Raw genomic sequence first — 72,089 nt, 5'->3', positions numbered from 1 at the left:
AATAGTCCGGCCAACCATAATTATCCTCAGGTCTGAGCTGAGGAGAAAATGACTCCATTATTGGTGCTTTGGAGGGGATTAAATTTTTCTAAAGCCTGTTTCAAACTCAGATAAATATGTTTTCGTTATTGAATTTTAAAGTTAAACTTATCGTATTTTTAATATTCAACAAAACGTTTGATATATTTTAATTTGACTCTGCAGGTTGTTGTAAACTGATCAAAAGATTAGATAATTTTCTTTATGTGAGGTGAGGGTGGTAACACGCATGCGCCCCTAATCACTCTGATCAGTAGTAGTGCCGAGCCCGAGCCAGCATAGTGGCAGTGCAGTGGCAATACGAAGCGTACCGCTCGGGCGCTCGACAACATCCCTATACAGCCTACGCCATAACCAATGTTCGTTACAAATGTTGTAACGAAATAGATGCGTAATGTTGAAAAATAGTTTAAATATTCTAACAATTATTTCTCCCAATGAGTTTCAAAATTATAATGCTTTATTAACAAGAGTTTTTTTATCAACTTGCAAAATATTTTAAGCTATTTACTTTATTTTTAGATATTAAAAAAATATTTTTCCTCTCGGCCGTGCGCCCTCTGGGAGCTTGCGCCCATAGGCCCGGGCCTACCGGGCCTACCGGGCCTATTGGGAAATCCGGCCCTGTGTGGATTGAGAGTAATACCCGCAGTAATATCCTGATAATAAGAACAATTCGTAATTACAAAGTAATGATTTGGTTCAAATTCCACTATAAACTAACTGCAGGTCCCAGTTGCCATTGGCTTCTTTGGAAAAGGTCGTCCCGCTATTTTGGAACAAGACTTCAAGATCGCGCCACTCATAATACACTCATCTTAAATCATAATGGGCTTAAAATATCTACCTTTGTATGGTCGCCATTTAAGATAAAAGTATAAAAGTATTTAAGCTTTATACGGTTTGAAATACTGTATTCTCCTATATTAACTTTATTGACGACCGCAGCAACTACGCTTTGAACGCTTCGAATTTCCCTTACGAAAGAAGATAAGTCGACAAGGAATATTCTAGTTAATATTTTTACCATATCAACGCTTCACACATATGATTACTTTCCATTTTAGCAACAACTGCAGCAACATTTTATACAAAACAGTTTAAACAAAACGTTTCCTACTAGAAGTTTCGCCTGCACTTCGCACTCTTGTTGGATGAGGACATTGTGGAAAGTTACATGCCATCTCGGCCTCTTCACTTTCGTTTTCTCATCCTTTTCCTCTTGGACGGACTTTCACAAGCCACCAAGTCCTGTGCGTTTCGTTATCGCTGATTGGTATTATCAGGTCAGTGGGGCAGACGTGATCGGTACAGAAATAAGCCCCCCCCCCTCCACGAGGTAGTCCCCCGGGGTCAAAACTGTCTAGCCGTGTTTAGTTTGTGATTTAACAAAAATCATATAAATAGCATGTTTACCTAAAAATTTCAATACTTTAGTAAGATTAGATTTGTGAGTTTCGCATTTAACAATTAAACAGCTGATTCACTGTAAACCTAGATTTTTTAATCCGTAGATAATTTTAATTGTACTCTTGCACTTAAACTTTTTGAGGCAGTGCAACTTTTGACTACATAATTTGAAAACGTGCTCTGGGTTTACATGGGTTAAAAGTTTTTAATTCGTGATTACCTTTTAAACAAACTATCCCAAGTCTAATACCCCCATAATGCATCATTGTAATAAATAATAAAGTTAGTTCATGCAAAGTTGTATAATTTTTTAAACTTCTTTTTACTGCACGATTGATTTCTTTGTTGTTGAATAGTCCGTAGAAAGTACAGACCAACACAGTGATATAAATCGAACTAAAACAAATCAATATTCTTGCTAATTCGAATTTTTTCATTAGAACTTTTTATCATATCTATCACATATTATTTAACCTTTATAATTTGAAGGTTTTATAGATGAACCTTGATAGCCGAAAGGAAATCCAGTAAAAGTAAAGGACAATTATTAATATTTTTTACGTATTGTATTGTGCTCAAACAATCGGCAACAAAGTCAATGGGAATGACAGAGTAAAGACATTCATGCATTATGATAAGTAGTTTACCTGACCAACAATATGGTCTATTGTTTAAGCTTGGACCAGCTGTTATTCAGTTCTTTGTTCAGTGTTGCCAATAGCCGTGGCAGGTTGGCCAACAATCGGGAAACGGAACGCTTCACGGTTTGACATTTTGTCGGCCTTGAAGTAGCGAATAGCGAACAGCTGAGCAAGCGGTACCCTACCAGGACTACCAACTTGAAGTCCGGCAATGCTACCAACGTGATAAGTTAAATGTATTCTGTAAAAAATTTAAATTGTTAGTGATCAATTTTTTAAGAACACTTTAGTAAAGATTACTCTACCTGGACTCCGAACTTGTTGGCCAACAAGACTACTAGGCTTACGAATTAATTAATCATCGATTATATTATATAACACATTGATATAAATTTCATGTTATTAAGTGAACACCTCCGAATGCGATACCCTACCAGGACTACTAACCTGTAAACCAACAACGCTACCAAATTAACAAATAAAGTTTATTGCAAATCACTAAATAATACGGAGTTCACAATGAAAATTGTTATTTTCAACATGGGATTTAGTTAAATGTACTTATTAAATCATAATGTACAATATCTTATGGCTCTTTTGTACCTTATTCTTCATTCTTAAGCAAAGCAGAGTGTAAAGCCTTCTCTGTTATCAACCACAGCTCCAAAAAATTAAGAGTAATTGTATTTTTTAAACATATTTACTCGAAATTAAAAAAAAACTTCATTAAACCAACTTACCAGAAGAGATTGCTTATGTATTTCAGTAAAAAAGTTTCAAAAGTTGTATTGAATATGAGGACACAATTTATGATTTTATATTCTAATTTGTTGTTTGAAAAGAACAACGATGGCTTTACCATCTTCATCTATGGCTTTACTAATGAAGATTCTATTGACCTACTGTAGATCTGCAAATAAACCAATTTGCATTGTAAACCAACTCTGAATTATTTAGTGATTTGCAATAAGATAATTGATTTTGTCCTCTGTTACTTGTAGAATGCGAGACAATGTCCTCTAGAACTGCAACTGCAGTCGTCGTCCTTGGCGAGCGTTGACCTGCAAGGGAGAGCAGAAGGATGGCTGCTGTCAGACGTGTCCCTCTCTTTGGCGTAAAATATCCCGTTTATCCCACGAATGTATCCCATAGCAGAAGGATGCCTTCTGCCAGACGTGTCCCTCTCTTTGGCGTAAAATATCCCGTTTATCCCACGAATGTATCCCATAGCAGAAGGATGCCTTCTGTCAGACGTGTCCCTCACTTTGGTGTAAAATATCCCGTTTATCCCACGAATTTATACCGTGCTACGTATAGAGAGACATTTGTAAAATACGTCTTCACTTAGAGATGGATAAATAACTCTAGAAACTATGTACATGACGCTAGACAAATAAACTAAACTAAAGCTTACATTTGTAAAATAAACTAAAGTAAAATAGCTTCGGTTATACTAATAAGGGCTGTCAAAAAGAGCTCATTTTATTTGTCTGAAAGTCTGAAACTCCACTCGAAACTTAAATTTAATTTCATATTTTTACATTTTCACAGTGTCAACATGACATCACTATAATAAAGTGGTAAAGTATTTGAATTCGCTAAGTGATTCTAACCTGATATATAAAACATCATCAAATTACTAGTTTGTAAGAGTTTTTGGTTTAAAGTCCTACTTTTATCGTCATAACAATCGATTTAGAAGTTCCGGTTTTTATTATGTTTCTTCATACATATTTCTTCCATCCTCACCTTTTAAGGTTAAAATGTTAAGCTCAATATGCCAGAGAAAAATTCAGATTATGAATAAAAAACAAGACGTTTTTTATTCGGAACTCAGAATTAAGTCACCTTTGGCGTAATGTAGTTTCTTTTGTGGTTTTCTAACTCCTATTTTCTACGGACGTTTCTCTCGCACCATATTTTCACTCCTCTTTCTCCCTAAGATTGTCAACTAAGTTTTACCAGTCTGATATTTTCTAAAATTATCTCTATTTACTTGTCTACAATATATCTTTGATCCTGTTCCTCAGTAGTAGCCTATATACTTTATATTGAGAAATTTCCAGCGATTATATTATTATTATTTTATGTTGAACGCTCATATCCTGAGGATACAAAAAAAACGTACCCCTCACAATTCTAAGACACCCCCTTTCTCACTCGTCACAACCTTATGATTATCTAATGTAATTTTCTATCCCGGTTGCAGTCAGAATATCCCGTTTTGGTATATATTCCCTCTTGCCCAGTGCGCACGACCGGTGTAGTGTGTTGCTGCACATGCGCACCGCAGCTGTCTCTACAGCGCGCGACTACATATATCTCTTCGGTCGTAAAGAGGGACTACGCCCTTGAGTAGTGCATGACCCGCGCAGGCGCGCACCTCTTCACTCTTCCACCCAGGTGTGGGTTCTGACCAACAAACCGAACTTGCGAAAGCTTTGGATGATAAATAATACAACAGAAGTTGAATTGTACAATTTGCATGGTTCAATTGTTAATCTTTGGTGGTTACCCAGAACCCAAACTGAAAGGTTTACTTATTCACTCATGGCACTTATGCCGGAAAATAAGGACGTGATTTTTCTGTCTTAGCAGATATGAAATCTGAGTACAATTAACACAAAGCACCCTGACACTATAGTTTACGTTTTTTAGCATATATCCCTACATGGATTTTTTTAAATATCAAAATTCATGCATTTTTTGCAGACTGTTGCTTTGGAAAATGCATTAGTTGGTTTTGTCTGAAATCCTTGGAACTGTACTTACAAAGAACAATAACAACTGGAAGACTGAAGACATTTTGCATCATTCACAATGCACTGCTTCTATAGTTTTAGTCTAATGTACTATATTTTACCCACAGAACTTTTTAAATTATCAAAGAAGTAGAACAAAAGGTAAACAGTTCAGAAAGCGACATGGCCATACAGTATTTAATTGCCGTAAGTGGGAACAGTTACATGATAGCACTGCTCCCCTCCTACATGATTCCGTTCGACTCTCTCCTCTCTCTCTCTCACACCCCCTCCTTCGCTCCTTTTGAGGTATTTACAGATCAGACTTCTGTTTATGGCCACTTTAACCGCTTCAACCTAACGCACTGTTTACACCCTGTTGTAATTTCAGTTTACAGTCATTATATCTTTGAAGACGTCCCTTGCCACGCGCTGGCTTGTGGAATGTTCTGGACAAACACTTACAATACTCATTGGATAACAATGAAGGAGAGAGTTAAGAGATTTACTGATGAAGATTTATTTTTTTACAAATATGATAAGATAAAGATTGGTGTGTTTTTTAGCAGATTTGCTGCCGAAGATCTTGTTTCTTTGCGATAACCATGAGATAACGATGTCGATAGAGTATCTTTTTTGTGAGTAATGTATTTCGCAAATTTAAGATAACCTAGGCACGGCTATCACAAAGCATAGGTTTTAGTTAAATTGCTTCAGAGGTTTATATTATTTTACGATAACGTATTTAAACAGATATGTATCGGAATATTTTTATGTATGTCTTTTTTCAGTTTTGATGCTAAAGATATCTGAAGATTATCGACTCTTGATTACCGTTAAAATTAAGCATAATTACTTACACAGAATTAGTACTAGACTGTCTTAACCTTTATTATGTGGTTCTAGGGGTAAACTACACTTTCTATGAATGTGAAGTTAATGTTTTTACACCTAACGTACTTTATACCAAGTAATACCTACCTATTATTAATAATTGGTGCCAATATAAAAAATAAATGCACGAAAGAAAAAAAAAAACCCACAGTAAGTCAAGAACACTACGAAGGAAGCGGGATTCTTTTTCAAACGATTTTAAAATTAAAGTTTGATAACAACTTTCATGTAATTAATTGTACCGGTATTTCATGATGCTATTTTCACCAGTAAAACTGAACTTGTGAAAAACTGAACACTGTTACTGCGGCATAAAACAACATCATTAGTGTGGATTAAGCGAATGCGACTCCTTTGGAAGGATTGTTCATTTTGTGTTATTAAGGAGCATTCAAAAGTTCCTTTCAAACGGTCTCATTACATTGCCGTAATTTTGAATTTCAAAAGAGGAAATCTGGTTTATTACATTTTCATCCTTGTTTGTGTTTATAATTCTAAGGAAAATCAGTAGATTTTTCTGTTGAATAAAGTTTGAATATTTTTGGCAAAGTAATATATCGAAACCTTTTTACAAAATTAAATTTTGTTATTTGTCGTAAGGATTGTCTTTATACATTGAGTATATCGTGTAGGGCGATAATAAACAGATAATCAATAACAAATAATAAACAAACAATAATACTGTAATAACAAATAACAAATAATAATCATATAAAAACGGAATCTCTTCACTATAAGCTACTGTTAAAAGTAATTTTCAACTTTTGAAAGTATAACACGGGCTTAGGTTACCAAATTGGTTACGAAATAACAGCCAAAATATAAAAACCGCAACATGCTTATAAACGAGCCTAGTCATTACATATTCAGTTTAATTGGAAAAAAAAATCTGATTAATACAATCGAGCAAAGACTACACAAAGGTGATGAACGAACACCACTGGTCAAATGCATAAATACATTTATTATATTGTTACTGCTTATCCCAATTACTGTACCTTGACATCCAAGAAACAAATTTTGACTACGCAACATTGTGTTACTGCTTTAATATCAATCAAACTTTATGTGGAAACTTGAAAATCTTCGGCAGTAAACCCCATCCATTTCGCAACCCAAAACAAAACTTCAAACAAAACTCAAAGCTACAAAACAGTGGAACAAAACAGGTGTTGTCTAAAGACACTGTTTTAACCGCCAGCCATGTAAGGGAACAACGGCGGGGCTCAGAGCGTATCGGCACAATAAAAATCAAGAAGGGCAGCCGTCCGCCCCTTCAAACATGGCTTGTAATTAAAAAGACTGATCTGAAATGATGTGGACCATCGTGGCACCCTCTATTAGGAGTCCTCCCTACCCCTTCCCCAGCGTCATCTAGAGGGAGTATTGTTGCGTACCCCCTTGTACTGGGGTAGCGCCTATTTGTCAACAAAGAACTGCTCTTATCCACTTTGGTGATTATATTTTACCCTCTTGCGTAAATCCGTGTTTTCTTATAATAGGCTATGGTTCTGTGATCTGTGTAAATATATGTGGATTAGTTTGTGAGTTTGAATAAAAGTAATGATTATTTTTGTTTGCAATTAGAATTCGTTAAATAGTTGTTCGTTTGGTCCAACTAGTTTCGTATAATTTACTTTACGAAGAAACTTTTTATTCTTTCATTTAAGAAATGGTCGTTTCTCTTCTTTTGAACCTTCAATACAATCATAGACCAAAGAATTAAAGTATATTTAATTATTTTGTCCATAGAGGAATGTATTGGCAAGTAGCAAGTGGTTTTAAATTTTTTTTTTAAGGGCTCCTCATTAGAAAGTATTAGCAAGTAGTAGTGTTTTAAAACTTGTCATGAAGGGCCCTAAAAGTAGGCCTATGGGCTGGTAATCAGCAATGATTTATTTTTATGAGTCAATCCATCGTGTTGTTTAAGAAGGGTGTGAAACATTTAAAATATAATTCCTAAATAAATAATCTTTTTTCGTCGATAGCATTATTGTTCTGCTGTTAAAACCCTCTGTAATCAACCGTCCGAATAAATAGAAATATAATAGTATAAATGCATCGATACACAAGTTAATGAGTGAATACATAAATGGATAAATTGTACATTGATTATATGAATTAAGTTGGCAAATGTGTGAAGTGATAAGTGATAAGATAGTAAGTAAATATAGGTAGATAAATAAATTAAATTAGTTTGAATAGGTAAAATGTACTTATTTGGTTAAGTGATGGTGTGATGGACTCGGTAATGTGGAATGTGTAAACATGTGTATGGATAAATAAACAAGGAAATTACAAATCGGAAACCAGCTAATATGCATAAAAGCCATATATTACTCTTTCAAAAAGATCTTTAATTATTATTATTACTTTTTTTACTAGGTCGATAGCTACAGTTGATTTCACAACAAAAGGACAGTAAATTTACCTTCGTTGAACATGAAAACAACATTAACTTGGCTTGAAACTCGCAGAATAACATCAAACAAATTACTCGTGATGTTGACATGGTCTTTAGCTTAGTTTTGTTATAAAAATACATTCTGAGAACACACTTAACTAAAAAACCTTGATTTAAGTTTTATTCCAAGAATATTTTTAATTATTTAGATTCAAAGATAAATATATAAAATAAACAAAAGCCTCATTATGCAGTATCTTATTTATCGAGAATTAATTTTCATGTTTAATTAGACGTTTTTTATATTTTTAATTTCAGGTTCAAAAACTTGGACGTAGACAAAAAACGGATCATCTACATTACAGCAGGTATTTGACCTTTTTATTTGTAAAAAACGTGGTACCAAATCTAAACTTGTTTAAACTTTTTAAATTGTTGAATACGTCAATCTTTGTTTATTCGGCTATTGATCTATTAATTAACCGTCGAATTAACTCATCAACTGTGTGATATTTTCAAAGGACGTTATTAAAATTGAAATAACTTAATAATGCGCTCAGTTATGGTAATGATGATTTGTGCGTTGAATACAATTAATCCCACTTTAATCCATGTTTCAATTTCGGAGTGATTTCCCTGACTGAATTCGACAGAATTTATTGGGAAAATCTACATTCAAAAGCCCTATTTTTATTCCATTTGTGTAAATATATAAAGTATAAATCCTAATATCATTCACTCACTTTTCACAAGTTCACAAAATTTATGAACTTTAATGTTGGCAAGACGGTTCTATTGATGTAGATTTTTGTGGGCTTCACTCACCTTTATTTTTGTTCGTGATGTCCGGGACTCGTCAAAACACATAAACACACATATGTACAACACAAAATCGTCCACGGCATCAACCGTGTTGTACATATGTGTGTTGGCTGCCCCCCGTGTTGTACATTGTTGATTTTGTGTTGTACATATGTGTGTTTATGTGTTTTGACGAGTCCCGGACATCACGAACAAAAATAAAGGTGAGTGAAGCCCACAAAAATCTACATCAATAATAACACCTCGCCTAAAAAGCATGTCGTTCAAAAACAGAAGACGGTTCTAATTTGACTTAAGGTATGCAAAAAACGAGTTTTTGAAATTTTCTTTTATTCAAGGTTAACAGTTGAGATTACATGTGTTAGCAAAACCGAAAGAAAATATTACAGTAGCTGGAAGATGAAATCACCTTTTACCCTATACAAAAGAGGGGAATTCATTGGAGCCTCTTTGGTTGTCATTCAGTTGGAAAATCGATAGTTACGTCTATAAATAGACGTTTGATTAAAATCGTTTAAAAATTGGTTAAACATCAACAGACATATTGTAAGTAAAGGATCGTCTCCTACATAAACCTAACATTAAACTTGTCTTCAGCTATATCAATGATAAAGGTATACAGAAATGATCAATACAGGGTGTTTTTTTAAACACTACCTAAATTACTAGTACAAAGGTTTACCCGGGACAAAAAATCTCATATGTTATCAGCCCTGCTCCTTTACTACACAGCGATCAGCTGATATGTATGTTGGTATTGTTGTCTACTCTATTTAGTTTCATTGGAATTGTTTCGTTAATAAGACTCAACACAGTGTTTTCATAAGCTCGAGAGTATGTTGTAGAGGGATACACTGTAAACAATCCATTTTATACCAAGAAATAAGTTAATAGGTGAAATTTCAGTACGGTACCAAAAAAATAACTGACAGGTTGTGTTGTAACACTTAAGATAATACTAATCAGTTAAACTTGTATTATCAATCTTTAACATAGATTGCGCTTGAGGGAAAACGTGTTAAATCCTATTCACATCAAATTCTCAATAGCACTAAACAGTAGACAACGCTGATAAAATGTATATCAGTTAAACATGGAAGCAGGGCAGTCAGCCTATGAGATTCATTGGTCCGACAACAGTGATTCTCTATAGCCTATTGTAATTTGGATTGTATAAACAACTAATGTCAAACTATACTGGGTAAATTGTAATAAACTAGATAAAGTATGGTAACCAAATCAGCACGGATGTAACAGTTGGTTACTCCAAAGCCCATAGCGTGTATATTATTACTCTAGAACGATTGCAATGGTAAAGATAAGGTTTATTTTCCACTTTAGGACGCCCGAGTCAGTTTTAGGCACACGAATGTTGTGTTACCGTATCACCACTATTAATTTCAGGCGGAGTAATTTATTCTGCTAAATAAAGACATTTATTGCACAAAACACGCAAACCTGACGTAACTCGATATAAATAGTTCAATATAATGTTTTAGGGTATTTATAACTAGTTATTTATCAGATATGCATTTCCATTTGTGCTTTAATATTTAATTGAAAGCACACGCAACTGTACAGTTGATATAAATAGTTTGATATAAGATTTTTGGTATTTTAAAACTAATAATTAATTCAATATCAAAATAGACCTCCACCAAATAACATGTATATATTTTGTAAAAAAAACTTGTGTTAAACAAAGTTTTAATATTATGGCTGGTGAATATTAACTGTTACACGTTGTTTGTATTTTAAATAAATTAGTTATACTTTTCCTTCTATTTACTTGTAAACAACATGCTAAATACAATTAAACAATTTTTGAAAAATTCAGGAAATTTCTAATCAATAACTTGAATGCGAAACCGTATCATTATCCTTTCTAATAGGTTTCCCAAAGTGATGGAAGTTAGTGGACCCTTAAGTGCGTTGATGTATTCTCTTAATTTATAGGTTAACTCCTTTAACTCACAATCGTAAACATTATTTCAACCAAATAAAACTTAATAAACCACTTACTCTTTGGCGTTCAAACAACGAATAAGTTGTTCATTGTAAAACACATTCTAAACTAAAAATATACATTTCATAAACATTAATACATTAAAGCGTTAGTAGTTATAACAAGGGCTTCAAAATGAGCTTCAAATTTACAATAGGGTAAGGATCCAACTTTGCTTTCACAATGTACACAACTATTTAATTACCACGATACACACGATTACACTATTAAAACAAAAAAAAAATGAACAGAGCGTATTAATTCATCTTTGAAGTAATAAACACCCCAAAATAATGCAATATAAGATTAAACAAATTAGAGCAAACAAAGTGGTAAGTAAATTATCAAACAACATTGCAGGGCGGTAGACATTCAGTGGGGGGTGAAGAGGAAACGGGGAACATATTGATCCCTCCTCACCCCGTCGAGTGCATACGCTCTCTTACAACCTGTCTTGATAGTTGCTTTGTGTTTATAATAATAAATATTGCTCGTATAATTTATATAAATAATTAAATTTTTGTGAATTATATAAATGTGAAATGCATTTATCTTTTAACTGGTCGACTGCTTTGCCTTGCATAAAACTGAGGCATTTGAAGTCAATCGATAACTTTTAATGGTACTCAAGAATTAACTACTGTATAACAAAAAATTGCGATTGTTAGTGAGAATATTGTAATAATCGATTGTACAAATTCAAATTGTGTTTACAAATTTGAGTTATTTTACCAATGTAGACAAACAGTAAGGGAAGTAAAAAGTAACCATCAATAATTCATATTTTTCAATCATGTCACAAATTTAAATGAGGTTTGTAAGTTTGATGATTTACAGAGAATAAAAATAAAAACATTTTTCTGTATTACCTTTTTTATTTCAATGTAAATCAATAAACAGCAGTAGAAAAATGAATTTGAAGAATATCAAACATTCCTTAGCTTTTCGTAAAAGGAACCTTTAGGTCGAACTAACTTAGGCGTCGAACAGCTGGGTGATTTTTTGGGCATACATTTCCTTAGAGCTTGAAACCAGTAATGATTTAGTAGATTTGAAACTAGCCCCTGAAACCAGCCTCATTGTAATAAATAATAGTCTTCTAAAATAATGCCTTATAAATTCTTTTAGGTTAAGCTCTAAACGTTACAATTACTTATTCGGTTAAAATCTGATGATCATAAAGTAGCCTATGTAAAGAGAACCAACCCGAGCGCGAACCACTAACTAAACCATTCTTGCCTCAATGGTTTATAGAATAACTTGTGACAGACAGCTATAAAAATCGTTACAGTCGTTTTTTAAACATTTTAGGCCTATGGACAACATTTTAAGCATACACCTTCTTACTAATCTAATTTCTATGTATTGTAATACTATACAAAGAACAGTAGTACTATTATTGCCAAAAGCTGTTACCAAAAACTAAAACTAAAATTAAGAAGGAATGTTCTAAAAATTTCAATTAAATAAGGAACTGTTAACTCCCAGTGTGTGAATAAAGTCTGTCTGTAAAGGGATATTTTGTGAGTGACCTTTCAATTAGAAACCTTGTAGTGGAAACATCGACTGCTACAATGCACCACTTTCTGCGGCTATGAGTATAATATTGTACTACTTTGTCCTGAGTATTATAACTCATCATTGAGCTGGTGAATGTTATTTTAATAACACAATACTAACATTTTTTAAATTTATACGGCAACACAAAACTTTAAAAATAAGACAATTAGACCATTTAATATTAAAAATTGTATAATTTCAAACACAATAAAAAGCTTACAAGACAACAAGACTATAATTGTAATCTTTATGTATAATTTGGCTTGATTCGAAATCAAAACATTTTAAGCTTAATACAAATTGTAAAACATTAATGATTATAAAAACATTAATATTTTTAAAAATGGAGTAGAGATTTCCTTGTTAAACGAAATCAGTTACCAAGTGGTAGAACCAGAATGTAACTTTGGAACAAAACTTATCACCATAATTTTTTTAGTTTGAAACTAACCTTATTGTAGTTTTGACAAATATTATTTTTCTCACAAAGGGATACAGACAAATTTAATTAATTCATTTTAGCCAATGCACTGAACCAAGATAACTTATAAGCTAAAATAATAAAATATGTGCTTCCAAAGTACTGTAAAAGTATTTGTTGTTGCATGTTTTTGATAAATTTAAGAAGAAAAACATTATTATAGACGTATTAGTATATTAAATCAACGATCAATATAGGTTAAATGCATTGTCTAGTATAGTGTCTATTACATTAGTAGTAAAATTGTTTTGCAAACAACTGGATAAAAAATTCCACCTCTACTGTATGAATATTTCTAGTTAAGTTCACTCCGTAAAGTGTCCATACTACTTATTGTTGCATGAAAGTAGGGAGGTTGCGTGTGCGACAACCAATTCTATTGTTGTGACGTAAACAGTGTAATCTTCATTGTAGCCAACTTATCGGAATAAAAACGGAAACGGAAGATACTTACATATAAACCTGATGGTAGCTGTACATTTAAAAGGATTGTCCAAATAAAATAATCTATAAATAGTTAAAAAGCTTAAAATCATAAAACTTTTTTTAAATATTACCACTTTATGTTTTAGGTAAAAATTATTATTTAAAATTCTAACTACCAGGATTACTAGGATTTTAATGACATCAGTGACACAACTATCGTATCGTCCAATTAATAGGATGTACAAATAACCATTGTAAACACGTACTAATTAATCAAGTTTGACCTTGTTGCATACGTTCAAAATAAACAAATAAAATTTAATTTAATTAAATACTTGGTGATCTTTGGATTTTGTAATGAATGGTTAGAACACTTTTATGTTTATGGAATAATTCGAAGTGTTATTAATCTATTTTATTTTATTAGTATGTATTTAGTTATTTGATTGATGAAGTCCTCGTATTCAACAGTATTCGATTAATTAAACATCAATTATCGTACTAGTGGATTAATCATTAAAATATAACATTGGTTGTACAATAGTAAAATGCTTGAAATAACTTCTAACACCAGTTGTATACAGTTACAGTATATGGAACAATTGTTTCCTTTTATAGTTATCAATTTTATTTTTAAGTGTAAACCAAACAAGGCCCTATAATCTTGATGTCTGTAACTTATCTTTAATAAAAATACAGTTACTTACCATTGACTTAGTGTATATGTTTCATAACCAGGAACGTATGAATACACCGATAAACACGCTTGTGGATACTGTATATCACTTTTTAACATGATTATCCTTACATTTTAAACTTTAATTACATTATGTCAGGTCTCGGACACAATGTAACCAGAACTCAACTATATCAGCCCCAGCTGTGTGTGGTCGACATAGATACCATTCTCAGTTGCCATCTGTCGGGGTGTTGAAGGTGCGACATCCTATACCGTCATAATACTGGTGTCCCCAGATTATCGTGCAGATCTGTGGAAAATGTATAAAGAGTGTTCAAATTATCGTGCAAAACTGAGTATCGTAAGTTTGAGATGAGGCATCCAACACTGTCATAATACTCATGTCCTCTGATTATTGTGCAGGTCTCTGGAAATTATCGTACTGGCTGTGTTTTGGAAGTGTACCGTCCAATACCATCATAAACCAGATTATCGTGCAGATCTGAGGAAACTATGACAGCTGTGTTGAAGGTGTCACCACCTACACCAACATAAACTCGTATCCTAACAGATTATCGCAAGGAAATTACTGTAATGACCGTATATGACCTGTAATGTATGTTGAGGTAGACCATACATAGTAAAACCTTTTATTAATTTAGTGCTCTAAAAATTTTCAGTTTTGTCGAAAAACAAGTATTTCATGGTATTTGTGGTTAGAGCACGGGATTTATGTCGGCCTAAGGGGGCTTTAAAAACTTTATGGTTTTTAGAGGGCTGTTAAAAAACTCCTTCAATTACCATCGACTGATCAACATGATAATACTGTACCCCGGAGTTTTCGGTGCTTACCCACTTACACAGAAATGTAAAAATAACAATAACATCATAATCATAAACGAAATATTCCCTGTGTTGGACAGCTCCCTAAAATCTATCAACCGAGTAGGTGTAAATGACGATCAGGTAAAAAGAAAAATGATTCCCAAGCTGTAACAGTCTTAACAGACCTTAACCAAGACGCATGGATACCCGTGATAAAAACTTAAATATTCCTCACTTTTCACAAATAAAAACTTACAAATTAGCGAAAAACTACTCGTGAAAATGTTTCAGAACAATCAGTCACCAGTTTCTCACGTCGACGCGGGTTCCATTTTACGACGTCCTATAAATCACCCAGAGGCGAAAACGGTCAAATGAAAGCATTAGCAGACCTGTGTGCGGTCCCGGCGCCGGCGGCGGTGTCTGACGACAGAAGTCATCGCCATCGATGTATAATAACTCTACTGGATAGCGCGCTAGGTGGTGGAAAAACGGTCCGTGCCCGCCAATCGAATTGGCGGGATACCGAGGCGGACGGGCCGAATGAACCTCTCTGTTTTACACAAACATACATTCACTCAACCTGCTCTGCTACACTTATTTGTTAACATAAAAATTTCAAATTGATATATTATTTTTCTGGAAAAACCAGTGCTCATTACTATGTAGCTAGTTTTTACATTAACATATTTTTCATAATTTATTTAGGCAAATTAAAACAGATGATTGTTTTTTAACACCATTAAAAACAAGAAAAATGTAGTAAGCGAGGAACTTTTTTATTTTTTGGTCAGGAAAAAAATTCCTGCGGCAAAGTTTTAGATCAAAGTATGAATTTTATTTTTTATTTGAAGCTTTTTTTGATACGGAGCCTGCTTGTATCATTTTTAAGCGATTAAAAATAGGCATAAAATCGCTTGGCGCGGCATTGGCGCAAGGAGCTCGGCCGGCTCAGCATTAGTTTACGGGATATAGCGACTGAGTTTCTAGCATTATATTACATCAAATATGTCATTACATTACGAAGAATGGTAACCAAATTTACAGGCGTATGTTTATGCATATTAAAGCTTACCGGTAGTCTATAGTTAACAAAATTCTTCGAATCAAAGAATAAATGTTGGATTTCACAGCAGTATTTAATACCTAAGAGAGTATTTTGTTTTTATTTTACTTCAGTGAGAATAACGAATACATTTGAGATATTGGCATTAAATATTATACACTCATTTTATTTAGCAACATAATATGTTTTCCAAACACGTTAATCACAGTATGACAAAGAAACATACTATAATATAAACAAAATATATTTTCTTAAATTATGCAAAGTCTCTCAATAATAATTGGGCCTCACCGAAGCAAATGATGACATGCATATGTGATGAAATAATTATTGTGATATACTTTGCTCTGGTTAATGTTCAAATATAAATAAATCTAACTCTTTTATATCACCACTACATTTCTTATGAACTTTACTTTCGACACATACTCTACAAAGTGTGAGCAAGTACGTAGATTAATTATATCTGCCTATAAAACCTCCTTAAGTTCGTTACAATCAATTATCCTCGGAATATTTCCACAAAACTGACATAGCAATACACGGCGAGAGCGGGCGCGACGCTCGCCACTAGGGTGACTCATGCCTTTTATCCCCACTCCTCGCGGACAGAGCGAGGTAGCGACGGACCGTTTTTCGAGCCCTACTTCAACCTGAGCGCGCAATCCAGGGAGTTATTATACATCGATGGTCATCGCCAGACAACAGGTAAAGGTAATTGATTGACGGGGGGGGGGGGGGAGCGGAGAGTGGAACAGCCGCTTCCGGTGATCATCCTGTAACGCGATCAGAACACCTTCATCGCCTACTAGCGGAGTGTGGCTTATTGCTTCATTGTGTGTGGTTCGTGGATTTTTGTAGGAATTTGATAACTGTGCTTGATGATTCTTACTACTGTATAACAATAATTCGAAGATTTGTTGATGCAAAGAGTTAAGATTGAGTTTCATGATCAACATCGGGAGGTCTTTATTGAGAACTGGGTTTGTGGTTAGTTAGTTGGGACAACTATAGCCAAACAAATCAATTCATTCTTGACTTATTTGCAAGAAGCCTTCAAACATGCTTCCTTACGTAGAAGATCTGGAAAGAAACGCATATACACGTTATGTTTTTCAGAAGACAGGTTCCGTCATACAGACTATATCATTCCTAACAGGATATCATTCAACCGTGTTTTCCTAAGTAGTCAAAACTGTTTCCAAATTAAATAATTTCACTCTAAATTGAAGGTAAGGCAAATTTGTTCAAGATCAGAAGTCTGTCAATTATCTTTAATGACAGAAGCCAGTCATCATTGGTGACACCACTGACATTGTACTTCGCGGATAGGCTTCATGCGCTACGGGAAGTGTTGTACGGCCTTGTGTGTCGTTGCACTGTTGCACCGCGCAAATGCAATGTGCACCTGGCCAGTGATGGTGCACAGTGTGCAATCGTCAATCAGCTGGACAAGATAGCCAATGAACATACAATCATTGTCTTTGTCTGAATCATTGTCTGAAGAATTTTAAGCTAGTTTGAACCATCGATCGCATCTACAGCTGGATCGCGCGCTGCACTGATACACACGTATCGGTCCGCCGCTCCCCCACTACGCAAGGTTGTTACTGTCTCTCTCTTACTCATTACGTCTTATGGCGTTTCCGCGTTTGCGCTCACAAAATATGCTATACTGTATCTCTGTTCATAGTGGCTCGATTGTCAATTTGTTTACACAGTTGTAATCTGCATGAAACAATTGCGGAGATTATGGTATATGTTTTATATTAAAATAACTCTTTATTAAGATTATATTAGTTCTTAAATATACTAAATACGGTTTGTTATTGCGACTTTTTAAATTAATTATAAAACTGTTATCAATGCTAATGATTAATTAACTTAATTTAGCATACACACTCATGTTTTTTAAGTTTAATCGTATGTTTTTTATGCATTTAACGTGTAAGAGAGGACCCATGCTGATCCGCAGGTTTAAAACAAATATATTATCCAAGAAAATCAAATTTATGATTTTTGATTGAGTAATACAGTATCTTGAGCTTATCTGATTCAAACTATCAATAAATCAAATTAAAGCCTATACGTTACTGATAAGTTTGAATCCAAAACATAGAAAAACCATGAACAATACTGTCTATGTTTCGTTGTCGTTGCGTTGGAGGCATTTAAAAAAAAAAACAACAAATAAACAAATTTAAGCAACGCAAAACAACGATAAGTTCACAAATTTAAGTTACAATCATGCTAAACGATCCGTCATAGCGACACAAAACAACGATAAATACACAAATTTAAGATACGACCATACTAACACGATCCGTCTTGGGGGTTATGTTTACACAAACTCAAATAGTAAATAAATGTACTCAATGCGTTTCATTGAATTGAAGAATAAATAAAAGCAATTAAATTATATAGCTGATCAAAATGTAAACAATAATTATGTTCTTCATAAGGATAACATGGGAACTTTCAAAGCCACTGGGACAGAGCCCACGGGACTTAAAAAAAAATGTAAGGCCATAGTTTGCAAATCCACGCGACACGCTCTTTCCAATGAGACGTCAATGGATAAAATCGGTTAAGAAATGGCAGAGGAGTTCAACCTACAAAGTTTCACTAGATATTTCGTTGAACTTGTAATTTAGTTCTCGTACATAATCTTGCATTCCAATTTGACTATACCCTGTAACTCGCACCGCCCTATCGCCCTATCTAAGTTGCAAGAGTCGTTCGTTCCATTTGATATCTGAGATTATTTCATCGAAGTTATATTATATTTGAATTTGTTGTATTTATGACACTTATAACTTTTCTTAGGATTGAACCGGCGACCTGAATACGCGATGGAAATAATAGACAATTTGGTCTCTTTGTCTAAAGCAAGAAGCAAAATAACAAAATTGTTGCTCGTAAAATGTAAACAAAAAAAAGAAGAAGAAGGTAGCTCCTAATGTTATTCTTATGGGGGAAAATTAAAATGGTTTTTTTAGGATTAAATAATAATTACTGAACAAATATGCTCCAAAAACGATCCCCGGCAAGATATTATACTATAGAATCTTTGTGCAAAACATCAAGTTGATAGAGCAAACCTGCCGTCTAAGCGAATTTCCATTTGGCCGAATTGATTTTCAATTGATCTATTTAAATAACATTAGGTTTAACAAGTACCTAGGTTTACTGCTACAAGGAAACTAATAAAGTAGTGTGTTTTTAGTAAAATATTGATAGCCTACTATAAAATAAATAAATTTGCCAAGTTTGATCAAAATATATCCATAAACAAGCAAACTACAACATTTTACAATATTCTCCATAAGAATACCATGGGAAGTTTAAATTTACCATTTTTTTCGTTTTCTCCGTAACCAATAACCGTACAAAAACACTTTGATATACTGAATTGTTTGTTTTTTAAGCTCTTTAAGAAGGTTTAGAGAAAAATTGGGAAATTTTTGTGTTTTGAGGGTAAGAAGTGAGAAAAACCAATTTTTACCACATAAAACTCCCCATAAAACCCTGTTCCCATGGTCCGATCATGCTGGATCGCGAACTCATTCAAGTTTATCCCGCCTTACACCTTCAAACCAAATGTCATCAAAATCGGATAAAAATTACTCAAGTTATCGTGTTCACGGACACATATATATATATATAAATCTATATATATATATATATATACATATATAAAAATTTGAACGAATGGTGTTTTTGGCCTCTGGGGACATTAAAATGAAAAAGTAAATCGGTCCCGGGCCTAAGTCTTACCATGAGACCTACGGTAATAGCTACTTCCCTATAGGGAAATTCGCTAAAATTATAAATTTATTTCATAATATTTCTCCCATAAGGGCTCCCATAATCCCCCCACTCCTTCGCAGAAGAGGTTCTCATCGGTTCCTGACCAGGAAACTGAGACGCTAGTGATAAGGAACTGGCGAAAAATGTTTTATTTGACAGTATTTTAGTTAGACTATATACACTATATACATATATAGTATGTATATATATATACATGAACTGTGACCTCAACCTGATCAGCTTTACTATGGGATTGGGAAGGTACATTAGACTCATTTGGAATCTTGTCTGAAAAGGTACAGCTTGAAGACATCTTTAAGAATGGTTTTTCAACTAAAGTCTTTCTTGTAAAATTGACACCTCTCTCACGCCTTCCTGTTAAAGTCGAATTGCGCCTACGCTTCTTTGCATGAACTGTGACCTCAATCTGATCAGCTTTACTATGGGATTGGGAAGGTACATTAGACTCATTTGTAATTTTGTCTGAAAAGGCACTGCTTGAAGACGTCTTCAAGAATGGTTTTTCAGCTAAAGTCTTTCTTGTGAAATTGACACCTCTCTCACGCCTCCCTGTTAAAGTCGAATTGCGCCTACGCTTCTTTGCAGGAACTGTGACCACAATCTGATCCCCTTTATTATGGTATTGGGAAGGTATAACATTTTTATCAGTACACCCAAGACTGTGCATTGGTGTTACGCAAGAAGAACTGTCACTTTTATGTTCAAGGACGCTGTAGTGCCCATCATCTAAATTACTCATCGTAGATACAAATAAATTTGAGTAAACACACAAAAAGCAATAACTGGAAAAAAATAATAAAACGAACAATAATAATCGACTCATTTACGTAATTCGCAGTTTCATCATAAATGCCACAGATAAAATCGTAAACGTGTTAGTAAACAAAACGAAAATGCATTTAAAATGTAAACACCTTATCGGAATTAAATAAATATTCAATCATATGTTCGAAAGACAGATGTAAATATTTTTTGAAGGAATCACAAATTTTGTCTAAGATAAGATATTTGAAAATGTTTTGAAACTAAAGTTCAGAGTCAGCTCAACTCAACATACCCTCTGCCCGAATAAAAGTATAGCCCGATATTATACCGATAGCCCAAATAAAAGTAGATTATTTAGACAAAAACAAAACAAAAAACTAAACGAAACGAAAAAACGAAAGTTGATATCTATACTCAATTCTAATTACGTTATCCTATTTATTTTCATATAAGAACCTTCGGTAAAATTCCGGCATCATTTGTTTAATTAATTATGATTATTAAGATTGGCATAGTGCTGAATCACAAACAAACCAAATGGTTCCAAAATAGAATTACCTCAACAGTACCTGTTGATTTCGACGGGTTTAACCTTGTATTTTTTATTTTTTTTTTGTATTTTGTATATTGTATCTTAAACCGATGCTTGTTGTGAAATCTGGACATGCATAACTTCAATTTGAAAATTCAACCATGAAAATTGGTCGAGTAGAAGAGCCAAACGAACTGGGAAATGAAAAACTTAATTTAACTACCAATAGAGCAAATTTATTTTACGTATAATCCGGGTTTGGACTGTAGCTACATATATTCCAATGCTTGATGCTTGACATCTGTGCGTACATACCCTCAATTTGAGACCTCAATCTTGAAAATCTTAGTAAAATATTTTAAATTAGTCTTTCTTGTTATCGTTTTCATTCACAGATTTCTCTATTATTTTTCCTATAGTTGCACCTACTATGCCCCCTATCACGGTAGTAAGTGCCCGTTGTCTTCTCCCAGCCATTGATCCTATTAATCCTCCTAGGATACAACAACATGGCGGGGTTTGGCCTATATTCAGCGTAATTATTGACAATGGCTGCTTATTCTTGCGTTCGTCCTTTTCTTCTTGTTTCTTGCCATTTTCCTTGTCTTCCATACTCTGAAACGGAGACGCTAGTGATAAGGAACTGGCGAAAAATATCTTATTTGACAGTATTTTAGTTAGACTATACAAATTGCGTTGAAAATCGGTAACAAATTAGGTTAAAAAATAACACACAAAAATGTAGGTAGGTACTTAAGAGTAAAAAAAAAAAAAAAAAACATGGGTGACGAAATAACAACAAAATTTAAACAGAAAATCAAAACAAATGGAATAAATTCCAATGATATATTTTATTTACAGCGTGGGTTGAAAATAATTAAGTCTGTACATTACATATTTTTCGTCGAGTTTTCCACCACTGGACCTCTAGTATTTAGTAAATGGAGAAATTAAAAGCCTCCATGAGTACGTGTACATGTCTATCTGAGATGCAGCTTTAATGCAGTATGCATCAATTTATATAAGTTAGTATTTATATACGTAGATTTCTAGATATAGTCTAATGTCTAATTGTCTTTATTAGATGTAAAAAAAAACCTAAAATGCTACAGAATTTTGATATATGGTATGATCCAGTTTAGATTGTGCCCGGTAATCTTTATCTTAGAAATAAATAAGATAACATTGTTTAAAATCAAAAGTTATATAAACCTATGGAAAATATCATGTCATTCCAAGTTAACGTTTAGTAAAAATAAGATATTTATGATCATGAACACTTTATTGGAATGAGAATAACCGCCTGCATAAACTGCAATGCTACTGGTGAAACTTATACTAGAGTAGTAATGCGTTCAAACATTTGCAGGCGCTCTGAAAAGCCCATAAACTGGCTTATAAACATGTAACAATGGTAACAATATGTTTGATTCAACCTATTGCCCTAACAGATTATGTGTAAAATTCCACAGAAAACATACACATTTATTTAATGATCGACCAATTTCATTTGTAAGCTCACATTTTTAAATGACAAAAATTATTTTTTGTAGTGTTTCATACGTCAAAAACATATGAAAAATAATTTATAGGCTTATTTCTAGTAAATAACATAAAAATATGAGTTTTATTTCTTATAATATAGTTTAATTTAATTTCACAATGAACATAAATACTTACTTACACCGTATCATTGATAATAGTCTGCACATTGCCATTTAACATAAATTACATTGTCATTAATTTAACAAATACCCCCGCCGCAGCAAACCTGCCGACTAAGCGAATTTCCATTTGTCTAAATTGATTTTCAGTTGAATATATTTTAATAACATTAGGTTTAACGAGTACCTAGTTTTGCTGCTACAAGGAAACTAATAAAGTGTGTTTTTGAGTAAAATATTGATAGCTTAGTAAAAAATAAATAAATTTGCCAAGTTTGATCAAAATATATCCATAAATAAGCAAACTACAACATTTGACAATATTCTCCATAAGAATAACATGGGAATTTAAAAATTTACATTTTTTTTTAATTTTCTTCGTTACTAATAATCGAACAAAAATACTTTTATATACTAAGTTTTTTGTTTTTTTAAGCTCTTTAAAAAGGTCTAAAGAGAAATCGGGAAATTTTGTGTTTTGAGGGTCAAAAGTGAGAAAAACCAATTTTTACCCCATAAAACCCCCCGTAAAGCCCCGTTCCCATGGTCCGATCGTGCTGGTTTGCGAACTCATTCAAGTTTATCCCGCTTTACACCTTTAAACCAAATTTCATCAAAATCGGACAAAAATTACTCAAGTTATCGCGTTCACGGACGTATATATATATATATATATAAGTCTATATATATATATACATATATAAAAATTTGAACGAATGGTGTTTTTGGCTTCTGGGGACATCAAAATGAAAAAGTAAATCGGTCCCGGGTCTAGGTCTTACCGTGCCACCTACGGTAATAGCTACTTCCCTATAGGGAAATTCGCTAAAAGTAAGTCAATGCTAGCTTTATAACCAAAACTCTACCCTAATCTCATTGACTTTGGATACTGAAAGGATCCTTCCAATCCTATGTAACATTTCAAGATAGTTTTTATATAAATCTTGCAATTCTTGTATTGCCTGAGATGATGTCGACTAAAAGTTCTTATTTCATGTAAGTAGAGTACGCTTTACTCTTTGTTACAATACTAGAAAACAATGATTAGTTTGTAGATTATTTTGTTAAAATAGTTTGACATAAACATATCGAGATGTGGATAATATTTCTATGCAGGGCCGGATATACAAAATATGGGCCCCCTGCAAAAGTCCTCCAAGGGCCCCTACAGCTGCGTACGGGGCTCCGGGGGGTTTGGGGGTGCTCCCCCGAAAAAAATTCACATTTTTATAGCCGTTTGGCGACTTTCTAAAGCAATTTTTAACGCCTAAAACTGTGTCCAATAATAGTCCAAAAACTCCCATTTCACCTGTTGTTTGTCACGAGCAAGTAGACATAAGTAGAGTAGAGTAAAGTATATTTTTTAAATAGTTTTTACCAATTTATTTAATAGGTCAGATTTATTATCCTAATAGAACTAGGCCTATATTAAAATATGAATAGATATTGCAAAACATAACAACTAATCCTCTATTGTGGTTTCTATTTCATAATTTAACTTGCACTTTTTAAACCTTGTTTTAATTTTTAGTTTTAATCTAATTTCTAGAAAATCCTTTTCTACTCTTGCATGACTTTTGAGATTGGGTTATAAACTAAATCAGGTTTTGGCGGGCCTAGCTAGCAGCTTTAACCACAGATAATATAACCCCTACTAGTAGGGGTTATATTATCTGTGCTTTAACTCAACTCTCTGTTCAAAACTTACAACCTCACCACTGGCATACTTCGTAGAAATGTTTTTCACCTAATTCATTGTTCATTAATTCGCACTTAACTACACTTATAACGAAAAGAAACAGAGGTACAGGTACAACTGTGTATATTAATTAATTATTTAATTTAACAACTATAGAATACCGGCGGCACAGCACGATAAACATAACCTCACAAAACTACAGTAGTATTCACTATTTTGACTGATCTCTAAATAATTGCGTTGACAGATTGAGAAAATTGAGATCGCTCGCTGCACCCAGCGCTTGTCGTGGCAATAGTTTAAATTACTGTTTGGACGGAGTCCCAAACGCCTTCGAATTAGGTCATTAGATAACGCTACAAAGATTAGTACAAGTAAGTCCCTCCTGTACCACGACAGACTTATGACTTGCTCAACTGATGTGAGAGTGAGTGCTAGTGCTAGTTGACACTTCGTCGTCCACGTCGCTCGGTCCGATCGGACTGTAGTGGATCTGTGAAGCTCGCCATGCAGCTGACGTGCTGACTGGACTGAGCTGACTGAGTAAGGACTGACTGAAAGTGGCGAGATTGAACTGTCTAGCTAGGGCGAGGTCCCGAGTTGTCGACGAGTAAAATCACAAGTCTAAATTTACTTAATAGCCTAATTCTAACTTTAGTTTTGATGTTGACAATATTTATTTATTTGTCTGTCAAAACTAAACTTGCCGTCCTATTCAATTATGTTTATATGCATTAAAATAATTTTAATTTTTACGACCTCTTTGGGCCCGCCCGCATTGCGGGGTTTCGCGGTTCCTAGATCCGGCCCTGTTTCTATGCATACCTTAAAGCCTCAGTTTGCAGTACCTCAGTTGTCCATAAGGATGAAAAACATAAAAGGGTGTGTTAATACAATGGTAATGATGTACATTTAAAATCTTACTTAGAAAACCTTATTTCACGTCTAAAAACATTGGTATGCCTTTCTTGTAAGGCTTTCTGTTGAAACATATACTATTATTAATACAACACCTATTATATTGTTATCTAACAACTGATAATACAGACTTTGACCTTATTCAACTTCTCAACACAACTTCTGCAATCAAAGAATGAAGATGTGATGAATACCTTTTAAAGAATCATTGTAACTTTTCAGTAGAAATGGAGTTGGATCCAAAATTTATGGATGGATGCCCGGATCGCAACAGAGATCCTAAGTTATACACGTGAGTTAAAACAACTTGTTCAATTAATGTTAACAATTAAAGAATTGTTCAATTAATTTATTAAACTTAATTAATACAAATTTTCTGGATGTGTTGGATGTATACAGATATATTATTATTTGGTCAATACTTGGATTACATGTCTCATAATCTTTATATACCGATTATAGGACTATTGCTTGCTATACAGTTAAGTGTTTGGTGCACAACTAATTGCTTGGCACACAACGAATTACATGAATCAACAAAAGCAATTAGTGCTCTATTTTCTCTCCTAGTTTTTGGAGGAATAATATGAAAATGTGCTACGAAAGTTAAACAAGAGTAAGGAAAATGTTCGTTTGCTAATGAAGTTGATGAATAATACGACACAATATTAAATTATTTCTTTAGGACGCAAATCTTTCTAGTTAAAAACATAGTTTCCTTGCTTGAGCCGGGAATTACTTACGATCGTGTAATAAATTGCTCCGAAACAAAAATGTCTCGTAACATTTTACGTTTAGATGATACTTAAAGTTATTCGAAATCAAGTAGACTATAAATAGCTGGGGAAAATAAACTTGTAGAATCTGAAGTAGTTGCAAGACAATAAAACATTATACAAGTACTAGGTTACTAAACACCTAATAGTTGAAAAAATAACCCAATCTTTCTTCTGTAGAATAAGCTATCCAACCAGGGTATTTATTCTAACATGATTTTGAGAGAAAAGTTTGCGTTAGAAGGATAACATGATAGCTTTGCTACTGACCAAGACCAGCAGGTTGATTAGCCATGACCATTATACATTGTTAAAAGCTCAACAATTAAGCACATCATTTTTGAGGTGTTGCCTCCCGGATTACTTTACAATATTATTCTAGATATACCTAGAAATACGTTATTGTTGCCACTGTAATCCACTGTGGTCTGGATGGCGACCGGTTTCGACACTCATGGTGTCATTGTCAAGCCATAAAGACGTGTTGTCACTCCTAGGAGGTCGTCATAAAGTCTTGAAAATAAATACACGAGAGACGTACAAACATATTTACAAATAAATAATACAGTATGGCCATACAAGAACACTATTTAATTCTTACGGCGCGGCTGCGGGTTCAGGGTGTATGTCTAGACGACCTCCTAGGAGTAACAACACGTCTTTAAGGCTTGACAATGACTCCATGAGTGTCGAAACCGGTCGCCATCCAGACGACAGTGGATTACAGTGGCAACAATAAGGTAAATACCTCTAGAGGTTAAATAACCTCTAGAATAATAATTAAGAACAGCTTGGTCCAGTTTACAGATATCAAAAAAGCTACTGTAGTGATTTTCTCGAGGTCTAACTGGCAAACCCACTGATTAGTAGAACTAATTCAGCCATATCAAGATGTGAATAAATTGGCTGAATAGTTGGGGTGGTCATAGTGCTCGCCTTGTGAAATCTTTTAGTCGCCGGTGTTGAAAGGGATTTTCACCTTTCACCTTTTTCCCTCCAGATACATTCCGAAGGGCATCAACCCGGCGAAAGCCCATTACATCGCCTTTACCATGGTAAAGAGAGCGGAGTGGGGAGCCCTAGAACCCAGAGAACCTCCTGTACCCATCAAATTCCCCCGTGTGGTCCTCTGGTACTACGACATCGACGTCAACCCCTGCCACAACGCCGAGGAATGTGTCCAGAGGGTCCAGGACATTCAGAAACACCACATGGATCTGGGGCTACCGGACATCGCTTACAAGCAAGTCCTAGAGTATTAGCAGAGCACCCGTCCTTCGTACGGGGTTGGCATATAAGTATAAAATACTTATTGCAGTTATACTCAAGCTTTGCGTTTGCAATGGGGGAGAACACGGTTTGATAAAATTTGCTTCTTTAAATTTACAGTATTCTATAGTATTACACATCTACCATAGCCATAAAGCCATAATGTTTTACTACTTCACCTAAACAAAAGAGAAAAATAAATTATCAAAAATTGGCAAAATATCACAAATTATTCATGAAATTAAAAACATAAACATAACTGTAAACAATCCTACTTTGACGGTTAGTTTTCATTGCGTATCACAGTTTTTTGTTGCTGCTTAGTTCAAATAAGCTGTTTTCATAAATGCAAAAAAAAAATAGTGTGTCACCCTGTTGGTAAATCTTATAGCTTTTTAATGCTTTTGCATATCATAGAACCAACTTTTTTAGTTGAAACAGCTGACTAAATTCTTTAATTCCCTTTAAATATGAATACTCATAAGGTTAACATGGGGAACTACAGAGCCACTGGGGTGGAGCCCGAAGGATTTTTGAGATAAAAATATGCCTATATGTTAATCGGGAATATGAGCTAATCATCAAGCCAAATTTCAGCTCAATCCGTACAGTAGTTAATGCGTGATTGAACTTCAAACAAACACACATACTTTCACATTATTTATAACATTAGTAAGATAAGAATGATATCACATTTCACATTATAGGAGGCTAGTCTCTAGCCAGTGTAACGTTATTTCCAAGATTAATTACTTTTTTATTTTGTGCAATTGGTCTAAAGAGGAGACCCAAAAAAAAAAATTCATTATTGTTACAAAAATCACAGTTTATTTAAAATAAAACAATTTCTTCTAAAACACTTTCTACTTCACCTTTAAGAGCCCGAAATCAAGCTGAAATTTATTACTTCCATTAGTTTTTGAAATATCAAAAGAAATTAACAAATTTAAAACATTCGGCTAATATTTTTATGGGACATTTTAAAACAATTAATTCCTGGTACACACTTGAGCCCTGTGAACAAACAAACCCTTTCCTAGCTTACCTGTCTACAATACAAATACATATTTCATTAATGTTTCAAACTTCTTTAAATTAAATTCAAACTTCTTTAAATTAAAAGCTAAACAATTTAATGATATTCTTCAAAAATTAAATTAGGTTACATTAATTTCTTCTTGAATAAAATAAAATTTACAATTGCTAAACTTTTCTACAATCTCTAAAAACTTTATAGCATTTATTGTTTTGATATCCAAATTTAACTCTTTTAAAGAAATTTTAAAAGAATAAAAAGGTTTATATTTACATCTTTTACTAGTTGAAAGCAAAGTTCAATATTTAATATGAAAACATCTACGATCTTTCTTGTTATTACAATAATTAGCATAGAGAGAGATAAAAGTCAATGAATTAAAATAACATAAAATAAAATAAACTTACTACCGGTACTCATTGAGTAGGCTGCAGAAATTCACCCCAGGTCTGGACACTACACTCTTGAACTGGCAATCCCACATGGAAGCAGCTCCCTTATATAAGATATCTCAGTTCTGGAACCTTCTACCCCTACTCGGGCCAGCACTTGCACTGGACCAGGTGATAAGGAAGCTTCCAGAGCTTTCTTATCAAGATGTCTTGCTACTGCAGGCTACTCCTGACTATTGTGAATATAAAACTTCAATTTCAAATCTTTACAACAACAAAAAATAAAATAAAAATTATTTTCTCAAATTCCTATTGGAAAGTATACCATGTTACACCAGGAACCGTTTTACACGATATTTTGGAGGCAGAGTGGGTTGCGCCACTTTCACATAGCCGAATGGTAATTGGTGGGATTCGAATTAGAAACCACGGGTACTAATACACCGTGCTCTACTACTACATTAGCTCGCTGCCACGTACATTTGATTCATACAAAACAACAGAGTGGTGATGATGAGTGTTAAATGGATGTGATGGCAGTTTTGTTACGTACAGGTGAGGGTTTTTGTATTTTTTTTGGCCAGAAGGTCCATTTAACATAAACAAATTACAAAGAACAGTTAAGTTTAGTCACACTACTATAATATTACCAATTTTTTATTCACGTTACCGATTATATTTGAAGCAAAATATGAGCAAACGGTAACGCTAGGAACACAACTATCGATTTTGGACGGTTGATAAAAGTTGAGACCATGACTAATCCTGCTGTAAATTGAAGCCTAATAGATGTTATATAGTCAACGCTTTACGCTATACTACGAACAACTACGGTCTTGTTGAATAATTACTGAACATACTACAACGATTTCAAGATACGAGTATCAATTAATGGTAAATGTCAATGTATGTTTATTTCTACTGTACTTCAGTTGACATTTTCATGTTGTACTTGACAGTTTCCTCGTAGGCGGTGACGGGAGAGTGTATGAAGGAAGAGGCTACACCAACACCCCCAGCAAAGTAGGAGACAAATGGGCAAAGTACGAGGGAAAGAGCTTTGATGTCGCCTACATAGGTCGGTTCTCCGAAGGTAGGATGACAATTTGAGTAATCCTAGGTATAAAACACAGGTTTACTTGCTTGAACATTCATACCAAAGAAACCCTTCAAACCTTCCTTTTCTGATGGTAAGCTTTCACAGCTAAAGAACACTATCAAATTTCTGTCCTCAGAAGCACCTAGTCCTCTAACTGATGAAGGCTGACGTTTAGGGCCAGTTGCAGCAATCCATCTAGGTTTAAACCTGCACGTCAAATTAAGGTACAGAGAAAACTTGTATTGGATGACTTTGCACTTTCAGCTCTTTATAGTATGTTGTGCTGGTAATGTACTTGTGATGAGCAGGGAAGAGTCCGAGGGGCGAGCACTGTGCAAGAATTCCTATCGCAAGTGGCACACGGTGTTTGTCCGTTGTAGTACATGAGGGTATGTTGAACTTTGCCCTAGACACCAGCGACCAGTCCTAGATACCACTAGTGTTGAATGTCTCCTCTGTACCTTACTTCTCTAAGAAACTTGGGATTTCCCCTGAAGATGGATGGCTGTGACTCAGCCTAAACTTCAATTTTTTTCACAATTGCTTCTTCGTGGCCATCATCCAAAGAACAAGATATGATATGATCTTAATTTTATTTACAGACAGACCGGCTTATCCTGACATGGCGGAAGCAGGCCTCAACCTGATACAACACGCTGTTCTAGATCAACATGTCGACCTCTTCTTCGACTTCGTGGAGGACAAGAAGCGCTCACAGTGCATCGACGATTGTCCCTACCCCGCCCCTGACCCGGAGCCGGGCGATCCCATCGTGGACTTCGAGGGTCTCGGAATATGAAGGATTGAAATCCAAAAATCTGTCATTATTAGCCTTGCGTTCATCAGTGACCGTTGTATGTTTCGAGATTATTGTCTTCATGTGATGATTCTGGAGGGTTTGAGAACGTTGTAGGTTCTGTGGAACCAACGTGAAAAGATATAGAATACATTTGAAAGGAGAAAGACGGGCTTAAGAATATATTTAGGCTTGCTTATACAGCTTTTTGCTACTCAACTAAAGATGATACGATTATTACTAGTACTATTCTAGGCTTTTGCGAGAGATGCGAGTTTTATTCGGACTAAAAAACGTAGATGGTGTTAGCATATTGTTTGAAATAAAAAACAAAAACTACGGTATAGATAATTGATTTAGCATTTTGATGAACATTAATCGAAAGGTTAATTTCGATTGGATAAATATATGTGTAATATGAAATGATGTAAACTAGTTCGAGGTAATAAGTCAACAACAACAGAGCAGTCACACATGATCAGTACATTGTAAATATTAAACATTTTATCATAATCACCTGTGAATGAATCTACCTCTACTTTGTTAAATATCTTACCATTCCAATTATTCATGTAATCTGAATAGGTTTATAACCACAGCTATAAATCTTAACCTTGATTTTGGCCGGCCATGTTCTTCAATAGGTCCATAGTGGAACGTATCAAGCAAAACGAGGGTTGAATCGGTACAGTACAAGAGTAAACAGCGTTGATAAATACCTTTCCTACCACTGCATGGAAATGATCACATTGTCATACCTGTACGCAAAATAGCTCATTGCTACTCTACAGCGGGAATGGATTATTCCCACCCGCTAAATCAGATGATTTCACAATTTTGGTTTTTACACCACGGCAAGCAATTAACATAACCTTAAAAAGCAAAAACAACTTAAATTACATTATATATACTTATAAAAAGTTAATCTGTTTGCTATTATTAGTTGATTATTGGTAGGAAACATCTTGTGTGTATACTGTATAACGAGCAGAAACAGCCATTGCTGCTCTCGAAATGTGTGGCCACGCTCGGCTAAAGCATTCTGCGGACATCTACAATCTACAGTTGTTGAGCAGCTCTGCCGTACTTTGCGCTCTACTCAAATAGCTATAGTGACAGAATCAACCAGCTGAGAGTTGCACTACCAATTGAGTCAGAATACAGTGTATTCATTGCTTTTAGTAACTGTCAGCTTTACACGTAGGCAATACATTTTATATCTTAATAAAATCCAAATATTTAAGAAAGTTTAAAATATGCTATAAATATTTGTAAACAAATTGAGTGGATCAGTTTCATAAATATATTTATAAAAAGTGGTTTTCTCTACCGAAAATAATCTTATTTCTGTATTACCAAATAAATGTAAAAAAGTTGTTCAAACACTAAAACCAAATTTTGATAAAAGGAACGGGGGTAACTTTTGCTGCAATCTTAACAAACACAGTTTCAAGGGACACTAACTAAGCCTGAAACAAAAGAACATAGCCACTTGTTGGAAGCTAAGCTATCTCAGGACATAACTTTGTGTTAGATAAGATAACAATAACAGCTCTGTGTTTCTCAGTCAAAAACTGTTTACTTTATAACACACATACTTTGTGGGAAATGGGGGAGGTTACTAAAACATTTTATGAAATGCCATAGTTAAAGCAGTGATATTTTGATTGTTTACCTCCTGGATAGTTTGTAAGTATATATTTATTTTGATTTTACACTAAGTAATATATACAGAGACTATTTCAGCATTACATTTATATACAAATAACGCGTATTAAACGTGTGTGACTAATTCAAACTAGGAATAACAAGTCTTATTTAGTTTGTAAAATACAAAGATTTAATTCATTATAAGAAATGGAGTTTGTTAGCCCTTGGTTAGCCCTACCTGATATTTACCTGATATCTATACTATTATATAAAAATCTAATGGTGTCTGTATGTGTATTACTAATAGGTGCAAAAACTACTGAACCAACTGGGCTTAAATTATACAAAAATATAGCAACCATACCAAGGACCATAATAGGACTATTCACAATTCGATACTGACCAAAGGCTTTGCCCCTTTGGCTTTAAAAGTTCTGAAATGAACCTTTTAAAAGTAAATATTGATTGGTCTCCATGGCTGTGACGAGAACCCTAACAATGTTTGTTTACATTTGCTTTGACATTTAAATGTAAACAAGAAGAACTGCTAAACTGCATATTATTTCACAATTTCAGACAGCTGATTCAAAGAAATTAAATATAATATTTTCCATAACTATGAGGTAGGTTTATTTAAACTAACCTTTTATCATGGATTATTTATTCTAAAACTAAGTCAATGATTATAGAAAAAAAAGATTCTATAACCATTGCTGTATCAACTCCGGCTTTCCTTTGGATTTTTTAAAGTGTCTAAGTTATGAAAATAATGTTATTGATTTTCATGGAAACAGTATTAAAATTTCAAAGTATAGATGTTTTATATGAATTTGGAGGCTACTTTAAATAAATTCTAACTGCTTAACATGTGTTAGATTAACTTAACATAACTTGCACATCACATTGTTTTCTATAAGTATATTTAGGTAAATTAAGTTATTGTGTTTTGCTAAACCTATGCTTAAATTAAACTAAAGAATATCTTCAATAACTAAATTGTACGTCATTGATTTTTGTTTTCTAAAATCTGTTGTATATGTGTAACTATATTTGATTATCAAATAGTACAAAATACTGTTATTTTATCTTTCCGTAGCTTTCAGTTCACATTTCCTTTATTTGATACATTTATTATTTGTGTTTTGCCACACCACTGATTAAATTAAACCAAGGAAAATATCATAAAACTAAGCAGTACACAGTGTTTTTTTTTTGTTTCTAAAATCAATGAAATATCTGTAACAATGTTTACTTAATGGTAAGTGTGAAAATGTAAAGGCAATGGACGATGAAACTGATTAAAAGTACTGGTTTGTATATTAAGTTGTTTGTTGATATTTTTGTAGAGTAGAATCAGAGATGCAATGAAACATATACTGTATTTGCTATTACATTTTTTAGTCCTTGATGCTTTGATAATCATATTAGTTTTGTCTACTGTCTTTAATGCTAAATTATTTGTTTAAAATTTTGTATAGTACCTATAGACATAGTTTCTTTCATATTTCAAAAAACTATTGATAAGGCACAGCAATATTTCTAAAGTTTATAACAGCTGACTTGGCTAATGATTTATTGTGAGTGAAGAAACTGAAGATGGAAGGATTTGTGATGTAATATAAAGAAGAGTGAAATTTAAAAGAAAATGTTAATTAAATTTAATAATTAGTATTTTTGCAACTTCAAAATTGAAATTTAAAATGTCAATAATAAATTAAAAGATATGTAAGATGAAGGCATAAAGCATGTATGTCAATGTTTTATTTGAAGATTTGGTAAGTTTTTCTCATATCAGCCTACACAAGATTTAAAATTAATCAAAACCAAAATGGTGGTATCCACTACTTACCAGATTTAAAAGTCATATAACTTAAACGTTTCTATTAAGGCTACAAAAGTTGAATTTTGTTTCTAAAAGCGTTGGCGGAATTTTGTTTCTAAAAGCGTTGGCGGATGTGTAACTATTATATGCAACAGATGTAAAGATTAAAATGTTTCTATTTTGTGTCCTCTTCCCGTTGCAAAGCACGGGTACAACAGCTAGTATACCTATAATAATAATAATAATAATAATAATAATAATAATAATAATAATAATAATTGAAAATAACAAATTACAAATTTATAGAAGAAAAAAAATACATTGGATGCTTAATTTCAAGTTTCTTTTTAACAATCCTGATTTGGATTTTTTTTTCAATATTGAGGTTACCGATAACAGTTTTATGGGTAGTAAAATATAGGCAGAAATAACAATTTAATACCCACTCTCAACCCTGACGAGTCCTTTAAAACGTTTTTATAGTTAAAATTAACATTAAAGTAACATGCTTAGCTGTAAATTCTGTAATACTTACTCTGTTGTCCATGTCTTTTGCAGTAGAAAAATACACCACATCCTTAGTTTGAATGGTATGAAGGTATGGACGATTGTACAAATACAATAAACAAAAAAAAACTTAGTTACGGAGCTTTTCGACTGAATGACCGTCTTTCTTCGTAAGGTGGCTTCCACTCCAAAGGAATTATCGAAAAATTTAAGTTTAAACCAAATAACAAAGAAACTAAGTTTAGGTGCGAAATGTTATTTGTCTTATCACGACCATTTTGTAAAGAAAGACAACAATTTACAGCAATTTTGATCAAATAAACTTTTCAAAGTTTTGCAATTGTTGAATTTTCACCAAAATTGTTACTATTGAAACCCGATAAATTTATATTTGAGAAGTAAAAACGTCAAAGATCCGGTACAAATACTGGCCAGCGTTACATCAATCTTTGTGCTGAGCTATGTGAAAAAATTGTCCCCCAGTTCAACAACGTGGTCCCGCGAAGACTAAGATTTCACTACGGACATGACAACTTACCTACTAATTTTTGAAATAATATAATTTTAGGCAAAGTGACATAAAATGGGAGTGAAAACAAAAATAAGAAAGCCCTGGGGATTTAAGAAGAAGCCGAAGAGGACGCCGATCATCACCCGGGACCAGTGGGGGGCGACTGAACCCCTCTGGCGAGATACACTACAGGTGCCTGTGTTCAACGTGCTGATTAAATACTACACAGACTCGCCTCCATGTGACAACGAGGAGGAGTGCAGCGACAACCTCAGGATACTGCAGAGAAAGTGTCAAGACGAGCTGAGGCTGCCGGACATCCCTTACAAGTGAGCTGATATCTGTCAAAACTTGATTGATCTTGAATGGTTCTCTTGTGAGTGAGCTGGTAGCTGTTAAACTGTTTGATTGTTCTAATATCGTAGCTGTACAAATTTGAAATTGAACTACCAAATTGATCATTACACAATGATAGCCCAACAAATAAATCGATTTTAAAGTTGTCCCCTTGCCCCCGAGTTATTGGCTGTATTTGAGCTATTCCTATACCAGAGAGATTTTACATGTTATAACTGTTTGATTGATATATCCCCTAAAGTGAGCTGTTGTAAAACAGTTTAAGTTCACGGATCTTTAAGCTGGTTTCTCAGTAAGCGACCTGGTAGTTGTGGTATCAATTTAAATGATTTTTAAGTTGGTTCCTGTACTAAGTGACATGAAAGTTGTAGAAACAGTTTAGTTGATCGTAAATATTCTTTAGAAAGTGAACTGGTAGCTTTAGAAACAGTTAAATTGAGCTTAAAGCTGGCTGCCCCTAAAACTTGCTGATAGGCTGGTTAGCTGTCAATACTGTTCGATCACCTATTTCTACAATACATAGCTGGCAGGTTAGATCTAGGGTGATTGAGCTATTCCCTCAGTTACGATTATGTAGTTGCAAACAAAACAGTTTGATAACGAAGTTCTCTCACATGTTAGTATTAGCAAAAAATACCGATTGACCTTTAAATAGTTCCCAAAAACCTAATGTGTTGTTCTCAAAACAGTTTGACCACTCGGTACACATTCGGTAATAGTTAGACGGTTAGTGTCAACACTCTTTTATGATGGTTGCACCAAAATGATGTAATAATCTTTAAGCTTGACCCATAAAAGCTAGCTTGTAGTTGTTATAACAGTTTGGTAGAACTAACAAACAGTCGCTCACTCACACAAAGTTGTCAATATAGAGCTATTATTTTTGTAAATTCCACTTCCATTGCAGTTTCGTGATTGGTGGCGATGAAAGAGTATACGAAGGACGTGGGTGGTTCACGGCTCCTAGTAAGATGTTTGGTGAGGTCGCCCATTGGGAAGATACGAGTCTTGACATAGCTTACCTAGGCCACAGTGAGTAAAAGCTACCTTTACTTGTATACCAGAATGTTATTTCAGTTGGATTGGAATACATCAGGTTAAATGGCTACATGAGGCCACGTTACATTAGGTTGTTCAGTCTAGAAGTTAGGTAACACTAGGTTAGCTTAGCTTAGGCTTTTTAGGCATGTTACTAGATACAGTACAGCATTAGAATTTTTTTTTTGTCCTAGGACGCTAGGCACGGGCCTGGGATTGTTTTTCACATTACTTCAGGCCAGACCTAGGGGTTGCGGCATTATCACTTAGATCAAATCCATTGGTGACTTGGCGGGGATCGAACCCGGGACCTCACGGACCGAAGTCCCGCGCTTTAGCCACTACGCCAGCTCGCTCCCCACAGCATTAGAATAGGTTTAGGCTATGTTTGGCTAGGGTGGATATCTCTACCCCCCTTACCACAATGCAGTAAATAATTCTTTTACTGCTGCTTGTCTAAGAAGAGCATCTTAATTGATGGCTTAGCATTAAGTATGTCACTTGAGGCCGAAATATGCTTCAAGGTTAGAATGATATGTTATGCTAAGCTAGGTTATGTTATATGTAGAATGATTACTTTATTAGGCATAATCATGTTACCCACGTAAATTGTACTTATTGAGCTAGGTCAGGTATAGTAAGGTTGGCAAGACTAGGTTATGCTATAAAATGTTGGGTGGCTACGTTAGATAAGGTTATATCAGTGTGTTAATTTAAGAGAGAAATTAGGCAATCACCTACCTGACTACGGCGTGTATTAATTCTTACGTTCAGCCTTGTTAGGTATCACCATTGACTTTAAAGTCAATGGTATCACACCACATGCTTCATCACTTTTATGTGTCTAAAACTCTCTCGGTTACAGGAATGCCAGGTAAGCACATGACCCCAGCCTTGGGTGAGTTGCTGGAGTACGGAATCGACAAGAAGGTAATCGTGGGATTGTTCAAGTTCGAAGTTCTCTCAGGATGGGACGAGCCTCCGCCTCAAATCAAATTTCTTGAAACACAATTTTAAAAGTTGACTTTTAGGTTGGATGGGCATTAGGACCCAGTTACATGACGTCACCCTTATTTCATATTTTCTTACAACAAGCCCATTCATTTTTATAATAATAGTTTATTTGATTTCCTTCAAAATCTTCATGAAGTATTAATATTAAAATTATTATAGAGTAATTTTGAAGGGATTTTACAGTGAAGGTTGCTAAGCTGAGAACCTTTTAAAAAGGTAAGCTGAATATAAGTTATCACCAGTTGATCAGTGGCTTTTTATATTTAAATTGATGAAAAGGCGTTGAAGGTAATCTCTTGCAAGATACCCTCTCTCTCAATAATGACCAAAATCATAAAATCACGGTCAAAAACTTGCAAACATTAATAGAATTGCTGTGCACTTTTTGTGAATTTCTGTATTAACAACATTTAAAATGATTATCACCTTCTTAAGGAATGCAAACTTGTGCAAAAAGTGCATCTAAACCTCTCGTTTAATTGTAAAGTCTAAAACCTGTTCTAACGTATGTTGCATATTGGTAACTCTGAAGTGCGTTGATGATGACTAAAAGATTTTTTCAGGGAAAAATTAACAAATGATGCTTTATTATTAGATGAAATACAAGACGACGAACATTAGTGTAAATTCAATGCGACTTGTTAAAAAAGTTCTGAAATTGATTGAATAACTACAAAGAAATAACAAAAGCCCACTACAAAAACGGGACAGAACTAACCTTATAATTGCCATTAGCTGATCCACGAGGATGATGTTTAAGGAATCATCTTCGATTTACATTTAAATATCAACAAAACATAATACTGTATTATAGTTCACAATTCACAGTACTTTGTTCAAAAAATTAACTGTTATCAAATAATTATTATCAAATAATAAAGCTTGCCAGTTTTGGTTGACTAGTAACAAAATAATATATAAAAAAAACAGTGCATGATAGAACTAAAATATTGGTAACGATCGTAATATCTAGTAATCGTATGTAATTAATTATAGTTGTATTTTTTATCAAAAAGAACTATTTTTACACGCTTAGTAGGTTTGCATCATGTGTGATCCACATATTGTATGGTATTGTATATTAAGAACGTTCATCTGACCTACTAGGCTATAGTGGTGGTAGTGAGGGATGGTATAAGGGGGGAGGGGTAGTTTGTATTGTTGACGATTTCCCCTCCAATGCCATTCCCATCTGTCAATACACCTGTGATTCCTGGCGTAATTGAAAACTTTTCTCACCCTGGAAACTAACATTTTCTAGTTTTATTTGACAAACAATTAAAAATGTAGTAAATTTACCAAAGTAACTCTTTCAATAGGTTTTATGTGCTTAAAACAGTTTTGATGTGCTTTTTAATTAATTGTTCACAATTTGTGGTCTTGTGTTTTATTTTGTAAAAGTTTGATTGTTACGTGATTTTAAGTCAGTAACAAAGATAAGCGTAGCTATCTCATCCCATCCTAAATTGATAATTTAAAATTGTGTTGAATCACGCCCAGTTCAGTCCTAAAGAGTAAATGATGATTTATATCTTTCCTCCTACTAAAAATGACGCCTTTAGAATTTTGTAAAGGAAACACGTAGGGTTACAAACAAAAGACAATAATTTAAGAAAACCTTTGATCAAACGATTTTCAAAACGTAAAAAGGTGTTGATTCAGGAAAATAGTTAGTGAACCAAAACTTTGGTAACCAATTTTAGTGTATAAATTGTATATCTAGTGTAAGAACTCTCAGAACTCTTGTTAGCTTAGTGTACTAAAACCTATCTTTAAGAAAAAAATTTTAAAAATCTCTGGGCACTAAATAGTGCTTTAATGATATTTTCATAATCTAATCTATGTACAGAGTTGATTAAAGTAATAGCTGCATCCAAAACCCAAACGAACCTATTATATGTGGAATATAAAAGTGGTCTAACAGTATGCAGCGCCCGATGCTAACACCGGGCATTGTTGTACTCAAACACGCTTCAATTCAATTAAAGCTCACTTCAATCAAGACCAGATTATTCTGTCAATACGGTTTGTTGTTGCGAGTCCAGCAAACATATCCAAACATGCCGCAACATTCTCGTTCATTAATTGATCAAACATATCGATATTTTAATCTCCGAATATCGACATTGAATCGATAAGCTCCGCTGTAGTTGATTTACAATCTCACTCTTTGAAGTTTAAACGCACAGGTTTTACAGGTAAAAATTATAATTACAGTTTTGCTTCATAGTTTTTCTGGCTTTAGTCTCAATGTGTGATACTGTTTGGTTTTTGTGATACTGTTTATTTGTCTCAATCAAGGATAAGATAAAACAAGTAACAGTTTATTAGGAAAAATATGTTTACGAAAAAATAACTCACCCTACTTTACTGTTTTTACGTACAGGGTGTTTCAGAACTTCCTACTAACATTTTAGGGCATTGTTCCTGGGTAAGAATCATAACTAAATATCATATTTAAATTGTCCGGAAGTCCTTAGTTACTCACACAGCCACAGTTTGGTTTTTTCACTTATTAATTTGTTACTACAAAACGGTTAAACGAAGGAAATTAAAACTTTGCACAAAACTTCATGATACCTAGACAAAGCTACAAAAACACTTGGATAGTTTTTCAAATTCATAAAACAAAATGGCGGCCAATTAAAATGTTGGTCAATTTTGTTCAATTTGTTCAATTTTGTTAAAATCAACGGCTTTTAAGTTATTTAAGAAACAAAATTTTAAATAGAAATGAAGAGCATTTAAATAACTCAAAAACCATAAACTCAGCCCTCAGCAAAAATTAGGTTGTACATGAAAACATAAATAACATAGTTACTAATGGTTTTACATCAAAATTTTAAACAATACTGAAACCATAATGAAAAACATCTGATGATATTATGAAATCTAACATTTAACTTTTGCCAACTGATCTGATGGCAAATAAGAGATGAAATCAACACTCGCAGCTAGTAAATGTCATCGCTTTAAAAACGGGAGCCTACCAGTAGACCGACAAGATACTTGGTCGTCTGGCCACTAGACCGTCTTTTTTAATTAAATAGATAAATACTGAAAACCAGTACGTCGACAAGTTATTTCATCGTCATTCCAGTTGACCGGCCTGTAAAACTAAATTATTATATACGAGAAACCTACTTGTCGTCAATCGACCCGACCGACTTACCACTTGCTCGTCTTTTAGGTGGGGATAGGGGGCAGAGTGGGAGGAGCTAACCGGGGATTACCCAGGAGTTTGAGGCGCTTCTCGTGGTTGAACCACGTCGCTCGAGGCTAGAAGCCAGTCTTGCCAACTGAAAGTAGCCTAGCTCCGTCGAACACTACACACTCGGCGTGTTTATACAGTCTGGAGTTTAGTTGACGTTGGCGCGCAATTCTAATGGATAGTTTCGTCGTTTCTATAGCAACCGTGAAGTGACCTCGTTCTCGCGCATTCCTCTGCCTTTGTATTATTTAATCTGCTTTGAAAGATAAGACTCGCTTATGTGCATTGACTATTGAATCAAATAACAATATCATTAGGGGGTTTTGATCGTTTGTTTGGATAAAACTACGTACCGTATATTGTAGAATTACATTTGTAGTGTGGTAATATGGTGTATATATATCTATCTATATATTAATAGGCAAGCATGTTTCTTTAAAACCTTTTTTCTCAGCTCGTGTGTATCGTAGGGAAAATCTACGCATACCGTTAGAAAGCTATTTTCCTGTAGGTGTGCAGAATCCCTTTATAAATTAAAATAGGCTCAAAAATAAGCACAAAAAATGAATTTGAAATTTAAAAAATTTAAAAGGGGCTTATGGGTTGCTATGGTGATGACGAAATAACAACACAATATAAACAGAAAATCAAAACAAATGGAAGACATTCCAATCACATGTTTTATTTACAGTGTGGGGTGAAAATAGAGAAGTTTGTACAAAACATACTTTTGGTCGATTTTTCGACCACAGGGCGTGCTCTCGTATATAATTAATACGCTACATGAAACTTTGTCGGTTGAACTCCTCCGCCATTTCTTAACCGATTTTATCCATTGACATCTCATTGGAAAGAGCGTGTCGCGTAGATTTGCCAACTGGCCTTACATTTTTTACAAAGTTCCTTGGGTTCTGCCCCAGTGGCTTTGAAAGTTCCCATGTTATCCTTATGAAGAACATAATTGTTTACATTTTGATCAGCTGTATAATTTAATTACTGTTATTTATTTTTCGATTCAATGAAACGAATTGAGTAAATTTATTTACTATTTGAGTTTGTGTAAACATAACCCCCAAAACGAAAACGGACCGTGTTAGTATGGTTGTATCTTAAATTTATATATTTATCGTTGCTTTGTGTCGCTATGACAGATCGTGTTAGCATGATTGTAACTTAAATTTGTGCATTTATCGTTGTTTTGTGTAGCTATAATTTGCTTATTTGTTGTTTTTTTTTTCTTTTAAATGCCTCCGACGCGACAACAACGAAACATAGAAAGGAGGCGTACACGTCAGCACCTGACCCTGGACAATCTCAACTATTAGGTTACGAATGCGAGCTAACACTACCCCTAAGACTTTTCGTTCTCAATTTGACCCTCTATCAATCATCAATGACATGTGTTGCCTGTACAGCGAGGCATTTTGAGAAGGAGAAAACCAGCCGGAATGCTTAAGGTTTATCAATAACGAAGATCAGGGATTTAGGTAATCAGGGTCTGAGTTACACAATGGTAATATTTGAGTTGACTCTTTTTAAACTCTTTTTAAACTTTGAGTTAAACTTTTTTAAATATGACTGTTATTGGTTTTGAAATAACCCCTTTAATACTTTGCAATTGCTTGAATTTGAGCAACATGTACACTAGTATATATATAGGACCTGTGTATAATTTTGGGTAACATGGAGGTCAATTTACCTTGTGTAGGCCTATATCAAAAAAGTTTAATATCTTAAATTAATCCAAACGATTCATAGTAGCCAACAGGCACAAAGTATTGTAATTATGCAAGATGTTGTAAATTTCAAACATGTGTAACAGTTAAGTTTACTGCAACAGTAGTTCGTAAGGATTGCCTATTTAAGTAAGTTGTTATTAGGTGTATAAGTCGTTCATCAAGCGTCATGAGAAACGAAATCTGTTATAGAAGTGAAAAAATACAGTTACAGTAATCAAATGGTGCTGTATATAAAATATCTGCAAATAAAATTAGAGTTTTGTCTGTACACTGTTCAGAATGACATATTTTCCTCCTCGATAAGGGTTTACCTCCTCGCAAGTTATGTCAAAAAAGGTGTAATTGTAATTTTACTAAGAAAATTAAATCCAAAAAAAGGACTGGTTAATAGAACCAGATTAATGGCGAAAGTTATGAATGATGAAGTCTTGAAATTATTACTTGAAGTTTAGCTGGAAAACGAGTGTTCCTCTAAAATTCGTCCTCGGAAAGTTGGTCTTTATCTGCTAGAGCTGCATCCCCTGCTTACAGCATGGAGAATTGTACGTAACAATTTCAAGATGCCGCGCTTTTGATGATCTAAAAATAATGGTTAAAGAACAACGAAACCAAGGTCATTTGGCTGAAGACGTTAGAGTGTTTACAAAAAGACATGGTATGTGAAGAGTTTCTTATTTAACATTTTAAAAGTAAGATAAACATTTTAACTGGTCTGTCAGTCAGTATTCTAAGCCTACTCTGTTAAAACCTTTATTAAAACAGTATTGAGCTTAAGATTTTTATTTACGGTTAGTTAAAAGTTAAGCGCTTAAAATTCTTCCTTTTTTTGTATTGAGAAGTTAAAAGGTAATTAAATTTTTTTAATGATTTTTAAATAGGTACTGTATAGTTAATATTAACTGGAAACAACTAGTCTATACTAGAGTAACAAATTACAAAATACAATACAAAGGAAAAGGGCATTCCTATGAATGCTATTGAGCATTGATTATTTAATGTATTTGGGTTTTATGATGTATTACTAACCAAAGGAATACTTACTAACCAACCGCGATACCAGTGACTTAATAACGGTCAACAGATGTTGGGTATCACGAGCTTAAAGGATCGCTAGACAAAGTTGCCCGAATCGCATGGATGGTAAAATAACTTCTGGCGATGTCTAGAGAGATTGTTATTTAGAACACATGAAATCCTTTCTATAACATAAATGTCGGCTAATCGTGTGATTCCAAGTACTTTCGCCTGATTTGAAACATATTTCCAAGCCCGTGCCAATATTACTTGTTTCTGTTCGAAAAGGCCATTGCTGTGAGAATACCAGGTAAAACTAACATAGAAACTTGAAAAATACAAATTAACAATAAATTGGCAACATAATAAATATGGAGCATTACTGATATCGCAAGTAAAACAAAAAAGACTTAACTACAGTATATAAGTAATCGCAATGGGAAGAGAACGCGGAAGAAAATAATGTCTGTATATGCTGTATATGCTGTGTATGCTAAGATCTGTATAGTCCTTGCCTTATATAATTGACAAATGCTTATATTTGCTCCAAACAAAAAAAATACCAAACCCTTCAAATATTTAAGTTGACGGGAGCGGGACCTACCACTTCTAAAGAACGCCACCGTGTCTGTCATCCCTATTCTCTTACTTAAGAACACCCCTAAAAACCTTCACCGAATAAGTAAGGTACTATCGTAAAAATAACGAGGAACTTATATAAATCAGTTTTAATTTACAATTCTCTGGACGTACATCACTGTGAGAACCGAAGCCTCGGGGAAAGTCCACGGGTGCGGGACTTGCCACTAGGGCGGTCAATATCTTCAAAAGAACGCCACCGCGTCTGCTTTCCCTAACTTAACAACACCCTTATAAGCCCTAAATGAATAGAGACTATCATAAATATGACAAGCACCTTTTACAACTTCTTTCCATTTCCAATCAACCTGACCTGTCCTTCATCGGCGTGAGAACGAAAGTATTGGGGAAGTCCAGAGAAGCCTAGAACTGCGTAGATGAAAGAGAAGCCGCGTTGGATGACCTTGCCACCCCTTCGCATACCTTCATCAGCAATATCTCATAGTGACTTTTTACAACGCAATTTTTGTTGTCAATTTGTCTGATCTGAACAATTTAAATATTTCAAAATTAACTAAGCGAATAGCTGATTATAATTGATTATTTTTATTGGTATTTGTGTAGCCACAATATCCGGATTGAGCGTAGTAAACGAACATCAACCAGGACGTGTTTGATTGATGCGAGCGAGCTCATCTTGAAAATGAAAGAGCATTTGACATTAAACCACAATAGGACCACATGGTATACTGGATTAAAATTTGCACTGGTTATCAGTGTTCGTTGACTTTGGAAATAAGTCAAACGTCACAGTGTCTAATGCTATTCAGCAAACATTCCACATAATTAGTTCCACTATTCGATCAACTTGAAATGCTTACATTTCTTAATAACGCTGCCATTGATTTTTATCGTATTAGCTTATCTAATGGCATAGTAAATACAACCCAAGGCTTCACCTGCGGTGAAGCAGCCATAAATATTTTACAGTACAGTACATAAGAAATAAACAGAGTATTACAATCATGACAATAATCATCCGTAGTGGCTTAGCCAAAAATGACAAAAGTAAGATATTATCATCATTGTGTCACGCACAGTTTAAATAGACACAGTTTAAATTTCGATCATAGTTAGTTGTAATAAACATTATGAATCGACATATTTTGGGGTAGGAGTTAAGAATTTTATATTTGAATTTCAACGCAAAAAATCTTTTAAAATCAATATTTGATTTTCTCCGTAATTTTCTCTCTACAGCTTAAACCATACATTTTTGAAACTTTGAAAATACCAAAATCGTATTCCTCACCTACTAAAACATACATTTCGACATACGGATCAATATATTTGTACAATCCGTTCCTTAATAAAAACCTATATATTTTCATAATCGTCGTGCGAAATATAAGAATTTGTATTGACCTTATGGCTACATTATCGATCATAGTTGTAATAAACATTATGAATCGGCATATTTTGGGGTAGGAGTTAAGAATTTTATATTTGAATTTCAACACAAAAAATCTTGTAAAATCAATATTTCATTTTCTCCGTAATTTTCTCTCTACAGCTTAAACCATACATTTTCGAAAGTTTAAAAATACCATAATCGGATTCCTCACCTATTAAAACATACATTTTGACATACGGATCAATATATTTGTACAATCCGTTCCTTAATAAAAACCTATATATTGTCATAATCGTCGCGCGAAATATAAGCATTTGTATCGATCTTATGGCTACATTTTCGATCATAGTTGTAATAAACATTATGAATCGGCATACTTTGGGGTAGGAGTTAAGAATTTTATATTTGAATTTCAACACAAAAAAATCTTTTAAAATCAATATTTGATTTTCCCCGTAATTTTCTCTCTACAGCTTAAACCATACATTTTCGAAACTTTGAAAATACCAAAATCGTATTCCTCACCTACTAAAACATACATTTCGACATACGGATCAATATATTTGTACAATTCGTTCCTTAATAAAAATCTATATATTTTCATATTCGTCGCGCGAAATATAAGAATTTGTATCGACCTTATGGCTACATCATCGATCATAGTTGTAATAAACATTATGAATCGGTATATTTTGGGGTAGGAGTTAAGAATTTTATTTTAGAATTTCAACACAAAAAATCGTTTAAATTATATATTTGATTTTCACCGTAATTTTATCTCTACAGCCTAAACCATACATTTTCGAAAGTTTAAAAATACCATAATCGGATTCCTCACCTATTAAAACATACATTTTGACATACGGATCATGGTATGTCCGATTCGTGGTTTAATTCGATTCGTTACAAATTATTCAATTAAAATGCAATCAAAAACTACTTTCGGCCAGATATTTGGTTGGAATGTGGAATATCTTAGCTATTGTATAATATTATAGCTTAACTAGTGTACATGTTGCTCGAAATCGAGCAATTGCAAAGAAGTACAGGAGTTACATATAAACAAATGACTTGTTAAAAAACTAATAACAGTCATAATTTCCGATGATTTTAAAAGAGTCAACTAAAAGATTATTAACTAATGGAAATACTCACAATTTTCATAACAGTCCTATTCCAGTTTAAAGGGTTATTTTTTAACTATCAAACTGCCCATGGACGGGAAATGGTAAGCTCACAATTTAAGTCAAAATAAAAAGTCTGTCAGCTTTTATAATGTTCTGTACCTAAGTTATTTAGCCAATTTGTAGACAATAAGGTGTAGGCTACAAACTCTACAGAACTCTCATGCTTCCATGGGGAGCAACTAATTATTAATACTAGTGGTCGTCCTGTGGTCGAAACTCGACCAAAAATAATTAATGTACAGACTTCTCTAGTTTCTCCCCACACTGTAAATAAAACATGTGATTGGAATTTCTTCCATTTGTTTTGATTTTCTGTTCACATTTTGTTGTTATTTCGTCACCATCTTGGCAACCCATATGGTCCATGTTAAATTTTTTAAGTTTTCAAATTAATTTTTTGTGCTTATTTGTTAGCCTATTTTAATTTTTAAAGGCATTATGCACATCTACAGGAAAATAGCTTTCCAACAGTATGGGTAGATTCTCCCTGCGATGCACACGAGCTGAGAAAAAAGGTTTTAAAGAAACATGCTTGCCTATTAATATATAGATTTAATTCCTGACAACAGCTGGAGTTTCAAAACAATGTTTGTTTCCCGTGTTAATCTTATGGAGAAATACGAAACTTTAAAGGGCCCCAGGGCCTCACTCTCTAATTATTTACCTAAAAAGAAAGTTTCCTGCACAACTTCACGTTACGCTCTTTCCAATGACACCAAAAACATGTCAATCGGTTCAGTAGTTTCGGAGGAATAATTGTCACAAAAATCCTGCTTGCGTATTAAATAAGTAATAGATGTGACTGTGGACCCAATTTTGTACTAAACACACGCTGTTGTTTGATCTCGAGTAGCCGACTCAGTGTTAGCATCAAGAGGCCAAAAACTAGGAACGTAGCGCCAGCCACGTCCCTTTCACTTTCAGCAATTTTACAACCCTCGCCAACCCTACACATCCAAAGACAGAGAGAGAGAGGGAGAGAGACAGTAAAACAGCTGTCGAAGTCGATCGGGTCGACCTAGCCTCGGTCGTCAACTCGCTTTCTTTTTCTTCGCCTACAAGCGTTTGAATAGGGGCGCGGGAAAACTACTTGTGTGATGCGGCACGCGTAATACCGGAAAAGGCCTTCGGGTAGTTCTAGAGCGCCGCCAGAATTGGGTCGCTGGAGTCGCGTTTTAGTTGCCACTTTACTATTGAAGATTCTTAAGTGGCAAAAGAGTTTATGACGAAATATACCCCCACCGCAACAAACCTGCAGACTAAGCAAATTTCTATTTGCCTGATTGGATTTACACTAAAATGACTTTTTGAAAATATCACAGTTATTCCATATTTAAATAGAATAAGTTTAACAAGTACTTAGGTTTGCTGCAACAGGGAGGGTAAAAGTGTGTTTTTTTTTTAAATAATAACATTTTATAAATAAATAAATGATTTTTTTCTAATTTAATGCAAATATTTTCATAAACAAGAAAACTACTACAGTTTACTTATTCCCTGGTGTGAGTGAGGGTATACATTCAACTCTAGAAAATACGCTGGTCAACGAACGACAAAGAGCCGCCGATGTCTAGAGTTTCCTTGGATGGGTGGCTGACCGACCGGTGGTCATAGGGTGACGACACAAAGGGGGTGGTAGGCGGGTATCCGTGTCGGCCAGTGAGTCAGTGTTACCGGTGTTACTTCAAAGATGAATTATTGCCCTCGGGGAATCCCGAGGTAGGCGCGGCGCCGCCAGCTCGACACTTGTTTCGGTCACTGGTCTTGGTTGATTGTTTCGTTTTCGTTTTACTATCTTTTGATACTTTTACATAAACGATATAGCCATGATATATTACTAATGAAAATTCAATAAGTACATTGCACACTATAAAAAAAAAACTTACATATAGGATAGTTCATGTAAACAGTTGTTGCTTAAATCGTTTGGAACTCTGGCCACGTCTATATTCTTCATTAGAGTGAACTTAACTGCAGGCTATTCAATAGACTGTGAAAAAAAACTGTGAATGATTTTATGTACTTGGTTTTTTTTTATAATTATAGCAAAAGCTACCAATCTTTGTCATCCGCGTCATAATTCTTGAGCTAACTACTTCTGCAGTGATATACCTTACACGTCACAAAACTGTATTAACCCTAGATCCAGTACCTCTGCTCCAACTAGTATTATAACATTGCCGTCCAGGAATCTTTGAACATATAGTTTGACAATAATTGCATGGATAGTACAGCCGTTTCAACAAGGATTTATTTACTATATGTTCTTAAAACTGAAATTAATTAGAAATACTATTAAAATAAATTAAATTAATTAATTTGATGTGAATTTAGCTTTAGTTAACAACACTCATACAAGTTCATAAACATAAACCAAATACAATTTTTTTTAATAGAAACGATTTGCAGGGTCGTCCAGATGAACTTGGAAATAGTACCATAGATAAAAGGAGTAGACATACTCTGTCATACATACATATCTATACTCCTTTTATCTATGATAGTTCATTAGAAAATCTGAATATACAGTAGTGCCGTGCATTTGAAGTACTTACTCAGAACACAGACTTACTTGAGGACAGTTAAACAATAAAACGCAAAGATCCACGGAAGTAAAGACTACATTATTTAGTAAAAAAAAACAAGGATGCGTCAGTTAGGGCCAGTTAGACAATTGAAGTACACAGAATTGAATCACCATAGTATTGTCCACGCAACAACGTGAGAGGATAAAACATGTACTTCTTCAATTATATTTACATGTTTCTGTGTAAAACCGAAGACGTCTACAGACTTTACTAAGAAAAACTTCTCCCCGGTAACACAGGCAATGGGAATTCCTTCTAGACAAGGTTTTCAATAGGCCTACAACAAAATCATAAAACAAAAGATGTTTCTCAGGCTAAGTAGCACACTGTGCACTTCAGCAAATAAATAGTTTACCGAGATAACTATTGCTTACCAAGACAGCAGTGTCATTTAAGGAGAAATAGTACAAACTAATGTCACCAAAAGTCTAAATTCATTCTTTATTTTATTTTTTTAAGAGAGGGAAAAATAGACAACAAAGCTTTAAATAACCGGTATTATCAATTTGTATTTATCTCTCAATTGAATAAATGTAACGGTAGTTACCTCACCACTGTTAACAATATTTGACCCTCCTATTACATAAATATGTTAGTTAATTTAATATTCAAACTCGTGTACATGTTGCTCGAATTCGAGCAATTTCAAAGTAATACAGAATTTATTTCAAAACGAAAAAAAGTAATAATCAATGAGTTTAAAAGAGTCAACTCAAAGATCACCAGTGTGTAACTGCTGGAGATACTCACGATGTATATACAGTAATCAACATTTCCTGTAAATATTTTATCATATTTCATAAATTGGTATTACTTTTTAATGTTTCTACAAATGTTTCCTGACTTATAGCTGCATAAGGTTGTCCATGTTTATCTTATTTATTGATAAACCTATGTATGGCACCACCCTTGTCGCCAGCAGTAAGTTTACAAATTTCAGTAATTTTTTAATAAAGATAAACACTTTTTTGATCATATTAAGGACTTCCTGTTGTCTGTAACAATTTTATTTGTTCAATCGGCGTATTTTTATTTATTTAGCTAAATAAAACATTTATTTCATTGAAGTAAACTAATATAGGCCTATTTATATTCACTGTACTGTGTATAACAAAATATCGATTGAGAAACAAACAATTACACGTAATAAGAACCTCGCTAGTTCGCTGCATTGTGATAGCTGAAAATCGTCGGAATGAAAACCGCCGCTACAAGATACAGAAGTTGGTACGCCTGCAGTGCCCTCCACAGCTGCGCGCGCCGCTGGCACTGCCGCTCAACACATCCCCACCTAAAAGACGAGCAAGTGGTAAGTCGGTCGGGAGGATTGACGACAAGTTGGTTTCTCGTATATAATAATTTAGATTTACAGGCCGGTCAACTGGACTGACGATGAAATAACTTGTCGACGTACTGGTTTTCAGTATTTATCTATTTAATTAAAAAAGACGGTCTAGTGGCAAGACGACCAAGTATCTTGTCGGTCAACTGGTGGCCCCCCTTAAAAACAGAAGGTAAAACACTTCGTCTCTGGAAACGCGGGTTTAATTCTCACCAACTAAAATAACCATGACCCATTGTTATATCTACTTGTAAAAAAAATAAATGATTGGCCTCACAGGTCAGAAAAACACTCCGTATAGGAAAACCACCCCTTCCGAAGTCTGTAAGATAAATTTAGTTAAATGTAACCTAATGTATAATTGGTATTAGTTTGTTGAATTAAATATTTACCTCTAACCCTCATACTTACACCGTGTATGAGATTCCATACGTCAAAGTTGGGTTAGACACATTGTAGTGTGGTTAACCATCCAACTTGATTGTTCTAGAATAATTTCCGAAACGAAACTTCCAGTTATATCTGGATTTACTGTTTAAAACTTCCTTTATGTTTAAGCCAAGTGGTAGATAACTAATATTAATATTTTAGTTTAATATTTGGGAGACATTTTGACACACTTTTTTAGGATAAACTAAATATTTATGTTAAAATTAGGCAATACTAAAAATTTTCCTTCATTTATCCTTTCATTGTAAATATCCTTTCTTGTTTTTTACTCCTCAAGTCAAAGCTAATACCATTTGAGTATAATAATATGTTATTCTGTTATTTAAACTCATTTCTTATTGTTTAAATGTGGCAAATAGCACTGCATAACTAGTAGATTTATTAACTATCGAAGAATATGCACTAAAGGTTTTTGGTTTCAACGTATAAAAATGAAAATTCGAGATGGTACTTTAGTTGTAAATTATATTATACATCCTTCATAACAGAAATAATACTATTCAGTTTTATGTTTTGTAATCTGTTGAATAATAATTAAAACTAGCGCTTATCGTTCTAGGTGTTTTGTAAATAAACTATAATATAAATAGCCTATGTTGAAATAAACCACATTTTAAATTATTGTTTTCAATGTGTAAATTAAGCAGTATTATTTATTTCAACTTAGAGCCTTTCAAAGAATGGTTTTGAGTCACTTGTTAATTGTTCAGCTCTCTTGCGGACTACCTTGGCAACCGCAAACAAATAGTGACAATCATGGGAGCTTCATCTACTATGGGCTCTCTTCCCCATGGAGTTCCGCAGGGATCGGTTCTGGGCCCTCTCCTTTTCACAATCATGATCAATGACCTTGCTACAACCAGCCATGCCCTCCTGTTTGCAGATGATACCACCTTGGTCACAAAGGGGAAGAACATCGACCCGTTGCTGGAGGAGGCAAACAACGCCCTGAGGCTGGCAAAGGACTGGTTTATAGCCAACAAACTCAAGATCAACGAGGAGAAGACTCAGACCCTTATGTGTTCCCTGAAGATCGGCCTTGAGGACAACAGCGTGAAGCTGCTTGGGTTCTGGATGGACTCTAAGCTAAGTTGGCACCACCATATTGAAAAGGTATGTGTAAAGCTCTCAAGAGTTCTTCACCTTTTAAGGAAGCTTAGGACCACCATTACCAGACCGTATTTGCTAGCGGTGTATCACGCACTGTTTCACAGTCACCTCACGTATGGCCTGGTTCTGTGGGGTCATTCTCCGTCAACACAGGAATTACTCCTACTACAAAAGAGGGCGATGAGAATAATAACATCTTCTGGCTACAAAGCACACTGTCGGCCTATCTTCCTCGAGTTGGGTGTGTTGACTGTCTACAGCCAGTATGTCCTTAACATCTTGACCCTGCTGAAGATAAACATTCATCATTTTGTAGTCAGAGACAATGTACATAGCCACCATACCCGCCAAGCTTGTGACATTGATCTGCCGAGATGCCGCCTAGCCCACTCTCTGAAGAGTTATCCTCGGTCGGCGATAAGGCTGTTTAATTCCTTGCCGGTTCATGTGCGCAATCTGGACCTTGATGATTATAAGACGGCCCTGCGTGACAGGCTGGTTAATAGGCCTCTTTACAGCCTCGAAGAATTAGGCAACGAGCCACTTTTTAGCCATTGCCACAGTGTAAATAGTATTGTGTAAATAGTATTTTAGTATTTAGTAATCTGACGCAGTCATGCCGATTTCATCGGTCAACGACATAGACTACAAGTATCAAGTAAGTAAGTAAGTAATTAAATAATTAAAACACAAATTCTGGACGATTATGAGTTTTATTAGTGAGAAATAAATCGTACCGTATCCCATAGATTTAGAAAATAAATGTTAAATGTCTTTTGTGTGTTACGGATTGTACATACAACCAAGTTGATACCCACTTTGTTCTGCTCAGCGTGCAAGAGAGAACAACAATAATCAATATGGCGGACGGACTTGCTTTGTTGTACTCGTCTTTTCTGTTGTTTCATTTAAAACTTTCAAAGTAATACAGTTTCATTGCTTTATTTTAGAATATTTGTTTCTTTATTTTATAGTTTGTATGATTAGTACATATTTTTTGTATAGAAATTAATATAGTGATAAATGATGTATTTTATAAGTGAATTGTAGGTAATTAAACTGATAAATATTACTTTGAATTTTGAAAAATATTATTTGATAATTTAATCTTACAGCTTTTTCAGAGTTATTGGCCACAATTACAAGTTTAGTGTATTGCTTCATACCGCGTTAAGTTGTTTTGCTTTGTACTTGTTTTGACTTTCAATACGCCAACTACAAACTGTTTTCACGAAATTCTACTTAACTTCAATTCAGAATAATAGCCGTAATATAATATGTAAATCTGTTAAAGTTGTTTTGTTAAAGATTTACTGTCCTATAAACTGTACCTATCGAATATATACTTAGGTTTCATTCGTTGTATGTAATTATATCAAACCAGTTATACTAGTATCTTAATAAATAACCAAATATGATATTAATTTTAATAAGTTATAGAGCTTATGACTGATAGTAAATATTGCAACTGTCTTTGGGTTTGTATGTGATTACATAAATAAGTAGAATAGCTTCTCGGAATATAAGGATTATTTAAATAGTGTTATACTAAGTCCGTGCACATCTCAATATACAGGGTGTCCCGGAACTCTCTACCAATATTTTAGGGCATTGCTCCTGGGTAAGAAACATAACTAAATATCATATTAAAACTGTCCAGAAGTCCTTAGTTACTCACACAGCCGCCATTTTGTTTTTTCAGTTATTAATTTTTTTTTAGGGAATGGTTAAACTTACGAAATGGAAAATTTTCGCAAACATTTATGACAACTAGACAAAGCTACCAAAAAATTATCACGATTTTTCAAATTCATAAAACAAAATGGCGGCCATTTAAAAATTTTGTAAAATCAATGGTTTTTGAGTTATTTAAGAATGAAAATTTTAAATGGCCGCCATTTTGTTTTATGAATTTGAAAAATATTCATAATTTTTTGTAGCTTTGTCTAGTTTCATAAATGTTTGTGCAAAGTTTCCATTTCGTATGTTTAACCGTTCTTTAGAAAAAAATTAATAACTGAAAAAAAACAAAATGGCGGCTGTGTGAGTAACTAAGGACTTCTGGACAATTTAAATATGATATTTAGGTACGTTTCTTACCCAGGATCAATGCCCTAAAATATTGGTAGAGAGTTCCGGGACACCCTGTATTTAATAATTCGTTAATCATATAATATATATCGTTCGCTGTTTTAAAACCAATGTGTCTATACTACGGCTGTTATAAGGTAAACTTATGTTTGCAACGCTAAGGTGAAAATTAATTATTCGAAATTAATATGCACGTTATTAATAGCACGCTAGTGGTTAGATTAAAAAATATATATCCAAAAGGATTTATTAATTTAATATGATTGACCAATAAGCAGGTATTAAATGGTAGAGGTGGATATAAAATTCTTTTACAATATTTACAACTTTGACGATGAATTTATCAACTAATTTGAAAATGGTTTATCAAATAGTTGTTTTGTTAAAAACATTTTTTTAGTGTAAAAGACATTGTTTTGCAAACAAATATTTTTCCAATCAATATTTAAAACGTCAATCATTGAGTAACTAACAATAAGACGTAGACCATTTGCGATTATGTGCAATTATTTTTAAAGACTACAACACATCGGTAACAATGTTATGCAACTGACATGCCCAATGACTATCTAGCTATATTATTGAACACTTGACAGCATGATATTTCCATATGAATCATAAATGCCAATATATTTGCATATGCAATTTGTGTCATGTACACAATAACCCAGTCAACAACTTTAGCTTTGCATGAATTATTAATTAAAACTAAACAATTCTTACTCACACATGAACTTGTTATTGTCGTTCAAGAGTTTTTTTTACAATTTTCTGTTTAAAGTTTATAATTTAAACAATTTATATCTTTAAAAGTTAGTTCTAAGTACAAATTTTCAGTTAAATACATTTAATAAAGGATTAAAATCACAAATGCAAATAGTTTTATCGTTTTATCGAGTGGAAATTCAGAAACTAAAGATTTTAAATTGCCTTAATATTTATGATTTTTCAGGTAAGTTACAAGATCCCTTTTAAAAAAGTTTTGTTCCATGAGATGATTGTTGAGTCTGTCAGAGAAATAAGCTATGAAAGATCTTCACTTTATTAATCCTACTAATATTATAAATGAGAAAGTTTGGATGTATGGATGTATGTTTGTGACAAGTGAACGCGAAAAATACTGGTCGGATTGGGCTGAAATTTGGCATGATGATAGCTCACATTCCCGATTAACATATAGGCATATTCTTATTTCAAAAATCCTTTCGGGCTCCGCCCCAGTGGCTCTGGAGTTTCCCATGTTAACCTTATGAGAAATGGAATTATTGAATCTTAACAGCTGTTTCAATTAAACAAGTTGGTTCTGTTCTATGATGTTCAATAGCATTAAAGTTACAAGGATTGCCAACAGGGTGCAGCACTATTATTTCTTTTACATTTATGACAACAGCTAATTTGCAACTAAAAGGTGAGTGAGCGTAGCGAACGAACTTCAACCTGGAGGCGAGTTAGCGTAGCGAACGAGCTAACCTGAAGGCAAGTGAGCGCAGCGAACAAGCTCCAACCTAAAGGTGAGTGAGCGTAGCGAACGAGCTCCAACCTAAAGGTGAGTGAGCGTAGCGAACAAACTTCAACCAGGACGAGATTGAGCCATGCGAACGAGATAATATTAAAAATTAAGAAGTTAAACGGGGCAAAGCCCGCGGGTTACAGCTAGTATACTATCTTTTAAAATTACTTCCATAAAATGGGCTACTTGACCATGAAATGAATTATAATCGTAAGGTAAAGGATAGAGATATTTGTTATGTGCTAATGCGAAATTCAAATTAGCGTCCGTAATAAGTTTATAGAAATAATTAGCCTAAATTTGTACTGAAATACATTTTAATTAATTTATTGGCAAATGTGTACAGTGCACGGTCAAAACAAAACAAAGTAGAAATTTGATAGGATAACGGCACAACCCTCAAAAAATGAAATTAAAATAAAACTGTATGATTATGCAACATGTGTAGGGACAAAGTAAAAACAGAACAAATGTAAACGTCGGCAACATAGGCCCAAAATACCGAGAATTCAACCCCGACATGTTTTATTACTTTAACATTACGTGTGGTTTCTCTTGTGTTATTCCAGATTCACTTTACATTTTGTTGTTATTTAACAACTCGTAACAAAACATTTTGAATAAGGCACAAAGTTTGTTATGATTTATTAAAGTCTAAACCAAATTGTGGGACTTTTTCGGGTTTTATTTTATTCTCCTTGTTTACAAGTTTTGATGTGTTATGCCATTTTATTTGTTAAGGTGTGGGTAAGCATTTGAAATATATTTTATTAAATAATTGTTTCATTTATGTCACATTTATATTGATAAGAGGTTATAATTAAGAATGTTTCTAAGTTCGTCTGTAAATATCTATATTCCATTCCTTTTATTTCAATTTGGATTGTGGATTCATTTCATGTAATTAGAGATTGCTTTAAAGAATCATCTAAACATAGATGTTACTAATTATTTGATGAAACTATTATTAGGTATGCTTTTTACTTGAACGATTAAATTAATTCATGTTTTATCTTTATTTTAAAGTGAAGAGTTCCAGCCAAATAGAATGATTTATATGAAAAATTGTTTTTCCTTTCATATTACTTAAATATTATACTCTAAGAGTAAAATACACAATGAAAACCAACTTGAAAAAAGAGAGTTTAGAGTTTTGACATCTAGTTTAAATCATTGCTCTCAAGCGTTACCAACAATACAAGCTTAAGTCTTATAATATTTTGTTTAATTGCAGTATCCATAGTCAATGACGTACTGTTAAATTATAAGTCTATATCTTCTGTAACATAGTGGTTTCAACTTCTTTAAGACATAAAGAATCCTAAAAGTGGAGTCCCACCTTTTCGTCCCACAAAATCAATTTTATATCAAATGCATTTGTGTTTTTAACCGACACAGAAAACAACAATCCTACGAATACAGCATTAATAACTATCGCAGTTATCAAAGTATGTGGCAAAGCTTCTGTCAATGCGTAAACATGGGAAAATAGATAGAACAATAGTTAATTAATTAACACAACCAAATAGTCACAAACAAACATTTGGATACATTGAACCATAAACTAACTCTGCTGTTCAAACTATCGCAATTTACGTAATGTAATGACGAAATGTTCATCTAAACATAACCAATAGTGGAATAATGTAAGTGGAAATTGGTGTGAGGTATTGCATAATTTGCTGACCTATGAATAATTTTGTACATTATGTTGGTACATTCGACGTTATAGATTTTTTAAATGTTATTAGAAAAAAAATATTTGTTTTTAAATGTTAAACTTTAATATATATTGTAAGTTTTAATTGTTTCCACTAATTTTTGGGTACGTAATTAAAAATTAACATAAAAAAGCTATCTCTAACAATAGGCGAACAATAAAAAAATGGAATAATGAAATATTTACACAAAGACTTTAAATAGATTATTTTCAACCATTCTTTTTTTACAGGTCAAAGTTTTCAAATGGATTTGTAAACATTACTATTTTTACCCTTTACTGACACATGAATAATAAGATACTCAACTGGTTTTTATACAAAAAACCATCGAATAAATAACAAACGGGGTTCGTAACTCTAAGGGTTTAGGAAAATTGCATAGAAATTGCGATCGTACTACTAATAGAAAGTACGATTAGGCTCAGAGAATTTTTTTGCGGATTCGTATAAAATAACCCATTGAAATTTAAAATTTAATTTATTTTGCATGTTGAGCAGTGTATTTGATTTAGGAGCCAAATGTTTATAAACTTCTTTAATAATAAAGTAGTGTCAGCGCAGACAAAAACTAACGAAAAATTACAATAATTTATTAAAAATTACAAAACATATTACGTTTCTACCATTTATAATATTTTATGATTAAACTCATTATTATCTCAATATGTACTGTATAAGTAATCGTTGTAGTAAAACATTGAAGCAATAAATATGGATTTTAGATAAACTGTTTCATATCTATTCGGTAATGGATCTAGAAGTTTATTACTTTATCATTGTCACTTTTTCCTTGTATTGACTATGGATTTTTAAAGCATTCATAAAATGTTTCAGCCTAAGAAATTACCATTCGATAAATTTAAAATCAAATAGATAACGTCTTGTTAAAGAAAACTTAACAATATTGTAAACAATCGTTAATATAACTAATATAAAAATACAAATCAAAAGATAAAAAACCAACTACATAATACACCAATAAAAATCCTTAATGTAACATACAAGTCTTGTTTATAAACATCCTACTCAAAAACTTAGCGTATTACATTTACTTATAAAGAAATCATTTAATACAACAAAGGATCAAGACAACCTTTTACTCTAATTAATCCTACAGGTATTGTATAATAGCTTATCGCTGATTAACAATAGATGTTACAATAACTACAGCACAAAGTCGACAACAAAGGTAGACGAGAGAGACGCCATATTGATTGTCTTCCATCTCTCTCACACCAATGTGAACATAGGCTTAATAAAGTGGCCTGTTCTCATTTATGAGTATTCTGTGGCTGAATTTAATCAGTATTACATTAATTATAAAAAAATAAATATAAATTATTGGAGCATAGTTTTTAGAATTTGTTAAATTTCAGTGCAAAAATTGAGACAGTTGATTGTAGCATGTAACTCAGTAGTAATTAATCAACACAATTTATTCAAACAGCTTTCATGCGGTACACTATTTAGAACTTGGTTATTTCTATGTATATGGAAATTCCTTTTTACAAGTAATGATATTTATACAAAGTTAATCAAACAAGATATTATGCTTGCGATCGTTATGATTAAAAAATAGGAATGTGAATCATGGCCTTAACAATAATTACATGTATTATAAAAAAATAAAAAGTCAATGGAAAATATTACTGTAAAATAATGTGATGAATAATTATATTGTCATTTCCATACTAATAACTAACTAAACAGATTAACAAAATATGACAAGAAATCACTAAACAATAAAGAATTCGATGGTTACACAACAAAAAGATAATTTGAACTCAAAGTAAGACAGGAACAACATTTTGGGTATTGTGAATAGTGTAAGAACAGAAACAATTGATAATATATGTAATTGGCATTGTTTTATCATGAATAAAAAAAAATAGTTTAAAGAGTTAATATTGTGTAAAGTAAAAGTTAAACAGCGTTAAGTGTAAAATTATTTGGCAACTATCACACTAAAGTTTGCGGTTTTGAATTTATAATAGTTATGTAATTAAGAATAATATTACGATGTTGGATTTTATTACGAGTTCCTAGAACCATCTTATTTTAGAAAACTCTTTCAGGTATACAGGCACTCAATTCTTATAGTTAATAGTATGGAACTAAACAAAAGTGTGTTTTTAACCCATGGATATCTCTACTAGAATAAGATATGGTTATTTTAGCTTTGCTACTAAATAAGATGAGTTGATTTCTTAGCAAGGATTTCAATCATAAATAAACCAATCGTAATGAATGAAAGAGGAAATATGTTTTAAATGTGAAATAACTTACATACCATCATAATTTAAACAATTAAACCTAGTTAGAAAGTGAAATCAAAACCGAATCGCTAAATTGATATTAAAGTATAGGCCTATATATGTTACAAATATAATTAATATTCTAATTGATTACGAACAATTAAGGTTTATATAATGAAAAAAAACAAACTAAATATTGTTGTAAATCTGGTTTTAACATATACCTATTTAGACCGATTAAATATAGCATTTAACATTTGTAGTTGGTTTGATAAAACACATTAACAAAATGTGTATTGTAAAATTCTTAGTTATCTTGTAAAGTCAGAACGTTTTTAGAGCGATATCCGCTTTACAAAGCACTATGGCTTACCGTTGAAAACTTTGATAACCTTTGAACAAGCTGTCATTTACAAATTGTGCTTTCCCTGGTGGACCTTCAAAAAATCCATTAGTTAAATGTTGTATACTTATTTAGTAATATGGAAATGCTCTCCCCATTATTTAACTAATTTAGTAAACAAACAATTCCAGTTGTCTGTGCTATTAAATGTTTATAGCATTAATAACATTATTTTTAAATGTTTAACTGAAGCTAACCCCCCTTCCTCTATGATTGGCTTAATATAAATAATTAATTTCCTACCAAATAATATCCAAATTGTCAAATATTATAAATTTTTGAGTTTTCATTTGTTTGAATACTTGTATCGATAACAAAGATTTTGGTTACCGTTAAAATAGTTCTTAGGTTATAAGGTTATATCCCAGATTTATTATAAAAAGTATGCATTAAGTATCGTACATGTTTATGGTTAAATAAGAAATTATAAAACGAAATATTTATAAAACAGAATTAAAGTTTCTACAAGTTTTACTGCTGTTTTTTCTAAACTATTTAGGAAGTACTAGATAGTTAATATGGTTGTACATTGAATAGAAATATCTCCATATAAAATAAGACTTTAACAGGTAAATCACGTAGGTTATCTTTAATTAATACTTACATCGTCAATTTAATTATCAACTCTTCTGAATGGAGTTTGCCCATTTACTAGTACATATTATAGTAAATATGAGTAGATAAGTAGTAATAGTGCTTATCTACTAACCATAAAGTCGCTAGTTCGATATTAAAGGTACTTTAGTAACTTTTCGAAGGGTAAAAACTGAACCCAGCTACCCTTAATCATTGGGCTTAGCTGTTTTCGATAGAAATAGCTGATCATGTTATCAGAGCTATAACCTTTTAAACTGAACACCCTTCTTCGTTATTGTGTTTCGACAGGAATATGAATCAGTCACCAGGCACTAAAAACATGTTTAATATTGCTAAACCAATCTAGAACGATTTATAAACTATATTTCAAACGCTGTTATTATTCAAACATTTGGTGAAACGCGATAGTAATATTCTGTGCACTCAGGAAAATGAATTGGCCGCAAGTAACAGCGTAACAGTGTATACTGGACATGTCATTACATTATGCAATATGTTCGGCCGCACAGGCAGATGATTTACACATTTGCTGGCGTCATTTGTGTTCAAAAGTGGTGAACTGTGTTTCTAACTAAAAGGATATCCATCATAGCATTATATTGCTTAAGGTATAAGAGATTTTTATTCGATAAATTTTGTAATATACTAACTATTTATAAAAAGCACATAAAAGCTTAAAACAAAGTAAATGTTTGAACTAAAACAGTAATTACGCCATTGGGGGTACTACCAATGGTGGTACTTTATAAAGATATGGTAGTTTTGAAATGTATGAAACAAATACATCATTGCTTGTTTCCATTCATAAAGTAATCAACTAAATTAGTCAAAGTAAACTAAATCGCAGCAATCGGTTTGGAATTCTATTGACCAAAATCTGAGTTTTAAATAGTTCGAAGCGAAACTACTCTGCGAAAAACTCAATAAATAAATATGAAAATACTCATGGATTTGACCATAAGTGAAAGTTATCAAATAAGTACTTTGATAAACAATTGTTATTTTTTTACGCAACGTGTAGTAAAAATTAAATTTAAAACCTATTAAAAAATATTAAAAACATAAAGAGTATTTAATTAAAAATAACTCATGAATACATTAAGGAACGAGGGGAACAATTTAAATTTAAAACACCTTTTACTAACACTGGAATTCGTTATTACTTTTGAAGTCAAGTTAATAATTATATATTTTATAGAAACCAATTTTTTTGCAACTTGTCGGGGGAGATTGACAAAACGGATATTTTACTTTCAAAATAAGAATAATGAAACCTCTCTCCAACATCTAAAAATGCTATGAGACGGGGTAAAAACAATAAATTCTGGATCAACATATTGAATTTCCAATAATCCCTTCCTATTGATCTCTTTATAAATTACGAAGAATGCAAAAAGTCCCATCAGTCTGTAATATGTTTATATATAGTTAAACATTATCCAAGACAGTTTGTGTTTTAACGTTGCGGGATTGAAACGTTCCGATCTTCACGTAGAGAGAAGCTTCTGATAAAAAGTCGTTTCACATTCTTCACGTCCTCAGGGAACTCGATTTATTTGCCTTCTTTACACACGCTGTCGTTATAGCGGTAAATAAATAATACTTTCAATCAGTTTGTATCTTTATACTACAAGACCGTGTAATGCTATTCTGCAATGTGGATTTAGATATTTTGACGTTTTATTCCAACCTTGAGTTTGTCCATTTGGGCTACAAGCATGAGCGTGAACATACCCAACAAAGCAGTGGATGGTGCAGTACAAGGTTATAAGGCGAATATACAGTAGAAGGTTATAAGGTAAATATACAGTATGAGGATATAAGGTAAATATACAGGTTTAGGTCATTCCCATACAAAATGCTTTTTAAAAAAGCTCAAAACTTCAGAACTAGTTACTACACAATGACATGAAGAAATCTTACAAAGAAAAACAGAATCTTAAAAGTAGCTGAAAATTATTGTGATATGAATTTGATTTGATTCGAGATATTTATATGCAGTTCGAGGAAAAACATCACAATAAAAACTTTAAATCAATTCAACTAAATGTATCACAAACAATTATCCTGATAATTCAAACCTAGCAAATATTTTATTAGAAGTTTCGATTTCTGTGTACTATTTAAATAGGGTTATCGGACAATATTTGCGCTTAAACTTCTAATTAAATCGGTCTATGGTAACATTACATAACACACCTTACTACAAAACAAATATGTTTTCGCTTATGGCCTAATAAATACAACAAATTAATCAAAAATTGTTATCTGAATCGGTGGAACAATGGGAACAGATTTAGTATAGAAATGTTGGCTTTGGGTTTGTCAGCATGTATAACAACAAAGAAGAACCAGGGGTAAATTGGTGTCACAAATCAGGGAGTGTATATTGACAGTTTAGGGATGAGGGGATGTGAGTGGGGGGGGGGGGGGGTTATCTGTCAAGGGGGGGGGGTTTGATGCTGCAATACAAACTAGTCACCTGCCATCATAGTGACTCGAGGTAACATATCCAGGTTTGAAATGTGTTTATCAACAAATACATTACTTTTATTGAGAAACACTGCGGTACAATGACCCATATAGTTTATTGACGTACTACAAATGTAGACTTTGATGTATTGTATAATTGAATGCCTATGGACAAAGTAACAAAATACTAACTCACAATTTCATTTTACTAATTAAATTAAAAATATTGTTATTTATATACATTGTATTACGTAGGCCTAAGCTCACAATTGAAGATGGTTTTGTAAGCGTATATTTTTAGCCTACTTAAAAGTAGAATGAATCTAACTTTATGACACAAGAATTTCACATTATTTCAAAATACACGGCTTAAATAAAAATACTCGTATTAACGAAAAAGAAAAAAAAACACATTATTTATCATAAAATCTTACGTGAAATGCAAATGTATGTAGTTAAGAATTTGCATAAGATCTGCAGTAAGAAAAAAATCTGAAACAAATTGTATAACTGTTGAAAACAATGATTTATATTTTTAAAATTAAAATAATTTAACTAGTTTATAATCACATAGATAAAATAAATCGTCAATAAAGTGTGTAAGCAAGGCTTTTGTTATAGTAATTATTAGAACAGAATTATAAGGCTCACATAAGAGAAGAGTTTATGAAATAAGCTCTGTTAATAATTCACCTGCCTTGGACAGAACACGAGCTCAGCCAACTGTACTGTGACATGAACTGTTGTAACTTTCAACAAACTTCATACTGTTACTCCAGTATACTATGTATAAGAGATCTCAGCTTATTTAATAATTCACCTGCCATGGTCAGAACACGAGCTCAGCCAACTGTACTGTGACATGAACTGTTGTAACTTTCAACAAACTTCATACTGTTACTCCAGTATACTATGTATAAGAGATCTCAGCTTATTTAATAATCCACCTGACATGGATAGAACACGAGCTCAGCCAACTGTACTGTGACATGAACTGTTGTAACTTTTAACAAACTGCATACTGTTACTCCAGTATATTCAGTTTAAGACCTCTCAGCTTATTTAATAACTCACCTGCCATGGGCAGAACCCGAGCTCAGCCAACTGTACTGTGACATGAACTGTTGTAACTTTCAACAAACTTCATACTGTTACTCCAGTATACTATGTATAAGAGATCTCAGCTTATTTAATAATTCACCTGCCATGGTCAGAACACGAGCTCAGCCAACTGTACTGTGACATGAACTGTTGTAACTTTCAACAAACTTCATACTGTTACTCCAGTATACTATGTATAAGAGATCTCAGCTTATTTAATAATTCACCTGCCATGGTCAGAACACGAGCTCAGCCAACTGTACTGTGACATGAACTGTTGTAACTTTTAACAAACTGCATACCGTTACTCCAGTATATTCAGTTTAAGATCTCTCAGCTTATTTAATAACTCACCTGCCATGGGCAGAACCCGAGCTCAGCCAACTGTACTGTGACATGAACTGTTGTAACTTTCAACAAACTTCATACTGTTACTCCAGTATACTATGTATAAGAGATCTCAGCTTATTTAATAATTCACCTGCCATGGTCAGAACACGAGCTCAGCCAACTGTACTGTGACATGAACTGTTGTAACTTTTAACAAACTGCATACTGTTACTCCAGTATATTCAGTTTAAGATCTCTCAGCTTATTTAATAACTCACCTGCCATGGGCAGAACCCGAGCTCAGCCAACTGTACTGTGACATGAACTGTTGTAACTTTCAACAAACTTCATACTGTTACTCCCTGAGTAATACAAGTATTATTTGAGGCATTTTCATCAGGAAATAAGATTACAGCAAAGGCGTTATTAGGTTCTTTATAAAGGGCTTTTAATCAATAATAATTATTGCTGTAAGAATATTTGTTAGAAGACGTGTTTTATAATCGTTATCATTGTTAAGGTTGTTTAATGATGTATTTAAAACCCATCCTTCTTTCGATTAAATGTCAAACAATCCCGTTAAGCGACAAACAGCTTTTGTATTTAACCTTCAGTTTTGTATTTAACCTTAGGGCTAAGACCCAACGGCCTGTAAAGTTTCCATGTTAAGCTTAAGGAGCTATTGGAAGAATGTAAATAATCAAATATATTCATTGAAGTAAGCTGTAAAACTTTAATTTCACACTTCAATTTGCTTACAAATTTGAGCTGATAACACGTCGTGTTTGGATTAATATTTTAAATGGATGGATGTTTTAAACTAAAATAAAAAGTTTATATTTTTAAACATTTAGATGACTATTTACACTTTTATTTGCTTTTTCACTCTATTTACAAACCAAATTTCGATTATACTACCTTTTTTGTCCAGGTAGCTACTACCATGTATTAATAGTCAAAGCTAGTCAAAGCTACAATACTACTTATATTTTCTTCTATTATTTACTTAGGAAAAATACTTGGAGTCTAAACTTTGCATGCTATTGTAAACTCTAAAGCCTTTTTGAGCTGTATTTCATGAGTGGTTACGATTGCGTATGGTATAACACTTAATTTCACATTACCGTAGCTTTTTAGCGAATTTCCCTATAGGGAAGTAGCTATTTAGCGAATTTCCCTATAGGGAAGTAGCTATTACCATAGGTCTCATGGTAAGACTTAGGCCCAGGACCGATTTACTTTTTCATTTTGATGTCCCCAGAGGCCAAAAACACCATTCGTTCAAATTTTTATATATGTATATATATATATATATATATAGATTTATATATATATGTGTCCGTGAACACGATAACTTGAGTAATTTTTATCCGATTTTGATGAAATTTGGTTTGAAGGTGTAAGGCGGGATAAACTTGAATGAGTTCGCGATCCAGCATGATCGGACCATGGGAACAGGGTTTTATGGGGGGTTTTATGGGGTAAAAATTGGTTTTTCTCACTTTTGACCCTCAAAACACAAAATTTCCCAATTTTTCTCTAAACCTTCTTAAAGAGCTTAAAATAACAAACAATTCAGTATATCAAAGTGTTTTTGTACGGTTATTGGTTACGGAGAAAACTAAAAAAATTGTAAATTTAAAATTCCCATGTTATTCTTATGGAGAATATTGTAAAATGTTGTACTGTAGTTTGCTTGTTTATGGATACCTTTTGATCAAACTTGGCAAATATATTCGTTTTCTACTAAGCAATAATTATTTTACTTAAAACACACACTTTATTAGTTTCCTTGTAGCAGCAAACCTAGGTACTTGTTAAACCTAAATGTTATTTAAATATATCGATTGAAAATCAATTCAGCCAAATGGAAATTCTCTTAGACGGCAGGTTCGCTGCGGCGGGGGTATTTACATTAAGCGACAAGGAGTTATGTTTTTCTACAACACTGCTTTAATCTTACTTTTTAGAATACCACAAAACTAAGCTGTACGCAATTAACTTTTGCTTGTAAAATCAATTAAATATTTGTAACTATATTCCTTTATTCAATGGTTAGAGTGTAAATTAATTAATGCAAATACAATGAACTAAGGGACGAGTAAAAATAAGAACTGGTATGTATTAGGTATATGTTGTTTATTTCTTATTTACATTGATACATTTTTTGTCCTGATTTACAATGATAGGGGGTTTGATTTATTTAAAAATGTAATACAAGTTTTCCGTTATTTTATTTTCGCTTACTGTGATATTTACATAGTGAACTGCAGGTAAAGATTCCTGACAAAAGTTCAGTAGTTAGGGTACAACATAGCCTAATAACTTCTTGATCAGCGCTGTACGTGTTATTAAATTTACGGAGTTTATTAATTTAACTTACTCTAATTAACTAATTACTCTAATCAATTTACTCTCTGTAACATAGCCTATTTATTTTATGTGAAATAATTATAAATTGTTTTTTGCTTAAATACAGTACCTAAATTTGTTAAATTAAGTTAAGTATTAAGTTCCTTAAGCTATACATTTTTACCTATTAACTTGATATGTAAGTTTTTCAACAGAGAAGGCCTACACCTTTAGGTAAGCGTATCATTCGAAAACTAAACCATATGTTACAGTATTTTCATACATGCATCGGTGCCTCATATCATTTTTGCTAGATAGCTTTATAAGATAGCCTAGCTTTAAGAACACATTTTTTTCAATCTAAGACGTCCAATGAAATTTTGTTCCTGAAACCAAAGGCGGATGCGTAGCTATTTTACGCAGCAGATTTGATCATAAAATCTTTCTCTTCAGTGTCCTCTCGGTTGCCGGTTGTGAAGCACGGGTACAGCAATCTATACTATTATATAAAAATCTAATGGTGTCTGTCTGTATGTGTATTACTAATAGGTGCAAAAACTACTGAACCAACTGGGCTAAAATTTTACAAAAATGTAGCTATCATACCAAGGACCATTATAGGACTATTCACATTTCGATACTGACCGTAGGCTTTGCCCCTTTGGCTTTAAAAGTTCTGAGGTGAACATTTTAAAAGTAAATATTGATTGGTCTCCATGGCTGCGATGAGAACACTAACAATGTTTGTTTACATTTGCTTTGACATTTAAACGTAAACAAGAAGAACTGCTTAACTGCATATTTCACAATTTCAGACAGCTGATTCAAAGAAATTAAATATAATATTTTCCATAACTAATGAGGTAGGCTTATTTTAATCTAACCTTTTATCATGGATTTTTTATTCTAAAACTATGTCAATCATTATAGAAAACAAAAGATTCTATAACCGGTGCTGTATCAACTCTGGCTCTGCTTTGGATTTTTTAAAGCGTGTAAGTTATGAAAATAATGTTATTGATATGTTTTTATGGAAACAGTATGAAAATTACAATGTATAGATGTTTTGTATGAATTTGAAGGCTACTTTAAATAAATTCTAACTGCTTAACATGTGTTGATTAACTTAACATAACTTGCACATCACATTGTTTTTTATATGTAGATTTAGGTAAATTAAGTTATTGTGTTTTGCTAAACCTATGCTTAAATTAAACTAAAGAATATCATCAATAACTAAATTGTACGTAGATTTTTGTTTTCTAAAATCTGTTGTATATGCGTAACTATATTTAATTATCAAATGGTAGTACAAAATACTCTTATTTTATCTTAACATAGCTTTCAGTTAACATTTACTTTATTTGATACATTTATTATTTGTGTTTTGCCACACCACTGATTAAATTAAACCAAGGAAAATATCATAAAACTAAGCAGTACACAGTGTTCTTTTGTTTCTAAAATCAATGAAATATCTGTTAGTATGTTTACTTAATGGCAAGTGTGAAAATGTAAAGGCAATGGTCTATGGAATTGATAAAAAGAACTGTTTTGTATATTAAGTTGTTTGTTGATATTTTTGTATAGTAGAATCAGAGATGCAATGAAACATATACTGTATTTGCTATTACATTTTTTAGTTCTTGATGCTTTGATAACCATATTAGTTTTGTCTGCTGTCTTTAATGATAAATTATTTGTTTACAATTTTGTATAGTACCTATAGATATAGTTTCTTTAATATTTCAAAAGACTGTATTGATAAGGAACAGCAATATTTCTAAGGTTTATAACAGCTGACTTAGTTTTACCAATGATTTATTGTGAGTGAAGAAACTGAAGATGGAAGGATTAGTGATTTAATATAAACAAGAGTGAAATTTAAAAAAATGTTCATTTAAATTTAATAATTCGTATTTTTGCAACTTCAAAATTGAAATTGAAAATGTCAATAATAAATCAAAAGATATGTAATTAAGGGAGATGAAGGTAAATCATGTATGTAAAAGTTTTATTTGGAGATTTGGTAAGTTTTTCTCACATCAGCTTAGACAAGATTTAAAATTAATCAAAACCAAAATGGTGGTATCCACTACTTACCAGAGATTTAAAAGTCATGGCTTAAACGTTTCTATTAAGGTTATAAAAGTTGAATTTTGTTTCTAAAAGTGTTGGCGAATGTGTAACTATTATATGCAACAGATATAAAGATTAAAATGTTTCTATTTTGTGTCCTCTTCCCGTTGCAAAGCACGGGTACAACAGCTAGTAAACTAAATAAAACTCCAACAATCAACTGCACTCTGTTGATTATAATATTCATGTAATTTAATACTATGAAAAATACATGCCAATGTATGCTATTTAAATAATTTGGTACACAAAATAATATACATAATTATATAAGAGTATATTAACTTTACAAATATAATACAATTTTAGGACTTCAGCATTAATAATACAAAAACTTAAACAGTAACATATTAAGACATTTTACTTACCAAAGAGTACAACAGCAAGGTATGTCTGTATTATCTAAAGTCAATAACTACTGGGTAAGCTCGAGATCAATACTGTATGTTTAACCAATGTTAACTCTGGAGCTGAATTTGAAATGTATTTGTCATTTTAGATTGTAAGAGCTATATCTGACTATATAAAATCAATGATTATGAAAAAAAAATAATTGAAAAACAAATAATTAAACACGGCGAATTTCCCAAATAGGGAATAAGCTGTTTCCGTAGGTCTCGTGGTTAGACCTATAGACCCGGGACCGATCTACTTTTTTTTTACGATACAGTTGTGTAAACCTAGATTTATTTAAACGAGTTCGCGAACCAGAATTTTCTAATTATTATGGAAACGGTGTCTCACGGGGAATTTTATTTGGTATAAATTGGGTTTTCTCATTTTCAACCTCAAAAAAAAAAGATTTTCCTATTTCTCTCCAGACCATTTTGGAAAAAAAAAATTAGTATATAGAAGTGTTTTTGTGCAGTTATCGTTATGGAGAAAATACAAAATATTGTAAATTTATAATCTCCATGTTATTTGTGAAGAAAATAAATAAACTTTTATAGTTAGCTTGTTTATGGATATATGCTGATCAAACTTGGCACATTTCTTTATTTTATTCTTAAAATATTATTTGTTATTATTTTACTTAAAAACTCACTTTATTAGCCTTTCTGTAGCATCATACCTCGGTACTCCTTAAACCTAACGTTATTGAAATAGATTTAGTCTAAGTAAGAACACATCAGGCAAATGGAAATTCGCTTAGTTTGCAGGTACGCTGGGGTGTGGGTATTTTAAAATAGTTAACGGAAGGTTTAATAGCTAGAATTGGTTTTTTCAATAACCACTACAGTTAAGCTGTTCACACAGTTGTTCAGTATGTAAATTTTCATGTAAAATGCAATGGTGCTGTATTCATTTGAATTGTGCACTATTTCAAATCTTATATATCCTTGTTAATTAATTGTAGTTACAAATAATTTGTAAGGTAAATCCTACAAACTCGCAGTATAGAGTGTTTCAATGACATTATTGTTTGATCTGATTAAACTCAACATGCACTTTACAGTTATTACAAAATTATGAGTAATTAGAGCTTGGCAATATTTAATGAATACTTGAACAGAATGGATGTTACATAAACTATCTGTTTTGCAGTGTTATCAAAGTAAATTGCACGAGAGAGATGGCAAGAGAGTATTACAGCAAAGTGGAGTAGTCTATTCAGCGGACTTTGCGTGCTGTTTGAAAATTTAATTACTTATTCTCTCATGGGACTGCAATTTGTACGTTTATCGTTTAGTAAATCAATACCATTTAAGTTATGACTATTATAGCTGAAAAGTAATAAAATAAGGTTAGACATTCTGGTTTTGTATTAAGTGTGCATACCGTTGAAAAAATAATATGTTAAATAAAATCATATATACATGCGTTTCTAATTGGAAAACAGTGTTCTGTCGGTTTTGTTAGATTTGAGCTATGAAATAGATCAATAACCTGAAAGTTACCAAGATGTAGATTAAGTAAAATTATAATTATTTCTTCTACTTATGTTTCTCTTTATATAAAAATAATTGGATTAATAACTTGGGAATACACATAAAATAAATATTATTTGCTTTGTCAATTGTTTTATTAAATAATTTATTATCTTTAGTCTGTAATGTAAGGATTAAATTTACAGCTTTATTATGCTATATACAGAGTATCTGATAACCATATGAAAATTTGCACGTTATCACGTTAACTCCTTGATGGTTTGAGCTATAGCGTTAAAATCCTGCTGAAATGTTAATTTTGTGTTTGTTTGTATTGAATTGGTCATTATCTTTTTACAAAATACGAATAAATAAACAGTTTTAAAATAGAGCCTATTTTAAATGTTTAATGCCAAATCTCATTAAAACAACCAATTTTAAAAAATAACTGCAATACGAATAATTTTTTAAACATTCTTTAACTAGAGAAAACTGTTGGTATAGCAAGAAAGAAATTGATTCTTCAGTTATTATTTGTCCAAACTAAGGTTATAAGATATCATTGAAATCTGAATAAAATTTGGTCAAATTCAATAAAACTTACATCTAAGGTTTAATTGTTATAAACGTTACAATAATCAGTGATTTTCCTTCTATAAAAATCTTACTTTTTACAACTAAACAATTATTTTTATCATAAATAATATATAATATTAGCTTTATTAAAAGGTAAGACTAAATTACCTCGTCTTGACTTGAAAACTTACGATATATCACTCATAAAGGAAAGCTGTTGTATGATAAAATTAGATTTTAAAACATTTTCAGAGAAATAATTTGTCTGCAAACAGAACGGACATGTCATTACATTAAGTACGATCGCTCTGGGCTCCCTGATGATTTACCCTCAGAGTAATCATACAAGCTCTAATTACAAATTGGTTTGCATG

General features: G+C 33.0%; 3 protein-coding genes across 4 annotated transcripts; all 3 read left to right on the top strand.

Moving 5' to 3' along the window:
• The first annotated feature begins 25,554 nt into the window (after window positions 1-25,554).
• LOC128987492 (peptidoglycan-recognition protein SB2-like) lies at window positions 25,555-31,247 on the top strand. Of its 2 annotated transcripts, none has more exons than XM_054408366.1 (3): window positions 25,555-25,694; window positions 29,835-29,968; window positions 30,640-31,247. In XM_054408366.1, exons 1-3 carry the CDS (start codon window positions 25,630-25,632, stop codon window positions 30,771-30,773), a joined length of 333 nt encoding a protein of 110 aa, XP_054264341.1. In that variant the 5' UTR covers window positions 25,555-25,629; the 3' UTR covers window positions 30,774-31,247. The 2 variants fall into 2 exon arrangements, with proteins under 2 accessions (XP_054264341.1, XP_054264340.1); XM_054408365.1 differs by having other exon boundaries at window positions 30,577-31,247.
• Window positions 31,248-32,347: 1,100 nt separating this feature from the next.
• LOC128988092 (peptidoglycan-recognition protein 1-like) lies at window positions 32,348-37,764 on the top strand. The gene is made up of 4 exons (XM_054409293.1): window positions 32,348-32,459; window positions 35,318-35,589; window positions 36,525-36,649; window positions 37,521-37,764. Exons 2-4 carry the CDS (start codon window positions 35,333-35,335, stop codon window positions 37,670-37,672), a joined length of 534 nt encoding a protein of 177 aa, XP_054265268.1. The 5' UTR covers window positions 32,348-32,459; window positions 35,318-35,332; the 3' UTR covers window positions 37,673-37,764.
• A 1,454-nt stretch (window positions 37,765-39,218) lies between these two features.
• Window positions 39,219-70,915, top strand: LOC128984967 (uncharacterized). Its single transcript, XM_054404337.1, has 4 exons — window positions 39,219-39,250; window positions 39,809-39,867; window positions 52,077-52,306; window positions 70,817-70,915. The coding sequence occupies exons 1-4, from the start codon at window positions 39,219-39,221 to the stop codon at window positions 70,913-70,915; spliced, it is 420 nt and encodes a 139-aa protein (XP_054260312.1).
• The last annotated feature ends 1,174 nt before the right edge of the window (window positions 70,916-72,089 follow it).

This window comes from Macrosteles quadrilineatus, unplaced genomic scaffold, assembly GCF_028750875.1.
Source record: "Macrosteles quadrilineatus isolate MER2022 unplaced genomic scaffold, UCM_ALF_1.0 Scaffold_2__2_contigs__length_208266976, whole genome shotgun sequence".
In the NCBI taxonomy this organism is placed as follows: domain Eukaryota; kingdom Metazoa; phylum Arthropoda; class Insecta; order Hemiptera; family Cicadellidae; genus Macrosteles; species Macrosteles quadrilineatus.
Note: the sequence above shows the minus strand (reverse complement) of the source record. Positions and strands in the feature narration are given on the sequence as shown.

What these genes read in the sequence shown, in the direction of transcription:
- LOC128987492 (XM_054408365.1), top strand. Translation starts at nt 25,630, where the DNA reads ATGGAGTTGGATCCAAAATTTATGGATGGATGCCCGGATCGCAACAGA. An exon ending in AGAGATCCTAAGTTATACAC is followed by an intron (nt 25,695 to 29,834) that starts GTGAGTTAAAAC and finishes TGTACTTGACAG; the next exon opens with TTTCCTCGTAGGCGGTGACG. An exon ending in CATAGGTCGGTTCTCCGAAG is followed by an intron (nt 29,969 to 30,576) that starts GTAGGATGACAA and finishes TTTTATTTACAG; the next exon opens with ACAGACCGGCTTATCCTGAC.
- LOC128988092 (XM_054409293.1), top strand. Translation starts at nt 35,333, where the DNA reads ATGGGAGTGAAAACAAAAATAAGAAAGCCCTGGGGATTTAAGAAGAAG. An exon ending in CTGCCGGACATCCCTTACAA is followed by an intron (nt 35,590 to 36,524) that starts GTGAGCTGATAT and finishes CTTCCATTGCAG; the next exon opens with TTTCGTGATTGGTGGCGATG. An exon ending in CATAGCTTACCTAGGCCACA is followed by an intron (nt 36,650 to 37,520) that starts GTGAGTAAAAGC and finishes TCTCGGTTACAG; the next exon opens with GAATGCCAGGTAAGCACATG.
- LOC128984967 (XM_054404337.1), top strand. Translation starts at nt 39,219, where the DNA reads ATGACGCCTTTAGAATTTTGTAAAGGAAACAC. An exon ending in TAAACGCACAGGTTTTACAG is followed by an intron (nt 39,868 to 52,076) that starts GTAAAAATTATA and finishes TCCTGTTTGCAG; the next exon opens with ATGATACCACCTTGGTCACA. An exon ending in GGCACCACCATATTGAAAAG is followed by an intron (nt 52,307 to 70,816) that starts GTATGTGTAAAG and finishes TCTGTTTTGCAG; the next exon opens with TGTTATCAAAGTAAATTGCA.